Source organism: Juglans microcarpa x Juglans regia, chromosome 4D, assembly GCF_004785595.1.
Source record: "Juglans microcarpa x Juglans regia isolate MS1-56 chromosome 4D, Jm3101_v1.0, whole genome shotgun sequence".
NCBI lineage: Eukaryota > Viridiplantae > Streptophyta > Magnoliopsida > Fagales > Juglandaceae > Juglans > Juglans microcarpa x Juglans regia.
Genome location: NC_054600.1, coordinates 24,578,093 through 24,650,181, shown reverse-complemented (window position 1 = coordinate 24,650,181; position 72,089 = coordinate 24,578,093). Strand labels below are relative to the sequence as shown.

General features: G+C 35.6%; 5 protein-coding genes and 1 pseudogene across 7 annotated transcripts; 3 read left to right on the top strand and 3 right to left on the bottom strand.

Moving 5' to 3' along the window:
• The window catches only part of LOC121260514, a 9,806-nt pseudogene extending 6,023 nt beyond the window's left edge, over positions 1-3,783 (top strand).
• A 955-nt stretch (positions 3,784-4,738) lies between these two features.
• Positions 4,739-6,963, bottom strand: LOC121260513 (nifU-like protein 1, chloroplastic). Its single transcript, XM_041162422.1, is given in 4 exon segments — positions 4,739-5,335; positions 5,425-5,441; positions 5,444-5,560; positions 6,523-6,963. Coding segments are annotated over 4 exon segments (654 nt in total). The 5' UTR covers positions 6,854-6,963; the 3' UTR covers positions 4,739-5,146.
• Positions 6,964-15,151: 8,188 nt separating this feature from the next.
• On the top strand, positions 15,152-23,139 carry LOC121260234. Its single transcript, XM_041162071.1, is given in 12 exon segments — positions 15,152-15,728; positions 16,175-16,235; positions 16,504-16,920; positions 18,766-19,224; positions 19,891-20,005; positions 20,095-20,264; positions 20,720-20,794; positions 20,909-21,005; positions 21,082-21,185; positions 21,936-22,073; positions 22,148-22,267; positions 22,270-23,139. Coding segments are annotated over 12 exon segments (2,784 nt in total). The 5' UTR covers positions 15,152-15,270; the 3' UTR covers positions 22,840-23,139.
• A 9,563-nt stretch (positions 23,140-32,702) lies between these two features.
• Positions 32,703-40,781, top strand: LOC121260512 (long chain acyl-CoA synthetase 1-like). The gene is given in 21 exon segments (XM_041162421.1): positions 32,703-32,758; positions 34,803-34,973; positions 35,202-35,269; positions 35,345-35,433; positions 35,536-35,592; positions 35,717-35,765; positions 36,396-36,472; positions 36,582-36,621; positions 36,692-36,786; positions 37,182-37,349; positions 37,683-37,793; positions 38,285-38,372; positions 38,464-38,530; positions 38,650-38,725; positions 39,009-39,021; positions 39,024-39,125; positions 39,379-39,624; positions 39,714-39,853; positions 39,951-40,133; positions 40,336-40,455; positions 40,544-40,781. Coding segments are annotated over 20 exon segments (1,983 nt in total). The 5' UTR covers positions 32,703-32,758; positions 34,803-34,827; the 3' UTR covers positions 40,592-40,781.
• Positions 40,782-41,266: 485 nt separating this feature from the next.
• On the bottom strand, positions 41,267-53,524 carry LOC121260511 (probable pre-mRNA-splicing factor ATP-dependent RNA helicase DEAH2). Of its 3 annotated transcripts, XM_041162418.1 has the most exons (7): positions 52,962-53,524; positions 52,148-52,350; positions 50,916-52,000; positions 50,357-50,482; positions 48,719-48,957; positions 48,463-48,581; positions 41,267-41,692 (listed from the first exon to the last, which is right to left on the bottom strand). In XM_041162418.1, the coding sequence occupies exons 1-7, from the start codon at positions 53,262-53,264 to the stop codon at positions 41,566-41,568; spliced, it is 2,202 nt and encodes a 733-aa protein (XP_041018352.1). In that variant the 5' UTR covers positions 53,265-53,524; the 3' UTR covers positions 41,267-41,565. The 3 variants fall into 3 exon arrangements, 2 of the variants coding, with proteins under 2 accessions (XP_041018352.1, XP_041018353.1); XR_005939730.1 differs by lacking the exons at positions 41,267-41,692; positions 48,463-48,581 and having other exon boundaries at positions 48,935-48,957; positions 50,357-50,579; XM_041162419.1 differs by lacking the exons at positions 41,267-41,692; positions 48,463-48,581; positions 48,719-48,957 and having other exon boundaries at positions 50,358-50,589.
• Positions 53,525-56,311: 2,787 nt separating this feature from the next.
• On the bottom strand, positions 56,312-58,281 carry LOC121260510 (probable glycerol-3-phosphate acyltransferase 3). Its single transcript, XM_041162417.1, is given in 4 exon segments — positions 56,312-57,150; positions 57,153-57,374; positions 57,522-57,982; positions 57,985-58,281. Coding segments are annotated over 4 exon segments (1,623 nt in total). The 5' UTR covers positions 58,238-58,281; the 3' UTR covers positions 56,312-56,463.
• Positions 58,282-72,089: the final 13,808 nt, after the last annotated feature.

Below are 72,089 nucleotides of genomic sequence, written 5' to 3'. Positions count from 1 at the left end.
GTCACGGATGGTTGCAAGGGTAAAGCATTGAATTAGATGTGCTACTATGTCTATTTTTGGTAGCTGGTAACTTCCACTGCTATGGATGAAAGAGGAGACATGTTTACCCAGATTATATTTTCCAAGTAAAATACTTTTCAAAAAAATTCTTTTCAAGTACAATAGAAATGTTTACCCAGATTACATTTAATTTGCCATTAACCCTGGTTGTTGCACTTGTTTTCTCATAAGTGGTCTATTACATTAAAACCGGAAGCTCCCATATTGGGTTAGAAGTAGAGAGCTTTATGCATCTATGCTGCTAAAGAGTATTTCAATGGGTACATTCATTGCCTCCATTCAGACCGCATGCCTTTTCATTTAAAGCCTGTCCAACCAAAATGCTTCAATTTTTCTTTTTTGTTTTATCAGGAACTATATCACTTATGAAATTAGTTAGTTGATCATTACTAAGATTGAAATATTTTAGCGAATATGTTACTGAATAATTGTAAGTTTACATAGATGAAACTTTTATTTGTGTTCAACTAGATGTCGTAAGCATTCTAGTTTCTACCTTTTAACCAGATTCTACATGTTTTTCTTGTTGTTGGGACCATCACTTGTACTTCTGCTGGTAAAACTGCAGACGATGGAAGAGCTTGAAACTTTTTTTTCAATACTTTATTCCTTTGGGCAGTTTCCATGCCTGTAATGAGCTGAGTTTTTATGATTTTATTCTCTCTTTTTCAATTTCTAACTAGGTGTTCCTCTTGTATTCTTCATGTATACTCGGGTTAAGCTTTTTACATTTATTAATAAAAGTCTTGCTACTCGTAACACCCCGAGTGTACTACCCACATAACATCGTTGAAGTCACTGATATTCTGTCACATCAACCATAAAAAAATGATTGGATTGATTGTCTGCTACGTCATTGGTGTTACATGGCTGCTATACTTCAAAAGTGTTACAAGTAGAATTTTCCTTGATAAGATTTTTTATTACTAGTAAAAATCTGAATGGGATATAGAGTCCGATTGCTTAATCACCTTTGTCGTTTTTATTAATCAAAGTGTTGTGAATAGTTGTTAATGGATCTCTTGTTAGAGGGTTATAGCTATCATGTTTTGTGATATTGTAATAATGTAAAAGAAGGTCTGTGTTCTTGTATTTGCACCTGTCCTTGTGGTGCATGCCCATGTGCTCTACAGGTTAGTTTATTATTTGGTTTTCTGCTTTTCAGGGAGGCAAAGAGTTTGAATTGTCTGTCCCATTAAATGCTGGTCCAGAAAGTGCTGAGAGGGCTGTTATTCCGGGTGATACTGTATCACCTTTATCCAATGTTCAGCTTCCCACTGCAGCAGTTGCACCTTCAACTTCAACGGCAGACAATGCCTCTATTCTGGCTTCTCTTTGTATGGTAAATTAATAGTCTGTTTGTCAGTTATGCGCTCTCTTTATCTGTGTGTTGGTATTTATGCACGTAATCTTGGCAATAAAGGTCGTCTCTAAGTTATTATGGACTTCTGAAATTAAACTTTGTTTCTGATTTTTATATGAGTAATTGGTTGTACTTTGCTTTTCTTTTCCTTTTTAATTTTTATTGAAGTAAGATTTTGAGCTGGATGTCTCCTCACTTTTTAATGCTGTTTACACAAGTTTGTCCACCTCGAGTCTGTTGGCAACTGTATCTGTCATTAAAAAAATTGTCCAACTGACCGAGAATTTTTCAGCTCTGTGTATATCTGAGAACGTATGCACTTGACCAAATGGTGCAAGCTGCAAGCTCATCTGCTGGACTTCGGACTATAAAGCGAGTGGAGCAAACTTTACAAGAACTTGGGGTTTGTTTCTGCTCCCCGAGTCGTTGGTGCTGTATGTATACCTTTTTCTTTGTAGTATTATATATTGGCAGATTGTATAATACCGAGGGGTGGTTAGATTAAGATTTTATCTATGATTGTTTTACCATCCTTCAACCTGAATTCCTTTGTTTCACCCCACTCCCCCTTTATACTCTTTTAGAGAACAATTCTGAAAATGAGAAATAAGATTAATAACATTTTTCTTGATAATTATAAAGACCAAAAAACATACAAAGACAATTTTGTACTCTTGCTTTATAATTTCCTGCAGCTCTTTTTAAGTTAGCTAAAACCTTACCATACTATATCTTTCATTAACCAGAATATTTTCAATAATTAGATGTTTCTTGAGTTGCTAAGTAGTGATTTTGCTCTACGAACAGTTTTTCCTTTTATCTTTCTGTTTTCTATTTAAATCACCAAAAGGTGTATCAAAAGTTGTCCTATCTTTACCAGGTCAATCTAAAACCTAGAGTTCCAACCAAAGCCGTTTGTGCAGAGCATCTTGAATTGAGAAGAGAAATACTGACTCTACTTAATCTTCAGAAGCAGGTATTACTACACGTTGAATTCTTTTCATTTTTAACATTTCCTTTCTTGACCTCGTCTAATTGTCTTCTCATTCTCCCTATTTAGTTTTTATTCCTCTGGTTGACTTTTAGTGCTTAGATTGTTAAAGTTCTATGCCCAATTAAACTTTGAAACCATCTCTCCTCCCCCCAAAAGTAAAGAATAAAAAATAAAAAGTGAGTGTGCGTGCGCGCACGTGTGTGAGAGTGAGAGAGAGAGAGAGAGAGAGGAGATTTTACATGTTTTGGGTTATGGATTTTCTCATTCCACAATAATGTGTAGGAATGAATAATGTTTAGTAATTTACCATCCTAATATAGACGTGGCAGTGTTGTTGCGGAAATAAAAGTATGATAGTATAAAAGTGTTTACTTCTCCCCAATTGTTGGGTTCCTTGGATTTAATCACTTGAATGTTCAATTTTCAGTTGCAATATAAGGAGGCTGAAGGTTCATCTTTTCGTGATGGTTCGCACGCTGATACACCCGGCACACCTAAGGTAGTAATCTGTTTTTTTCTTCCTTTCTCGTATTGGTTGGTTTCTGTATCTTGAGCTTGTGATTCTAGAATTCTAACACCATTCACACCGTGTTGGGGATCAGGATCGGACATTTGTTCCAGACATGAGTTTTGCGGGTAAAATATTAGACATTTCCATACTTTGCATTATGTATAAATGCTCAGCTGCATGGTTTTTCGTTTCCACATTGAGACAAGTGAGTGTTATAGTAATATTTATTATGTATTTAATTGCGATTTCAGGGGAAAGGGTTGGCAAACGGGACCAGAATCGGAAGGTACGCATTTGTCTGCTTCATATCGTCCAATGATTTTTTGTTTTCATCCCCAATTCTTGCTTATTGTATTTTAATCTTTCTTTGTAATTGTGTACCTTCAAGGCCACTGGAAGGCCATCAGAAGCTCCATCATCTCCAGCTCAGTCTAAAAGGCCTAGAAAAATGAAGGCAACAGATCTATAAGTGAAGAAGCAAATGAACTTTCGACGAAGTAGAATGTAGAATACATGTGAAAGGTTTATTGTAGGGTACAGAATTTGGGCTGGAGGAAGCTTTGGTTGCAGAAGCCTTTCTGTAGGTGCTGAAGGAATTTTGTTGAGAAGCAGAAAGTTGAAGCACTAACGCATGACCAACTCATGTCCTTGTAGGAAAATTTTAGTTCGTGCATCATCGTAATTTAGTTGAGTTTATGCCACAATGCTTTTAGCAAGTTGGAGAAACAAGAGATCTTTGTGGATGCCGGATGGTGAGTTTTTGTATATAAAAAGAAGTGTCTATCCCATGATTCCCATGTGATGTAACAGTGTTCTCTTCCCTGTCAATTTAAATAAGAGTAATTCTACATATAATTGTGAAGTGTATAAACGTCGTGTAATCATTTTGAAAAAGAGTGGGATTCACTATTAAAAAACTATTTAAAAACACTCAACTTGGAGTAAATCTGCCAGTGCTTGGATTTTTCAGCCCCTCTTACAAACTATGCATGTTAACGTTAAATGGTCGTCTTCTCGCAAACATTTGGGTAATTGGAGTTCCTGAGCGACTTTTTCAACCTTTTCGCTGTTGTGAATGTTCAGTCTGTCCTCCACCACCCTCTCGAACTTGTTTAAAAGCTTAATCTGATTTCAGATTAGAGAAATTATATTTATAGTCACGAAGTGAGCAAGTATCGTATATTTCTTTTGAAAAAAGTGAATAAATATGATATTTATATAAAAATAATAATTTTTTAATAATAGATCTACTTGTTTTTAAAAATGAGTGCGTGGCACTTCTCTAACCCAAAAATATTTCTGTTATTCAAACGATGCTTAACAATACAACTCAAAAGGCGCGTCGCTATCATATAAAAACTTTTCAGGCGAAGTTTGTTGGATTTTTGGACACTTTGAAAGCAAAAATAATAGGGTCAAATACAAAAATAGTCCCCCTATGGTTTGTTTGAAATTTAAATTGGTAACCGTCTTTTAATCAAGCCTTTTTACACTGATCAAATCGCTAATAGATCATTAAGAAGATCATATCAGCACCAAAGTATGCACAATATTTTTCATCAATTTATCTTGCTGGTTGAAATCAAGTATTACTGCTGATGCAGACAAGAAGTCTGCCCATAGAAACATGTTTTGTAGGGACTTTCCCGTGACTTGCGCCTTTGATGTGATTATTATCTAGCTTATAACAAAATTGAATTGATCTACCATCTACCAAAAAGAATCTACTTTAAAAAAGAGAGAGAGAGAGAGAGATTTAAAGCTTTCTAACAGTCGTATATAAATTAGAGCTTTCCAAGGCGCACAATAAGGAGCAAAAAGATTTACAAACAATATTTCTCTGTAAATTTACAGACATCTAAAAACCCAAAAACACCAATTGGGACAATAAATCCAGTTCTAAGGCTAAAAGGGGAGAGGGAATTCACAACAACATTTATTCATAGTCTTTTATATATGACAAAACCTCGTCTATTAAGAAAGGAAATCTTGTAATGTGCACTGTAAGCCTGTAATTATGGTGACATACAATAAAAGATACAAGACACCAACATTCATGTCATTGCATGCACTGAATGTGATCATATATAATGCAATTCCTGGACCAGTTAGCTTCAGAGATTGAAGCTTAACTATGTCTAACAAAGTGATCATGGACCCAATGGAAAATGCCTATAACTAATAACTAATTAGCTGAGCTTCTAAGGTTGTGAGCAACCTAGCCAGTGAACACAACATTCACAACATCCGGGAACTTCTCTTTAATTGCTGCTTTAATTCCTGTTCCAATGGATTCAGGCCCCACATACTTTACGAGGCAATCCCCTCCTTCAACAGACAATACTTCCACGCTGCCACCATAGTTCTTAATGGCTGGTCTCAATACGTCAAGATGACCATTTACCGCCTGCAGTTTCAGATCTAGAAATGTCATCATCGATGGAATTCAACTCATGTCTTTTATTCCTTATCAGCTAATGTCGGTATATAAGTTACCTCAACAGTTGTCCCCCAACTTCCTCATCATATACTTGCCGAATGTCCTTCACTGCATCGCCAAACTTTTCCTTCAGTACCCGTTCGATCCCCATCTTCATAGTAGTTGTGGAACTAGGACAGCTCCCACATGCTCCTGCACATTAACTCAATGCCACGAAAGTCACATGGGTTTAATACAATTATAGGTCTGTGATACAAAAAATAAAAATAAAATAAAATAAGAATTATATATTTTCTTATCATATATTTTCCAGCAAGAAAACTTCACAATTCAAGTTCTGTAGTGTTATCCTGTCTTTCCAAATGACTCGCATGAATCAATCAGAGTTAGATGGTATCTACTGTGCCAAAAATGCAGTTCGTGTGTGTCCAGGAGGCAGGAACCAACTCCCAAAACTGGTGATGCCATTTGTAAATGCTATCCTAATTATTAAAGAAAGAGATATATTTTTCTAAAAAGGCTAAACACTTATTGATCCTCTAAAGACAAACGTCTGGACGATCTGATCTTTGAGCAAACTAGCAGCTTGGAAATAACATATTTCACGTCAAAATGATTGACGAAAGAAATAAACCACAGACCAAAATTCTTAAATCGTATTGCCTATAGATAATAAACCCAATCATGACGTAATGGGACTTCCATTATATTTTGTTGAGTAGTAGTACCAATGACCCGCTGCATCCATTACAACCACATTGAGCTAACCAAAATCACAAGCCTGTGGTCATGCTTCCTCTCACTAATAACGTGTTCATTTCTATTTGACTCGGCCTTTTATGACACGAAATGAATCAAACAGACAAACGATGAATTCATGAAACATGGAGACAAAACTGCTGCTTGTGATCTTTCATAAGGGTCTTAACCTTGGTCACACTAATTGCTACCGAGCCCATATTTTGGTCACACTAAATTAACTCCATCGAAGTTTCTTAGACAAGCTTCGACAGAACGAACTAAAAACACTCACTACCCAAAAATCAAAAGGAACAAAACTATGTCATTCAAGACGAAGACAATCAATAGAAACAGCCCATCAAATTATAAAGTCAAAATACATGCAAAAGAAAAAACAAGAAGAGGCGAGGCACCTTGGAGTTTGAGAGATACGATGCCATCTTCGACAGACACAACGTCGACGTTTCCACCATCTGCAATGAGATAGGGCCGAACGTCCTCGAGAACAGAGTCCACGTTTCGAGCGGTGAGCTCGAATTTCTGGGCAGAGTACAGTCCCGGCGAAGAGCCAGCGGGAGCACTTGGATTCGAGGCCCTTATGGCAGTTTTGGAAAAGAGCCTCCTTTGAGAGGCTCGTTGGGCTTCTTTCAGAGATATGAATTGTGGGTATTGATGGGTTTTGGATGGGAATTTGGGGGAAGACGTTGGGATTTTAGGCAATCCGGTGGCTGTTAGAGACGCCATTGTTGGAGCAGCAACTGTACCGGAAACGACTAGGATGTACGAGTTTAGGGTAAGTTTTGGTATTTTGAGAAATTGACGGGCAATTAGGAATAAATCGGTATTTTCTGTGTGGTCGCGAAGCAGGATCAATCCAATCTATTTTTTTAGGGAAAATTTTATGTTAAACCTGAAAATCATAATTATTTTTCTAAGTTGCGTCTGAAAGTATCCCTCTGACAAATTAATTTTGTCAGAATTTTACGAATCATGTCTCGAATGATTTAGATCATATAATAATTTAAAATTTAAAATTTATAAATTTAATTATGTCATATAAATAATATGTGATGAATTATTAAAATATAAAAAAATATTTATTGCAGCCTACAGTGTGCTGCAGCCGCAGCACAGGCTGCAGCACACCCTGTGCTGCGTTTAAAACAAAAAAAAAAAAATTTGCATGTGAAGTGTGCGGAGAGTGCGGTTGATATATAGCCACACTCTTAAAATATTGATATGCACAAAGTTTTTTTTTTTTTTTTAAAAGGAAAATAAAATACTCTACTTAAGATAATTCAATCAAGAATTTTACAATTCGTCATATTTAACATGCCAATTAGGCTCGAATCCATCTCATCTTGTATCATTTTTACAATCTTTACAAATTTTTATACAAAATATAATAAACAAGTCAACTTTTTTAAATTTTAAAATAATAATAATATTAAAAAATAATATTTTATCCAACTTTCATCTCAATTTATCTCGTCTCAACTCATTATCCAAACTTAAACTAAATAAAGCGTAAAAGATCAAAAGAATTTCATCTGTAACTGCAAAATGAGCATTTTATTTTTTTATTACTTTTTCTTTTTCTTAGAATATTATTTTTTAATATTATTATTATTTTAAGAATTGAAAAAATTGAATTGTTTATTATATTTTGTGTGAAAATTTGTGAAAGTTGTAATGATAAAATAAGATAAGATGAAATGAAACACTTTTATTATCCAAACGGTGAAACAATAACTTTTACTCAAGAATTAGTAGTAATCTTAGACTTAAATTATGAAAACTAAAAGGAAATAAAAAATTAATGCTCACACATAACAATTCAGGTGTTGACATGAGCTTTATTAACAACCACTTTACGACCTTGTGCTAATTTCGATTTCACGAGTGTATTTGAGAACAAGTCCAATCCTCATAGGAAGTGACTCCACTCCCACACTCACATAGATGAAATCTGTCAAGTAACTTCAACACCCTACTCATAAGAGTTACATATTTTCATTAAGAGATTTTAAAAAATGCATCCTCTCAATCATTGTAGGATGAATGTACTTACACCATAGGAATGAAAAAACCATCAAATAAAATATATAGTATATTTCTTACGACCACCAAATTATTCGTTTTTCCTATTGAACTCAGTTCTTAGGATCTCTGATCTCTAGATTGGGAATCCTCATATGTGATTCATGATTGTATGGACTTTAATCTCATTCCACTCGATGTATTTCATACACTTTCTATTATCAATGTCTTGGTCAGTGGATCTGCTAGATTATCACATAATTTCACATAATCGATGTTAATGACACTACTACTCAAATATGATCTCACATTATTGTGTTTTCTTCTTATTAGTCTGGATTTACCATAGTAATAGCGATTTTGTATTCTATCAATAGTAGCAATGCTATCACTATGAATTAATATGGGTGTAATTGGTTTTTCCACAAAGGAATTTCATGTAATAAATCTCTCAATTAGTTTGCTTCCTCACTTGCTCAAGCCAAAGTTATAAGCTTAACTTCCAAAGTTGAGTTAGCAATAATTATTTGTTTTTTAAACTTCCAATATATAGTATGAAACGTTAATAAAATCGTTCACAAATAGGCTAATAATAACATGAAAATTATCCCAAGATTTATAATAAGTACATTTATCACTCTCGTTTGGCTTATAGGCTTGTAGCCATCCTCAATCATGCAAGTATCAAATCTTTCATGTCACTGTTTAGGGGTCTTTTCTAAACCATATAGAGATTTTGTCAACTTACACACTTTGTTTTATTGGCCAAGCTCTACAAAGCCTTCAGGTTGATCCATATAAATTTTTTCATCGAGGTCCCCATTTAAAAAAATTTGTTTTAACATCCATTTGGTGAATTTTTAATTATAGATTCCTTCAACGAAAATCAATAATCTAATGAATATTATTCTTGTGACTGATGAAAAAGTGTCAAAAAAATAAAGGTCGGGTTTTTGTTTAAAACTTTTTGCAACAAACCTAACATTGATTTTTTCAGCTGTTCCATCCGGTCTAAGTTTCTTTCTAAAGACCCATTTACACCCTATGGTTTTACAATCAAGCAATAATTCAACTAATTCCCAAGTTTGATTAGAAATTAGTGAATTCATCTCATCATTCACACTTCTCAACTCATTTCCAAAATACAGAATCAGACGATGCTAAACCCTCTTCTAAAATATTTAGATTTTTCTCAATATTATAAATATAATAGTTGGGACCAAAATATTTTTCAATTCTAGCTCTTACACTCATTCTTAATTCAAAATTTTCATGATTTTGTTAAGGAGTAAAAGAACTAGTTTCAAGAAAAAAAAATTGTCTAGATTCTTGACCCCCGATATTTTTGGATTTAAAAGCTTTATGAAAAATTGCATTAATTGATTAAAAAATTACTTTATTTTCAAATATAAAAAAATTATATAGACTGTGCTATTTTTTGCATATTCAAGAAGATGCAAGTGGTAGTTCGAACTTTCAATTTGGGTCTTTGAAGATTTGTTAGGCTTACAAATGTCAAATAACTCCAAACTTTATAATATCTCAAATCTGGCTTATACCATTTCCATAATTCAAAATGTGTACTTTTTAAATTTTTGTATGACACCCTATTTAAAACACGACAAACAGTCAAAATTGCTTCACTCAACAATTTGAGGAAATGCGTGAATTAATAAGCATGACATTCGTCAACTCAATCAACGTTCTATTTTTTCTCTCAACCACATCGTTAGATGCAGGTGACTGGGTGAGTATGGTGCAGTAGTTTCATAGATAATTCCCAATGATTGAAGAAAAGTATTAAACTTATTCGAATAATACTCTCGGCCTCTATCACTTCTAAATCTTTTGATCTTTCTACCAAATTGATTTTCAATTTTGTGGAGGAATTCTTGAATTTTTCAAAAGCATCTATTTTATTTTTTAATAAATAAACATACCTGTATTTTGAAAATTCATTAACAAAAGTGATGAAATATCTATTTCCTACACGAGTTAAAATTCCTTCAAATTTACAAATATCAATGTAAATTAAATCTAACAATTTTTTCAACACTTTTATGAAGCCGTTTTGTAGTATTTGCTTGACTATAAACTTCACATTTTTTAAAATCTATTGTCAGTTTGGGAATTAGAACTAAACTACTCGTGATTGCAACATATAATAAACGTGCATGCCAAAAATCTAAAGAAGAAAACATATAAACATAAACATTCGATGTTTTATTATCAACGTTCAATTTAAACATTCTATCATAGCCCTTGCCCACAAAAACTCCATTTTTTATAATTACATATCATTCATATTCCATAGTTAGTTTGAAGTCCACTTTGTTGAGTAAAGAATTCGACATCAAATTCTTCCTCTAGGATGTATAGAGCACATATTTGAGCATCAATATACACCTGAAGGTGAATTTTAACTCGACCTCACTCCCAAGAATCTTGGTTTTAATTGAATCATTAAGCATAATAGTTTTTTTATTTTTCAAATGGAGTATAATTTTTAATCAATCTTTATCATAACAGATATGCCTATTGGCACCGGAATCTGTCTACTACCTTTCAACAAATTGAACCATGTTAATGTATAAAATTATTTCTACAAATGGCTCCTTAGTTAGGCTAACTTAACTACTTGAAGATTATTTTTTTGTTTACGAAACTTACAAATTCGAATAAAGTGCCCACTTTTACTAAAAACGAAACAAGCTTGATTTTGTGAAGGGGATCCTAGATTCTTATTCTTTTGGCTTGTAAAACATTTTTTTGTGAGTTTTTGAAATCTGTTCTTTGCAATTTCAAATGACAATTTCTTGAATTCCGACATTTGGGCAATGTACCATTTTCATAAATTAATTTTACCTTTGTCGTGAGAACGTTGAAGACGTTGAAAAGGCTTAGATAAAATAGCACTTGCACTTTCATTTCTTGAAAATGACTCCATTGAAATGGAAGGGTTTCTTGAGATGTACAATGCTTTCCGTGCATTTTTCGGTTGTAGACTTGATTTTAAGAAAGCTCCATTTGAATTCTCCTTAAAATCGTTGGTGAAATACACAGTAATAAAATAAAATAATAATAAAATTAATTTTTAAATGAAACTAATTTGGATTGAGATACGGAAATCTCACTCTCATTAAGATGATACAAGCCCTCTACGGTATATGAAGTTTCAAATGAACTGGTACAACAGACCTACTCTTAACTTATCTCTTTCAGGATACAACAGTCTAACTGATTATTATATAGTTCAAACTAACTCTGTACAAGTAGTTGAGCCGAAAGCTCTACTAAAAAAACACAACTTCCTTATCTGAAAAAATTCTAAAGAATAATACACACTTTGCCCCTTTTTTTTCACACATTCATTATATTCGTACGTAACAGAAAAACATGTAGACCCCAGGATGCCAACCTCAATGGAATAACAAAACAATTCAAACAAAAGAAGACGTTTGACATTTGGCAACTGGGCAATTGAATAGAAAAGGCAAATTAATGAAAAATGAACGTTATTTACTAGTTGAACGTCAACGAGCAAAAATAAAATTAAAGCTGCCGGCCTGAGACAACGGTAATCTCAAAATCGCTTGGAAAATTTCGTGCACCTATGATTTCAATTTATTTCAAATTAATTATTGATAAAATTATTATTTTTTTAATTTATTATAAAATGTTAAATATATCTCAATTTATTTCATATATTTAAACGCATTTTAACTAGATTTAAGTAGGTTTGGAGGGTGAGATAATAATTTTATATTTTATTTAAAATTTAAAATATTATATTTTAATATTATTATTATTTCAAAATTTAAAAAAGTTGAATTGAGATTTGAAAAAATTGAATTATTTATTATATTTTATATAGAGATTTAAAAAATATATAATAATAAGATGATAATTTTACATTTTATCTTGTGCCCCCAATTATTACTATTCATATATCAATTTAAATTATCTAAAATCACCTCAATACTAAAAAAGGAAGCTAAATGCACGCGAACATTGGAGACTTTTTCGTTATAAGATACCAAAAAGTTAATAACTTCCAGCTTTACTCCAAAATATGCAGACAGAAAACTGAAAAAAAAAAAAAAAAAAAAAAAAGACTGGCTAGCTTGGTGGACATTTTTAAAACAAAAGAAACGGTAATAACAAGTTAACAACAAGAATCAAAGCAACCACACTTAAGAGCTGTAAAAGAAACCCGTGAACCGAAAAATTAATTGAGCCGGACCAAATCAGATACGGGTCTGGTTCCGGTTTTAATATTAAGAGGACCGGTTTGAATCAACCCGATCCGTGGATATATATTTTAATTTTTTATATTTTTTATAATTTCTTTATATTATATATGTTATAATATTTTATTTTGTAATATTGACTCTTGGTACTGTATTTTGGTACTGTAATTGTGTAATCTAAACTCTTGAAATTGTTTAATGTGGACTCTTGGTATCTTTAGTTTTTTTTAATTGTATTAGGTTTTGAATTATATTTTGGTTGCTATTGGGACGCTGGAGTCCTAAAAAGAGAACAGCTTTTAGAGAAAAACCTAAATTATAAAACGAGGGATCCGGTCAATTACTTGCTAAAATTTTGTTAAAGTATGATTTTGTTCATTTGTAAAATGGAAAAATCAGACCGTACCAAAATCGAAAAAATTAAAAGTTTTAGTTTTAGTGATGAATTAATCTAGTATCGTTCTTAAATCTTTAAAAATGATGTATACCAATTCAATTTTAAAAAATATCTAAAACTTAATCGAACCGGACCGATTTCACCCATAACCACACTTCAACAACATTATTAAAAAATGTTGCAAATATACTATTTATTAAAAAATACTAACAAATTATATTAAAAAGTTGTAATAAGAGCCATAACATTACGAGTGGGTATTTAGAATCGTAATATTTCAGCGCGGGAAGGGGAGAACTATTAGACCTTGTTTGGGTTGTGAGATGATATGAGATGAGATAGGATGATCTATGAATAATAGTGAAATAGTTTGTGAATAGTAGTAAAATGATTAGTGAATATGTTTTTTTGAGTTTTTGAAATGAGAGATAAAAAATTGAATAAAAATATTATAAAATTAAAATATTAGTAGAATATAATTTTTTAATATAATTTTTATTTCGGGATTTGAAAAGTTTGAATTGTTTTTTATGTTTTGTTTGTAAGTTTGATAAATTTGTAATGATTAGATAAAAAAAGTTAAAAATTTGAAATTAAAAAATATTTGTGTTTGTAATGTTTAAATATTAAAATAAGATGAGATGAATTGAAAACATTTTGATATCCAAACCAATCCTTAGTCACGAGGAGGTATTAGATTCTAGAATCGATCTCAATCAAACTAGAAAAATTTTTCTTATCAGCTATTATTAACTATCTAACACCCTATACTCTATACAAAACACTACATCTTATGAAAAAAATTATTACTGTAAAATATGAAAATAAATAATAACTGATGTATAGAATTTATCATCAAACTATACATGACAAATACGTCATCTTAATAAGAGCCAAGCCATATTATCTTAAAGTTTCACCTACAATGGTTTTTATTTTTATTTTTCATTTGCGTAACAATTGGTATTTTTATCTTAAACAAAGAATGAAATGATATTTTTTATTTTTATAATTAGTTATGCCAATTGATATGACGCATTTTAAATAATTTCTTATTTTAATAATTAATATAAGAGTTATTCTATTTTTAAATTGATGTGCAGAATACATTATTTATATAATTTAAATAATAAAATTTAATTGATAAAATTTAAAATATAAATTTTATTTTTTAAATCAAATCATATATGATATAAACATTTTACTAAATGAAACTGGAAAGGGCCAAATAAGCAGAAGGCAATAATTGGGAAGAGGGATGCCACTCAATGCGAATACGAAGACATAGCTGTGAGTCATGCTATGGTGGGTCATTCACAAAGTTAAGATGCTTTGGTGGAAAGAAGGATGACTCTCGCGCCGGTTCGGACAGTGGAATTATTTCATTTATTTTTATCTTATTATTATAATTTTTTAAAATTTTTAAATAAAATATAATAAATAATTTAACTTTTTAAAATCTTAAAATAATAATAATATTAAAAAATAATATTATAATAATATTTTATTCAACTTTCAATTTTTATTTAAAATTATCTTATTTCATCTTATTATCCAAACCGCACCTCAGATATCAGCCAACGTGCAGAGAGGGGTGGAAGTTGACATTGTGTTATCTCGTTTGATTATACAGTTCAGATGAGATGAGATGAGATATTTTGTTAAAATTTGAATAAAATATTATTAAAATATTATTTTTTAATATAATTTTTATTTTGAGATTTAAAAAAATTAAATTATTTATTATATTTTGTATAAAAATTAAAAAAAATTATAATAATAAAATGAGATGATATATTTTGTATATACAAACCGGAGATGTTTTGTTTTTGTGTTTATCAACTGATGTCTGATGGTGTTGGTGTCCCAGAGTCACTAATAAATTTAAAATATAAAATTTCATAAAATGCTAAAAAATATTATTATTTAATATTTATTACGCTATTAATTGTTATTTTTAATATTTTATTAAATCTAAGTGATTAAAAAACCATTTATTATTCATTAATCATTACTGCTTGTAATAAATTATGAAATGTACTGAATAATATATTTTCTCATTAAAATCGCAGATTTTATTGATTCAGGCAATTTAAAAGGAAAAAGTTACTGTTATGCTACTGTTCATTTTATTTTATTCATGCGGTGTTACATGGTTTATTAAAAAAAATAAAAAATTCATATTTAAAATAAAACAACATCAATATAAAAAATATAAATACACAAATTTAAAATTTATTTTATCTTTTTATTTACTAAATCACATAAGTCCCGTAACAAAAAAAAAAAACAAAAATGATATAACTCAAACGGCACAGATACATTTCTCAAAAGAAAAAGGTTCCCGCTAACATGATTTCACCTCCCATTTCCCGAAGCCATACAGTCTCTCACCCTTGACCGAAAAAGGCATCTTCTGACTTCTGTTCGTTCTCTCTCAATCCTCATCATACACGGACACAGGGCACCACAAAATGGGGTGCTTCGAAAGCAGCTGCGAGTCCGAGTCGAACCATCTCTTCAGCTTGGGTACCGAGGTCGAAGTAACCAACGACGAACCGGGGTTCAAGGGCTCGTGGTATGTGGCCACTATAATCGAGCTCCCTACACCCAAGAAGCTCAAGAAGGCAAGGGTCGAATACCGGACCTTGCTCACTGAAGATTTGTCCGAGCAGCTCAAGGAGTACGTCAATCAGGCCCAAATAAGGCCTTTGCCTCCTCAAGAGGTCGCGGCCCAGGATTTGGAGCACGGGGAGGTTGTTGGTGCGTATTGTAGGGATGGGTGGTGGACTGGCGTGGTAGTCAAAGTTCTGGGAGATTCGAAGTACAGGGTTTTCTTCGAGAATCCACCCGACGTGATTGAGTTTGACCGAAAAGATTTGAGGGTGCACCTAGACTGGCTCAATGGGAGTGGGTTCGGCCTGAAAAGCAGGTATGTCGTGCGGGTTTACCTGGATTTTAGTTTTAATTCGAAGATTTGTTATTCTAATTCTGGTGCAAAATTTCGAATTTTTGTTAATGGGTGCTATTTTGGATTTATTAATTGCTGGTGTAAGTGTAAGGTGGTTTTAATGCTCCGAGGATTATTTATTGATTTCTCTGCTAAAGTTTGATGGGGTTCAATATTGTGAGTTTGTGAATTTCGTGAACTGTATAGATTACAATTCAAATCATAGAAGTGACGGTTAAAATAATGTGTTATCTTTCTATGCCTAATATAATTCTTATTTGCCGATGAAAAAATATATATGTGTTATCTTTCCTAATGGGTTGTAGTGATTTATTAACTGGAGTTGGGCGTTGAATAACTTGCTGGGTATGGTATCGTCTAAATACTTTATGTAGAAGTATGTAATGTGAATAAATGGGGATGTTCAGATGTTCTCTAGAGTTCAAGGTTACTTTTCAGTTCACACGAAACTTATTCCATATGTTGCAGGTGATTGTTCAAGATCTCTAATGCACAAATATAGATATTCACTGATGTATATAAGCAAGTCCATATTTTTGTAATGTACCGGATGTACTAATTTTAGCCTGTTGCTCAACTTTTGCGGCTTTGCAAATTTTTTGGGGTGAATAATTTTATTTGTTTGTTATAAAGCCTCAGGGAGTCCTATTCTTTGCTCACTATTCGTTTGATATAGCTGAAGATATTTGATTAAATTTTCTGCCATATGCCTGATTTGATAATTTGATTTCTAAAGAAAGAGACAGGTTCAATTTTTAGCTCAGGAATGGATGTAGAAGTGAATGTCAAAAAAGAAAATTTATGTGATGCTTGGTTCCCTGCAATTCTCATTAAAGATAACAGGGATGACACATTTTTGGTGAAGTATAAGAGCTCAAGAAATGGTGTTGAGGCTGATTTTGGTAGCATTACTCTAGATTTGCTCCATATTCGGCTTTCTCCTCCACCTCCTCACGCAGACAAAAAATATGATGTTTTGGAAAAAGTGGATGCATTTTGTGACTTTGCTTGGCGAGCTGGTGTGATTGCCAGACGTATTACTGATAAGTATCTTGTCTATTTCAAGCATGCGAATGAGGATAGGATAATCGATCAATCAAATATAAGGCCTCGTGTGGTGTGGAAAGATGGGAAATGGGTTAGTAGATATCAGGTAATGTCTCATCTCTCTCTCGCTCTCTCTCTCTCTCTCTCTCTCACACACACACACTCAGGTTGACTTGGGGGGAGGGCTGGCAGTGTAATGAGTTTGGGGTTGAACAACGTAACCGTAGCAAAACATGTGGCTGGACTGAATGCTTTGTGACAGAAATTCCCTCCATTCCCACCTCAACTGAGGGCAAGCCCTCTCTGTAACAAGATGAAAAGAAGAAAACTCCGCAACACAGGTGAAGCAAGCCACACTAGTAGTGAACATACATATTTAGCTTGCTTCAAATGAAAGCTTTGACTGATGGGAGTGCTACTTATAGTGGTTGGGGTTTTTATTTATTTTTTAAATCTTTAGGACCAGTTTGGATACACAGATAAAACACAAACCATCTCATCTGAGTTGTACGGTTTGTTTTATTTGTGTATCCAAACGCCCAAATGTAAAGTTTTTAACTCATTTGTATATCTCTACACTGTACATTGATTTCAGTCAAACTTTTGACCCTTCTGACAGTTCACTTCTTCACGCCTCCCTTCCCCTGCCAACTACAAATTTTTGGAAAAGTCAAAGTAATCCTATGGTCAACTTTATCAAATCCCCAATTTTATCCTATGCCTCCCCTTCCCATGCCATTGTTCTACTTGTTTTTAATATATTTTAAAAATATATTCATAGTAGTGGGACCCACCATTTTATCAAATCTCCAAAAATCTAAAATCATCTCATCTCACCTTTCTATCCAAACATACACTTTTTTACAAACCATCTCACCTTTTCTTAACTCAAAAATCTCACTACTATTCAAAATATCTCATCTCATCTCATTTGAACTCCGTAACCAAATGAGGCCTTACTCTCTTTTCATCTCTTCTTCCCAAATACATGTTCTATGATGTAAATTCTACGTTTTCCTTCCCTATTAAATTGAGCTTAATGTTGTTTCTATAGTCTCTGTGGATAAACTATTTCCAATGAAGAGGTTCAGAAAAGTTCTGTCCTTCTATATAATGCAATGCATCCAGTCAACTTGAGGATATCTTTGGAGGGTGAACATAATTGATTGGTTCAACCCTCATCAGTTGTGTTGTTTTTGACATTATCTAGTCTGTCAAATGTAGTTTTGGTTAATTCCTCGATTACTCATTATACATCTTTATTATTATCATTACTAATTTAAATGGAATCATTTGACTAATGCTAATAAGTTTTCCGAGAATCATAATGTTGGACAAAATCCAACATCCTTCGTTTTCATGCATACATCTTGATTTATTGGGCTTATGTATAAGTTATTTGTATTTGTAAAGCATTAAGGGGTTTGATCCATCAGTTTGTTTAAATTCTCATGTATAGACAGTACAATATATGCCTTGGTATTATCATGTTGGGCTCCCTCAATGTTCTAACGTGTGCCAAAGTCACTGTGTGCTAAAGAGTGGTTGCCCACCCTTTGTTGGAAAAAAATGGAAGATCGATCAGATACATAAGCTGCATTCATTGAGGGAATTCGTATTTGGTGGTCTGTTTCTTGTTCAAACCATGTTCGTTTCGAAGAAGTATATTTCCTTATAGGTTATAGTACTCATGGTTTCTTCGTTGTTAATAATTTTTTTTTCCAAAAAGTTGCTTCCAGTTGCGTTGTTACTGACTATTCTGTTCTGCGAATGGTACAAATATGGGCATGAATTGCCGAGAGATGTATGCAATGACCATGGGTATGGGGCGATGAATTATGCCGTCACTTGGGCAATCTTGGTGTTTAGATAACAGTGATATATTAGAAATTTTTGTGGCATGAATGGTAGCTTAATCAATGGTTGCTTAAATAACGGAATTTTGTTTCAGGAAGTATTGCTTGCTCCAGATATTCAAGAACATTTGAGGCATGCTAAGACTACAAGTAACCCTGAGGGAACCGTTCAAGTTGAAAGTTCAGGTGTCACAAAGGATGATATGGGCAACAACACACCTCTTTCTGCAAATTCTATAAAGAACTTGATAGAACTCTCAAGTCCTGGTGATGAAAAAGAAGCACAGTATACCTCAACACAAAGCATGAAGAAAATGAAACTACCCACCACCCCCCATGGTAATTCTACAGACTCGCACCCTTCAAAAAGGTTGATAACAAGGAAAACGGCTGGGGAAATGTTATTCGCTGCAGAATGTCAGTTAAGGAAGCAGCGAAAGAAAATATCAACTGAAGCAGTTTCTAGATTGGATACCGCAAACAGTGGAGGTAAAAAAACAAGACACTCTGAGGTCGATGACAATAAACCTTCTGCTGTGGATGCAACGGAAGTTGTGAGTGAATCCTTTCTCGTTGTCCTTAGTTTACTTGTTCAAGTACTGCATGCCTTTTTTTTATCTTTTTTTTTTTTTTCATAAGCAATAAGGATTTCAACAAAGAGTTCAAATGGCACAATCCAGGTACACAATGATCAAGGGAAGCATGAATATCTTGATATAAGAACTTTTGGGAAGGAAACTCATGAGTTGAATTTCTTCTATTAGTCCTTCAGTTATCTGTATATCCTATATGAGGATTTTGATCAAGACAAACATGAACATATTCTTTTTTATCGGTAATTTTTTTTTTTTATCGATCATGAGAATAGGCAAGAGCCCAAGTATAGGGGAAGACAAACATGAACATATTGAAATAGGGGATCAATTCATAATCCACCTTGACATGATTTACCATTCCTGACTAGGTCACATCTTGAAATTTCACCAATTGGCTGTTTTTTCTATCCAGAACTTCTTTTTCTTAAAGTTTCTGTTACAAATCAAGAGTTCAAGTTCAAAGGCAAGGAAGTTGAAAAAGTATGCAAAATGCACTTTTGAAGAACTTACAAAAAAATGCACTCTTGGAGATTTGGAAAGCCAACACAGGGTTCTGTAATTGATCTGAAAGAGTTCTGAAATATTATAATGCATTTTGAAGGGTTAATGTATTTACTTGTGCAGTGGCCCAAGCAACAGAAGCATAGTCAATTAGACAGTGAAAAAACAAATTCCGGTAAAAGGAAGAAAAGAATATCGATGAAATCAAAAGTAAAAAGCCCACTGTCTTCAGCATCAGGTAAACATGGTCATATATATATATATATATATATATTTCATTGATTGGATTTTCTATAGCAAAGAATCTTTATGTCATATCACATGCAGGTGGTGGCACTGCAAAAGAAATTGTTTGCGAGGGTGCAAGTAAAGAAGCTGGAATGCCTATCATCATAGGTTTAGAAGCTAAGGGGATGGGGGGTTCAGACTCTGGAAATTGTGGTCAGCTTTTAGATCAGAAGAAGAGTACAGATTCTCCGACAGAAGATAGGCCAATGGTAAGTTTTGTACTGAGATTCATCTTATGTATGCCTGAACTCTGAAGTATATGATCAAATATGTGTATGATTAATTTTATTGTGCGACCTAGGCAAAATTGTGTTGTTGTCAGGGGAAAAGAAAGGAAAAGAAAAAAGAAATCTGCTCAAGGAGTACCCACTATGTCACTCTTTGTTGGTGGCAAAGTAGATAGCCATTCTAGTGTGGTGCACACGCAGCATGTAAATGTGTGTGGGGGGTTCCCTCAAACCAAGTTGATTTGATGAAATTAATTACGTGTAACCAAAAGAAAAACTTCTGAATGGACAAATGAAGATTTCTATGGTGTTATCAAATTGTTAAGTTAGAGCCTACTGTGTGAATGTAGAAAGTGGATGAACAGAAAATATTTTAGGATTCCAGCTTTGGACAATGATTTCGATTGACATAATCTAAATTAGCTATTAATACTCAGGTCGTGTCATCTCAACTTGCTAGTGATTCAAGTTTGGCTTATCTTCTACATAGCTTGGGTCTGTGTCTAGACATGGTACGATGGTAATACATTTAGTGGAAGGTCCACCGTAATGATTTGTCATTTTTCTATTTATGTTTTTTACTTAGCCCAGCGTTATTGGTTAGAATGTTTGTTCTTATTGTGCAGGAGATAGATCAGCAGAAATCTGGAGGAAACAGCATCAAAAGAAAGAGAGGAAGACCCCGTAAAGTAGTGGTCACAAGCTCAAAGGCTTCAGAGGAAGGTATATGACGACTTCAAGCTATAATTGCTGGATTTTTCTTCTTTTTACTAAAACCACTGGGCTTCATGATTTGTAGGAAAGGAACAGAATGGAGCTGGAGGTGCTGCTGATGGAACTGTTAAAGAAGATTGTCCAACCCAAGAAGATGCTTCAGATATGCTGACTGGGGGAAATCTGCAGGTATGAGGAGTGTTCAATCTTAGTTCCTTTTTTGCAGCCCCTAGTAAGGAGTCTCTGAAGCTTATCAGATACCAGAAGCTTATAAAGGGTCTACAAGATAGTGATTGAGTGATATTATTAGACTAGCACCTAAATATTGAAACAAATGACAGGTTTTTGCAAACATCAGGGAAGAAAACCAAAATGTATTTGTCAAAGGAGAACAAAATAAAGAAAGCCCTTAAAACAATAAGCTCAATTTAAGGTAGCACAGGGGCCTAGTTGTGCTGGGGCTTTCATATTTTTCCTATGGATATGAGTATGTTTCCTTTATCGTTCATTTTATAGCTGATGAGCCCTAGTAGAGTGAATGGAGTCTCAGAATTTTGTAACAGGCACTCCAAGGCTCTTCTCCCATGATTCCTCAACAGTTTAATAGAGTATTAGATTCCTTTGTTTGTGTGAGGTATTTTTCTAGGAGAGGTTGCTAAACTTAAATATGCACTGTACAACATCATTGTCTTGCATTATACTTTTCCGTATTCACATCTGTCAAAAAGACCTTTACTCCAACATATCTGTGAGATTCATGTATGAAGAAAAAGGATGAACCAACTGGGAATAATTGCTGGAAAGACAAGGCAGATCGATAACTCAACTTTCCGCCTCCATACTGGAAAACAACATCATAAGGACTGAATTAGGTGAAAAAATAGCTTTCATGTTATACTGCTGACATCTGGAACTGAACCCATAGCTTACATTGTGTAGACCCTCATGATGTCTCAACAACGAATGATGTTGGCAGTACAAGTGTTGCAACATCCGGCAATATGGATGATGATGATCAGCCTCTGTCAAAATGGTTCGTTGGAACGCTGCACTGTCCAACGAGTGTCAAAGAATCAAGTAAAAGCTAGTTTGACATGCTAATTCATACATGTTATGGTAGTAGGTGCTGATTATATTTATCTTCTGCACAGAACTGTCACCTGGAAGGACTATTGATGAATGCGAGGGAGCAAGAGAACAAGTTGATATTGTGCGGCAAGTTCCTGCAGCTGATGCCACAGCGTGTATGTTGGATGAGAATAGAAAGTTGCCTTTTGTGAAGAGTTCGCCAGTCTGGAAGGCAATTGAATCGATGGAAATATTCATTACAATGCCACAAAATCCACATTTTCTTCCTTTGGGTAAATGTAAAGAGGAGTATCGTGAGGGATTGGCTATTGGTAATATGGTAACTTTTGCAAGTTTGGTTGAGAAAATATCCAAGTTGCGACTAGATGACCCTAGAAGTACTTTTGATGGCTATTTGGAGAGTCTTCTTGACTTGGAAAAGCATGGATTTGATGTTACAGTTGTACAAGGACGAATAAATGAATTGCTTTCAATTAAAGATGGGCAAGGGCGGATTCTGAGTGAATCAAAAGATGTGGAGTGTAAAATGCTGCATTGTAATCGTGAGAAAACTGAAATGGCTGAAGAGATGGCCAATATTATTGAGCAGATGGCCGAGCTACAGAAGAAACATGCATTGATCAAGTCAGAATTGAGAAATAAAAAACACGAAATTTCCAGGTTGCAGATACGTGTGGATGCAATCAATCGAGACATTCAGAGTGGTCGCCTTGATTTTGAGAAGGCAGCTGCCGCCCCTTGGAAATTGGGATGATATCCTCTCCACAACAACCCCTATTGTCTTCCTTATCTCCTGCTCCAACCCCCTCTGCTGTTTAATTGTCTTGGAGGCACTGCACAACTGAGTACGGAAGTTATTAACACAGCACATCAGATTGGTGCCGAAAGAAGTAGGTTTGTATTTGACCTTGTACATGGATTCTGTACGGCTCCCCTTTCTTTTATATCTAATCTTAACACGCCACTCTCTGTGTTTGATGGCATTTTGCCTCTTGACTTGTGAACGTTTTATTTTGTGATTAGCGATTGATGCTATGTTGGTCTTTTGCTGCCAGTCTTTTGAAAACTAGAGATACATAACCTCTGTACTCTCACTCATTTAAGAGATGATTTCCCTTTGGCATATGCATCTGATCGTGTGTTACATGTGTATTCTCTTGTCCAGAATTGTTATTCTATAGCCACACATTATTCACATTATATAATTTAATTTATAAGATTTGAATTATGTTACGTAGATAGTGTGTGGTGTAAACCTTAAATTAGAGTTTATATTGCCTAATAGTCTTGACAAATATGCACTAGTAATCATATGTTACTTATGTACAGGTTGCTAGAAAACACTTTCCAGATTGAAGAATCTAATCGAATCATTTTTCCCGTTGCGAAGGTTTAATAATGTTAAAATAAAATATAAATAATTAAATTTATATTTTCTCATCAATTTAAATAATAAAAAATTTTAAATGTATTTATTTATATCTTATCTAACAAACTACTCTTCATTTTTACGCGTACTTCAAATATTTGGAGCGCATTGATAAGGTCTAATCTAAAAAGCAACCGGGAATTTGGAGTAGCAAGGGATATTAGATTTCTGTTAAAAGAGTTAGGCTTCGTTTGGAATCTTAACCTATCTCAATTCATTTCATCTTATCATTACAATTTTTTTAAATTCCAATACAAAATATAATAAATAATTAAACTTTTTCAAATTTTAAAATAATAATAATATTAAAAATAATATTTTAACAATATTTTATCATCTCAACTCAACTGAATTTAATTCAATTCAACATCCAAACATATTCTTAAAAAAATAGAGAGCAGTCAAGATATATCAATCACATGATAGATACGCGCATTTAATAGCACAATACTTGAAAAAATTCCTCTAATATAAATTCTACCATGTTTATTAGATTTTTATAATGGAAAGGATCCCATTAAGTACTAGAAGCATGATCTGATGAAGAGAAAAGCTATTTTGCTGCTCCAATGATACTGCTCAAGTGTATCATTAAAAAAATAATTTTAAATGTATTGATATATTTTTTATTTTTTAAAAATATTTACATATATATTAAAAAAATACAAATAGCAAAAAAATCAAATAGAACATGCGGCTAAGTAGAGTGGATTATTTTGAGCGGCAAAGTAACCTGATTCTATGATGAAATGATTTATAATATGATCTACTACTACTCTTGTACTAATGCTATTTCACTAATAAAGTCACTTAAACAAAAAAATCTGAAATCTTACGTTCTTTTATACACTTATATTTTAAATTATAAATATTTTTATAAAATAATTTATAAAAGTAATTACTTTATATAAATATTTGTATTTTAAAATCTAAGAAATTATACTTTTGTCATTACTCGAGGCAATAAGGCCTCCCATCATTACATCACATGGATGCAGTATCCATGCAGGCTCTAAATGGATGGATGGAATTCCATCGCTAGACAGAGTCCATTCGCGATAGATATCTGCACAGTAGACGAGGGAGAGAGCATCTAATAAGTAGGGTTCTGCATTTTCTGCGACATGGACAGAGACGTATACTGTGTCAGTAATGACTACTTTTCTCCATCCAAAACCTGGCTACTACAAAGATATTTTTAAAAAAATAATAAAAATTACTATTAAATAACAATTTATATACAACCATGTAACAATTTGTATCGCTACCCTTTAGTTTGTTGTGGATTTTGATCAAATAGATTGTGTACCAGGTTGATTAAGGTCCCGTTTATAATTTGAACAGCTGAGTTAAATTGATTTTAATTTAGTCTAATTTTAAACCGATTCTAATATCTAAATATTAAACTTTCAAATCATTAAATTTATTTCAATTTAAAACTTTTTTACATGTAGGATCCATAACATTTTTCAACTCAACACATCTTTACATGTGGAACCCATAACATTTTTTAATTTTCTTTAAATATATCTAAATTTATCTTAACATTTAAATATACGTAAATATATATTAGGTAGATCCTACTAAACTCATTCCACAATCTCAACTCATTATTATTTATAAAGAATTCAATTCATTCCAACTTAATTCAACATCCAAACGGGTCTAAAAATAGAAAAATGATAGTTACAATCATGAATATACAAGTATCGTGCAATTATTTAGAAAAAAAAATTATGGACCCACATGAAAGGAAATTAAATTTTTAATATTAAACTCTACTCTTTTTCAAAAGAATTATATAGTATTTATGTACTTTACGATTATATATAATATTACTTTTAATAATATATGTAAACATATACTTTTTATTTTTTATTCCATTTTACTAACAATTAGAATTTTCGGTTTGATTACAAGTAATTTGACTTGTATTCAATATCAAGCGTCAACCCCCGAAAATTACTGGTGTGCAAGTAATTTTCGGTTTGATTACAAGTAATGAACACAAAAAGATGGTTAGTGATAGGCTAACTACTTATTTACAATTTTTAGATAATTTTAAATATAATAATATTTTTTATTATATTTAAGAGTTAACCTGCACACCAGTCGGGCTCATTTTAGGAAGATAACAACCCGCCAATAAATTTGTGACACATAGGCGTTCTACCACAATAATTGTGTGGATGCACTGCATCAGATTTGAAACCACTTTCCCACTTCGCCCCCCCCGAAATCCCTTCCCATTTCGCACCCCCCTCTGTTTTTCCTCTCGCAGCCTTGACCCCTCCTTTCACAGCCTCGACCCCCTCCTTTAGTTTTCCTCTCGCAGCCTCGACCCCCCTCTGGTTTTCCTCTCACAGCCTTGACCCCCCTCTCGCCTCCTTCGCACGCCCTCTCGAAGCTTCGCACCGACTCTCACACACCCCTCTTGCGACACAGTCACCCACTCCGTCTATCTCCAAGCCATTCACGAAAACAGTTGACCCGCTCTGGTATGCCCTACCCTAAACTCATTTATTGAATGTGGTGATTGTGAACTCGAGAAATTGATATGTATGGAAACCCTAAGTCTCATGGATTATGATTTTGGTGTGTTTTTTACAATGGAGGAGTTAGATCTTTGTTATTTAATGTGTTTTTGTAAAGTCACTGCACAGAGTGTAAAGAAGGTTGTGTATTTTAAGAGCATATTGAATATTGAATTGTTTTGAATCCTATTTATGCTAGTGAGGAGTTTGTCTTGCTGGGTGATGCGTGACTCAATTTAAGATGAGTTATTATATATAGGGTGAGGAGGACAACATGACCATTAACGTTAGTTCATTTTAGTTGTGGTAGGAGTATTATCCAAGTTTCTATCAATATTTTATTGCTTGCGTGTTGAATTCTAATATTTAAACCGTTAGTTGAATCCTGTTTTAATGGTTAGTGAGCTGCTCTACATGTGGTGAAAGTAAAAAATAAGACCTTGTCCCTAGGTATTGAATCTGTTTGATAGCATACAATAAAAAAGGGCTAGCTGAAAAACATGGCATGCTTACAAAAGTTGAAATGGGTTCATCCTTTTGCATCAAATGTATAGATTATGAATGATTAATTCATGGGATAAAACAGTGAATTACTACTTGCACTTGGAATTGACTGTTTTTTCAGACACGTTGTATTTCTATTGGAACTATCTTTTATTTCATTGGTAGTCACATTGTGGTGAAGATGCACTGGGAATTGACTGTTTTTGCATCAAGTAGTGAATTACATTGTGACTATATCAATGATTAGGATATAGCCATAAGTTGCCAATGTGCACCATTTACTGTTATAGATATCTGTTTTTTTATGGCTGCAGAATCTTTTTTTTTTTTTTTTTTTTGGGCACCATCTTCTGTTAGCATTGTTAAAATGGATGACTTTTCAATATGATGATAGCAAATGAGAAGTTTGGGTTCTCATTCTGGTTCAAGTTCTTGAACTGGAAGAGGGGAAGACAAATCTAGTTTGGAGAGACCACTTTGCTATTGTGGTTGCCCAGCGAAGTTACGGATTTCTAGAAAATCTAATAGTTTTAGTAGAATAATTTACAATTGTCCAAACTATAAGATGAATAAAAATGTGAATTTTTTGAGTGGATTGATCTTCAAAGTGAGCAAAACAACTGTTGTAAGATGACGTTGAAGTTAGCTAAATGGAGGAACGACATGGTACTTCATGAGCGGCTACGCATCGGAGAATCCAAATTTAAAGTATTGGAGAAGAGTACAAGGGAGTCTTGAAAGTGTTAATCTTGTCATGGTTATTTTTTTTAATAGTTTGTGATGTAATTTTTAAGTATCCAAAAAATTACAATATATCTTGGTCAGTGCTATGATTTATGTAATCCGTTGTACTTTTTTTAACCATTTAATGTAATGACTACTTTTATTTATTTATTTATTTATTTATTTTTTATGACAGTTTGTGGTGTAATTTTTGAGTGTTTTGAATGTTTTATTTAGGCAGATTTATTTATGCAGATTTATGGATTACACCTTCAGGTAGATTCATAGAGGCAATCGGTAGAACCATATTTAGGCCATTTTACTTCATATGCCAATTTCCTTGCGTGTCATCAATCATCTACCTCGATCTTTGCACATCACAATAAGTTTACTTATCTCGGTGTGGAGTTGCTTTGGTATCAATATGTCTTAACAGTTGAATATTGCACATCACCATAATTTACTTGTCATCAAATATTCAATTCCCAGTGCATTTTCACCACAATGTGACTGCCAATGAAATACAAGATGGTTCCAATAGAAATACAATATATCTGAAAAAAATTAGCCATATGGTTCAAAGACTAAAGCAGTTTAATTTGCACAACATGATAACAATATGGTTCCAATCATTGAGAGTAATAACAATTACTCTCCTAAAAGTGAGTTGCTCTACAATTAAATAATATGGTTACAATTAACAATATGGTTCCAATAGCGTTCTTCTTCTGCCTCAAATACTTTCCTCGACTTCTCCTCGTCTTACTCGAAACCCTTAGCTTCTTCTCGCCATTCTAAAAAACCTTCCTGGCTTGTTTCAGCTCCTCATTTAAAGCAATGCAACTCCATGTAACGGTTAAGTTTTGGCATGTCCTGCCGCATCAAAGAGTAAGATTGACATTTCTATGCCATCAAATAATACAACAGACTTCAAGTAAAAAATATTAGAGAATTTATTTCCCACCAATTTAATTTAGCTAAAGAGGAGGAAATAAATAACATACAAGATATAAGAAAATTTACACTGTGAATCCAAATATTCTGATATATTGTCAGTTGTTAGCCCAAAATCCCTACATAACAACAAACTTTATTAGCTTCTTTAATTAAAAACCTATAAAATACAAACAACTACAAAACTACTATATCTCACTGAAGGATAATTATTTTTAGCATGTCCTTCATTTTTGTAAATACTATAACATATTTTCTTTGTTGTTTGTGTTTCCTTTGGGTTCTTCACTCTAAAAAATTTTAGGTGTGGAGGATCTTGCACCGTTTGTGAAAAATTCGATACAACTTGACTTCTTAATACTTGATCATCATTGGTAGGCACTGTTTATGAACATTCTACATGCTCTTCCATTGTAAGCAACTCTTTGTGAAACTTCTCCAATGCAAGTATGAAGTGATTGTATTTTTCTACTAACTGTGATACAAGTTCGATAATGTCATAAAGTTGTATCATTGACTTATTTTTTCTCATCGTAGACTCATCTTGTCCTTGCCTCACTTGGTTATCAAAATATAGTATGTCCAGAATGGGTCAACTCTTAGTATTAATAGTCCATCTGTCTAGAACATTATGTTGTGACAATCTATTTAACTTCTTTTTTTTCCAAAAAACACACAAGATATGCCTACAAAGAGTCTCCATAAACTCTCACATATGACAGATACATGTACCATGTCCTTCATCACCCTCCAATGTCACATGGTAAAGAGGTTTTTCTTTACTATGAGTTGTCACTCCATATGTCTTGGCTTCACCAATCACATACAATTTTCTTACTTAGTACCGTAGACTATTAAAGAGCTCATCTTGAAAGATCATGAAAGACTTTATTGTTTAAACTATTGCCGCCACCTCTTCAATTTTAAAAGGTGTCTTCATTATCTTCTACACAGATTTTGTTCGCACATCATTCTCTTTCTCTTTAAAGTAACGTGCATCTATAGCTTTTTCAAATTGATGCACAAAGTCACTAGCCATAGTGTTCAGAACGAACATAATCTTTGAAAAATTTATTCATGCTTTCATTCTTTTGAGCTGTTGACATACTGGCACAGAATGTCGAACGCAAGTAGGCCAGTACCTACTTATCTTGTCGACTGTAAATATTTTGCAGTCAAGTATTTTCTCTTAACAAATATTTCACCACAATTAAAGCTTATTCTTGTTTGAACTCATTAGTAGTAATTGTCTCATAGATGCAATGACGAAAATCCTTTTGAAAGTCAGAAATTTTTTGTATACATAAACCAAGTGTTCAGAAAACTTTTGTAAAATATGCCACAAGCACAACCTATGAGTTGTATTTGAGAGTACATCTACAATTGCCTTAGTCATCGCCTTGTCATCATCAGTAATTATAGTTGAAGGGGTATGCCCAAGTATTGCCTCTTGCCATATTCTCAATAACTATGTATATAATTCGGCCGTTTCATTAACTAACAAAGCACAAATGACGTTTCATTAACCAAACATTATGGTCTGATGATGATGATTAACTCTAGAAAATAGCACAAATGGCGTCTTATAAATATTGGTCAGATAAGTGGCATCAAATGTAACATCTCAAAAATATTGGTATGCAGTTCTTGATTGCGCATCAGTCCAAAAAAAATTTCCTATACACCCATCATTATCAACTTACATGGAGAACACAAACTCATGTTCCTTGAGTTGTTGATCAATAAAGTAGAAATATAACCTTTGTGCATCTCCATCTTCAAATACTTTTCTCTTTTTACTTTCCAAGTAATTTTCTATATCATTGCCATTACAACCGACATGAAAGTCACTACCTGAATCTTTACTTAACACTGACATTATCTTCATTGTCGGTATACCGGATTCATTAAAAGTCATAATAAGTTTTTTTTAGATTTTAGTAACTTCCCTATGTCCACAAAGAAAACTAGTACTTCTCGGTATAAATAAAATATGGTATCTCCAACCACAAACTTGTTGACTATCAACTTTTCACAATATTTCTTTATTTCCATTATTACTTTACATCAAATCTTTGTCTCAGCATGTTCAAGGATTATTCGATCTATGTCTTTCTGACTTGCCTGCTGAAATCATTCCCTTGTGCAAACATAGTCTACTGTACAAAGAGTTTTTATCATCTTTCAACAATCGAGTATGATTCGTCTAGATTGCGAATCATTTTCTCCTTGCATATGCTTTGTAAAATGTTTGGACGTCTTCGACTTCCTCAAATACCATATCAATGAATGGCTCTAACGGACCACTACTCAAAAAGAGAATCACATTCACTCTATCTTCGACATTGATCCCATTTTTGACATTCACATCATATTGAATATCTACACTTTCAGCCTCAAGTTAATTACTATCAAGATTATAAATTGGTTCATTCCATATAAAATCACCCGATTATAAATTTATTAATTATGCAAAATCACTAGAATACATATGCAATATGCTTATTAAAACAAGGGCTCCTGTATAGAGCACAACAAACAGGGCACTAAATCATGGACAACATAAAACCTGAACAATCACAAGTGCAAGATGCTTTTTAGGCAGAATCAATTTGACATTTGAGAATGGTCATAAAGCATGCATGCTACAGATACGAGCAATCCAACCCACTCAAAGCACGTTCATGATAAATTCTGTTTACCATGGAAATTTATATTTTCATAAATAAAACTCTCGTCTGGCCTCGTTTATTTTTTCTAACAAATTGACTCTTTCAAATATTTTGTCAAATACTAGTAATGTCTTGGCATATAATGTAAAAAAGGAGAAATACCTGAGCAACAACAAAGCTGTTGGAGTCAGCCATAAACAACCGTTAGTTGGTGACGAACTATGGTGGGCGACGAACTAGTGGCAATAGAACTACGCTTGCATAGTGGGCGACAAACTCGTGTAGCGAAATTAGGAGAAATCAGCCAAGGAGGACAATGAATACTTGGCGAACGGGTGGCGGTGGACTTGTGGTGGTGGAGGTTTGCTTAGCGTTCGTTCTGGAAACACATGTTCTGGAATCACGGTCGGGCTAAGCGAAGTGTTCGGCAATTCTCCTCAGTTGAAGTCTTTTGCCATTGCTATCCCATGCGCATGAGTCTAGCATGAGTTTATTGTGATTTTTGAAGTGATAACTTCTAAGTGGAGGGTTATTATTACTGAAAAATTAGACTGATTGTTTAGAAAAGAGACATCAAATCAAAAGTAAAGTCAAAATTAAATTTAAAATAATATTATTTTATTATATAATTGTATACAAATTATTATTTAATAATAATTTTATCATTTTCCTAAAAGTGTCATGTTATATTACTGCCAGCAATGGTTGTTGGGTGTGTTGCTTAGCATAAATTTATATTTTTTATTTTTTTAATATATTTAAATATTTTTAAAAAATAAAAAATATATCAATACATTAAAAATTATTTTTTTAATTATTAAATAAAAAAAATTAAATACGTAATTGATGAAAGTGACTGGATAAAGTGGAGGATAAAGGAGCATTTTCCACTAAACGCCCACAGGACGATAGGAACAATCCGTGCGTAATTATAGTACTTTCAGTCGTGGCCGCCTCAAAATGCAATGTCATCTGTGGGCGGACAGGATTTAGACAGATAACAGGAAGGATCGCGATTGACCAATAATAAATACATCCTTGTCAGCACCGCCCTCTTGTGTATATAAGGAAAGAAGTACGTATATACTGTTTTGTTTGGAAATTAAAATAACCTCTTTACAATTAAGGAAGTAACCTCTGACCATCTTTTTATCATTGTATTCTCATATTCTATAATATAAAATAAATAATTATTATTTATTATATTTTACTTATAAATTTATTATTTAATATTATATTAAAAAATATTGAGAAAATGATGATAAAATAATAATAAATAGATTTTTTTCAATACAATTATAAGACAGTAAATTTTACATTTATTTCTTTTACATAAATTTTTTTATGAAAAAAATAATTTTTTTTACATATATCTCAGAATTATTCAATTATTTATTTATTTTACATATATGTGTATAATGTCATACCTGAATAAGGATAAATGGTGATTGAAATTTCAAAAATTTTTACTCTTTATAAAATTATAATTATATCATTAATTAATTCTTTTAAAGTTACATATAAAGTATAAACAAGTAATTATCACCAGCTTCCGTCAAATTCTTGTGCATGATGCGCTTGATCATGATCTGTTTATTTGGTTCTCCAAATTGAAAAATGAAAAACAGCATGAAGCATTGAAAACTGAAGCCACCTGCCTCAACTAACTCATTAACGCCCTTGGCAGTTCTCTTTTATTTCTATTTCTTGACTTTCCTGCTCCGCATTTATTCAGTTTTCCTTTCCTTCTAAGGTTCCACCACCAATGCTCCAATGCTTAAGTTCTGTTCCACATTCTCACTGTAAGCTCTGGTCAGCGCTCTCTCTCTCTCAGTATGTGAACACGGCAAACGTATGATTTAAGATCGCTTATTTGTCTGTGTTAATGAGTTGTAGTTTCATTTTGGCAAATGGGTTTCAACTTTCTTGTATTAATTCCCGTTTCAGGGTGTAGTACTACTTAATCCAAGGACCAAGGTTTAGTTCGTGTCAAACCCTTTCATTCTAGTGTAATGGCCGTGGCATCACGTGTTTTCTTAAGTTGGGCATGCACGAGTTGTTAGTATTCTTTTTTGTTAGCTCTCTCTGTTTTCCTTTCCTTTTCGTTTGCTGCTTGTTTGTTTTACTGTGGGCTTTTGCATGTAGTTTTAATTCTGCCTTTGTAAGTTTTCAAGTATATATTTATAGCTCATGTTTCATGTTGATTTCTTAATTTGGGTTTGTGATTTCGCGTCCATATTGATCAGCCAGTCAGGTGAAAATGTTCAGCAACCTTCTTTTATTTTTATTTTCTTCCTAATTTATTGTTTCTTGCATTCGGGCTAGATTGCTCGGCAATTCTATCAACTTTATCGTTCATGCTGGTTTTTCCCCCTCAACCTTATTTACGGTGCGTAATAATGAGCTTTAGGCTCCTAGCTGAGCTGAGATGGGTTGAATTTTTTATAAATAGTAATGAGTTGAGATGATAGAATAAGTTTTGTGGGGTCTATTTAAGATGAATTTAAATGTGTTTAGATGTTAATATGAGTTTAAATATATTTATGAGAAGTTAAAAAAAGTTAAGGATCCTATGTGTAAAGAGATGTTGAGTTGAAAAAGGTTGTGGATTCTACGTGTAAAGAAGTTTTGAGTTGAGATGAGTTTAGTGATTTGAGAGTTGAGTATTTGAATGTTAGATTCAGCTTAAAATTAAATTGATCTCAAATTCTAAACGGGACCTTAATTGCCATAATTTTACTTTTTATCGTTTAGGTCAACTTTGGACATTAATTTAACTATAATATAATGTCTATAAGTTTTCGACTTCTTAAACGACATTCTTTTTTCTACTTTCTTATGGCCATATTTGTCTTCCGCTTGTTTTGTTTTTTTAACCGTCTTTCTTGTCAGATTAGATCATAAACTATTTAAGTATTTTCCTATTGTTTTCCTTTAATATCAAATGGGTTTGGGACTCAGAAGAACATCTCAATTTCCTTAATTCCATCCTTGAAACAGAATTCTGAAGGGTCTATATGTGTAACGTCCTGAATTGGTCAGGTCCCAGTTTGCGAATCTGATTCTTTGTTAGGTGAAACTAGACTTTATTGTAGTTTGAGAAGCGCTAATAATATCCTGATTCTTTTTTTTTTTGAACAAGTTAAACGTAGCATAGATAAACTAAACGGTTACAAAGATACAAGATTCAGTGAGGTGGGAGTCCTCGACAATCTTCTCAAAACAAATAAAAAGCAGCACCAAAATAAAAATAAAATAAAAAGAAAAACAGGGTAAGTCAAAGGCTTGACTCCATCCCAGTCCCACAAGGGAATGCCGCTCAAAAGCGGTTTTAATATAGTCGAATAAATAGACTATAAACCTACGACTAAGTGCCGTAGTGGAGAGGGGTGCGCTGCATTTTGTTGATCTGGTCCAATTGTAGGAGACTATCACGACCACATCATCTTGATCGATGGTTAGGGAAAACAAGAACATAGGAGAATAGCAACTAGAAGACTCGATACATTGGTAAAAGACCGCCACCGACGGCAATGGCGTGTGTATGGCATGCGCCACACTGAGCGAGAAAGAATACAACGCTTTTCTTGTATCTCGGTGTATCCTAGATAAACTATTTTTTGGATAATTATATATATATATTTTGCTTTTGATTTACTGTTCACTTTCACTTGAATGGTAGTATTATTATAATACTTTACTATTATTTATTATTTTATTATTATTTTTTATCTACTTTTTATTATTATTCATTACTATTTAATATTCTATCATTACTTTTTTACTATTATTTACAGAATATATGAGATCACCTTACTGTCCAAACGTAATACTAGAGTTGTTGCCTCATGAATTTTACCTGCACCTTCTTTGATTTTTGTCAACATACGGATTGTCCTGTTTTCCAGGTTTCATACTCGAGAAGAATGAAGATTTTTTCAGCTCAGATTGAGGAGGGAAGGGAAGGCCAAGATGGGAAGCCATCAGTTGGTCCAGCCTATCGTAATTTACTCTCCAGGAGCAATTTTCCTCCACTTGATCCCAATATAACTACAGCTTGGGACGTTTTCAGGTAATTCAGTTCACATATGGTTTGTTTTCAAATCAAAATAAAAGGGAACGGTAAGGTCATATATATATATATCATATCTTTGACAATTGGTGCATGCCAATGCTTAGCAACTTTATAGATTACATTACATCAAAATATCAGCATTGTTCCTCCGGCTTGGAATATTTCAAATACAAGCAGTTTTTCTATAGCTCATTTCTTTGACAATCTAAGTGTTTTGACCTACAGTACGTCTGTAGAAAAGTATCCTGGAAATAGGATGCTTGGATGGCGCAAGTTTGTTGATGGGAAGGTAGGCATCCTTTGGGAAGTAGTGTTTGCATAGGTTAAGTAGTTTTGGTAATTGGTTAATGACTTGTTTTGGTGTTTAGCTGGGCCTTACGTCTGGAAAACGTACAAGGAAGTTTTTGATGAAGCTCGGGATATTGGTTCAGCATTACGAGCATCTGGTGCTGAACCTGTAAGTCCACGTGTTAACTTTCTATGGGCTAGTGATCTGAACACTTGCTATTCTCTTTCAGTGGACTCATTTCTTTGTGGCTTTATTTACATTCTTTGACAGGGCTCCAGGGTCGGGATTTATGGATCAAACTGCCCTCAGTGGGTTACTGCTATGGAGGTGATCTGTTTTGACTTCTTCTCCAGTCTTGTTTTTCCCACCAATGTCTGAATGATTTTGCTTTTATTGTTTGATATTTCTTTTTTATATTTTTCAAAGAAAAAATCGTTCAAATTTTGTGTAGGCTTGCAATGCCCACAGGTTGGTTTGTGTGCCTCTCTACGATACCCTTGGTAATAAACCTTCTTCTTGACAAGTTTTCTAGTTTCTGTCTTAAATTTTAGCTGCTTCGTCTCTCTATTTCTCTCAAAAAGACATCAGAATTGAGTCTTTTACCTTACAGCTTAAACTAATTCTCTTTATTTTTTTCCTCGTAAGAGATGGATCCACCATTCACCATGCTTAGTGGCATACGTTGTTTTGGTTTAAGTAGGAGCTTTGCCAGGGAATAACCCTCTGATTAATTTCCATTTATTCTCTCTACCTTTGACAGCCAGGTTTAATATTGAATTCTGTATCATTTTCCTTTTCGTTTGTCTTTCTGGTCCAAATTACAGCACTGTATTACACTACTACCCAGACCATTCTTCTTTTTGGTTGAACTCTCCTATCTTGACTCTTTTAGATCATTTGCTCCCATGCTTGATTGTACATTGCTTGCTAATACACTGGTCTGGGATTTTCTAAAGGCATTGTGCTTTTTGGCACTTATTTTTCTGCTTCCTGATTCATTTGTGTGTTCATCTGCAGCTATTTGACATTCCATTTCTGAAGTGTTTTATTTTTTTAAGGCTTTTTTTATTTTTTTGAATAAGTAATCTCAGAAAATTTAATCAAAGTCCTTAAGGTTGTGCTGGATGCAGGGCCAGGGGCTGTCAATTTTATTTTAGATCATGCGGAGGTTGATTTTGTTTTTGTCCAGGATAAGAAAGTGAAAGAAGTGAGAACTCAAAAACACTTGACCTACTGTGATATATATGTAACCGCATTATCTCAAGCTTTAAAAGCAATTGATAGTTCTGATCAGACAATTGTACTTGCATTTGCAGCTACTAAATCCTGATTGTAGATCTGCTCAACGACTGAAAAGTAAGAATGATTGAATAGATTGCATTCTGCTGCTCTGAAGACATTCTATCGAGTTTGGTTTTTGTTGCAGTCATGGTGTGCTTCACTTCCTTAGCAGTGGAGGAGAAGAATAAAGTAGCTGGCATTGGGATAAAACCATTCTCGTGGAATGAGTTCCTCCATATGGTCAGTTTCTGAATGTCTTGTTTGAATGTATTTTTCAATGAAAGAATCTGCATATGATGTAAATAAACATAATACTAGTATGTAAATATATGCATATGGATCTCTCTCTCTCTCTCTCTCTCTCTCTCTCTCTCTGGAGGCATTGTGTGAAGAAAAATTTTATACAAATTTAGTGGAATTCATGCTATCTGTTTTTTTATTTCTCATATACCTATTTTCCATGGGAATTGCATTCATTTTTTCACTCTAAAAGCTGTAAGATTTGATATTAAATCACCAAATCTTGGGTTAACTTACTCGAACAAAATGTTTCATCCACACTCACTAGCATAACACTTCAATGCTTGACATGCTTTCTTCTGTTGTGGTTGATCCTAAGAATTTGTTGTTCACAGGGGAAAGAAAACCCCTCGGAGATTATTCCACCCCAGGCTTCCCACATCAGCACAATAATGTACACAAGTGGCACAAGCGGAGATCCTAAAGGTGTTGTGTTAACTCATGACAACATTGCAACTTTTATTAGAGGGGCTGACCTGTTTTTGGGGCAACTTGAAGACAAGGTAAATAATGCTTCTTAAACTTCTGATAGGATATTTTTATGCAGTATGTCTTTTTTTTTTTTCGTTAAATTTTCTGATCAAGCTATACAAAATAATAATGAACAAGTCCTGATCCTTAGCACAAGCCCCAAATACCCCCAGTAATTTTATGTGCACAATCTGTGTATCAGTTTGTATTTTTCTCCTAGCTGTCAACCAAAAAACATGTGATATGCTGTGTAGTCATCATTAATTTTCATATGTTAATTTCTTGGATATTCTTTTATGTGATTTATAATTTTTACTCCCCTTCTTTGTTGTTTTCCTAACACATGCAATTTTGAACCTCTATAGATGACTGAAGATGATGTGTATCTCTCTTTCCTGCCCCTGGCTCATATCCTTGACCGTGTGATTGAAGAGTATTTTTTTCACAAGGGTGCTTCTGTTGGCTATTATCATGGGGTATGCAGCTGAAACTATTTCTTGTCTTTGAAGTATAGGCCTCCTTTCTTCTTTAATCCGAATTGCATACATGGGCAGGAAAAAAAAAGTGAATGAGATGAGATAAAAAAATATAAAGGAAAATAAAATTAATTGTTCTAATATAGTTTATGGGCCAAGGAATAAAAATATGGAGATCAATGATGGTCGTGGGGACAGGATACTGTGAAAATGCTGGGGTTTGCAGTGTTGTGTTGATGATGGTCGTATAAATATTTGGTACGTAGTGCTAGTGTACCAGATTTGGAGGGTAGGGCGGGGGAGGTAGAGGATAGTTTGCTACCATGCTATCTATTGAGGCAGTAATGCTGTTTATAATTTCTCATTGCTTTAGAGATATCCACATGTTGGCACCCAGAACTCTCTATTTCAGTCCTAAATGGTCCATTATTTTTCATGACTGTTTGGCTTTTCCAATGAGAATGTATAAAATTATGGTTCCTTATTTGAAGGATCTTAAAGCATTGAGAGATGATTTGATGGAGCTGAAGCCAACAGTTTTTGCCGGGGTACCTCGAGTTTTTGAAAGAGTGCATGAAGGTACAGAATCTAGTCATCTTTCAGCAAAAACGAAGTAAATTCATTTATTTTGGTTAAACTACATATTCTCTGATGCTCATCCATATTTCAGGTATACTACAGGCATTACAGCAACTCAATCCAGTAAGGAGAAGTATTTTTGGCATGCTCTACAGATAGTAAGTTGGTCTTCTATCTATTCCAATATGTTCACTTTATAGTGATGGAAAAGCATATTTGTTTTGTGATAAGTTTTCGGACACTTTTATGATATTAATGAGCCATTCTTATGATTCAGCAAACGTTTTTGGATGACTAGAGGGTTTAAACAGAAAAATGCTGCGCCGTTAGCAGATCTATTGGCATTCAGGAAGGTTATATCTTTTCTCCTAAAAAACATCTGTTTTAGATCCTTATCTAGCCCCAGACGGATGCTCATAAGCTCTTGTACCATGTGACATCTCAATGTATGCCATTAGATCATCTTGACAACAACTCAATTTTGTTTGAATCCATGTGAAACGGTCCTAGGATTCATTACAACAAATCAAGTGTTACGTTTCCTTTTGTATCCTAATAATACTGCATCTTTATAATAGCATAGGAAAAGCTTCCATCAACTTCCTATTATCCTTCATTTATTTCAATTTTGTTTAGGTCAAAGCCAAGTTAGGGGTCGGATTCGACTGATAATCTCTGGAGGCGCACCCTTGAGCTCTGAGGTGGAAGAATTCTTACGGGTTACTTGCTGTGCTTTTTTAATCACAGGCTACGGTAAAGACTTCTTTTTTTATTCCATTTTAATAGTAATTATGCTACTTTTTAAAGTTGTCATTGAATGTCTTGTATGTATTTTCCACTTATTCAAGGTTGTTTTCACATCCCTTTCTGTTTCTGTTTCGGACATATTACGTTTTTAGTTGGGACGGGTTGGATTATCATGTAGGCGTAGCGGTGATTCCATCATTAATTTCTAGCACGCACACGAATTATACACATTTGAACCATCTGAAGCATTGCGGTTCAGGTTTGACAGAAACTTGTGGACCGACTACTTTTTGCTTTCCTGACGAGATGTGCATGGTTGGTACTGCTGGTGCGGTTGCTGTGTACAATGAGCTTCGGCTGGAAGAGGTACCAGAGATGGGCTACAATCCACTTGGGGAGCGACCATGTGGTGAGATATGTGTGAGAGGGAAGACTGTTTTTTCTGGATACCACAGAAATCCTGAATTAACAACAGAATCCATTAAAGATGGCTGGTTTCATACAGGTTGGGGGCAGATTCCTTTCTAGTCTTTTAAGTTAGTTTTACTTAAGAATAGTTTGTATCTTGATGTTGTCATTCTTTGGCATTCTCAGGGGACATAGGGGAACTACTTCCAAATGGAGTTATTAAGATTATTGATCGAAAAAAGAACCTTATAAAACTTTCTCATGGAGAGTATATTGCGCTAGAGTATTTGGAAAATGTTTATGGTATCAGTCCAATTATTGAAGATGTGAGCTAATTTTCAAGTTCTTTATTTTTTATTTTTAATTATTATTATTATATGGGTAACAAGCCATTTATTCGATAATATTCCCATTGCTTTGAAGATCTGGGTCTATGGGAACAGCTTTAAGTCAATGTTGGTTGCAGTAGTTGTACCACATGAAGAAAACACCAAAAAGTGGGCATATTCAAATGGTCACATGAGTTCATTCACTGAACTGTGTTCCCTTGATCAGTTCAAGAATTATGTGATATCTGAACTGAAGTCTACTGCCGATAGAAACAAGGTAATATCTGCTTCAAATTTAAATAATACATGGATAATCTGCAATCTGTGTGTTTGAGTTGAGAGACATTAATGACTACCATCTCAATGTCTGTATAACTTGGTAATATTTTGAACATGGGATGACTACTTTTTTTTTTTTTTTTAATTTGTTCTAATGTTTCTTGTTTCATCAAATTATCTCCCACCTTGTATTGAACTAGCTGAGAGGTTTTGAAAATATCAAAGGAGTCATTCTAGAACCCCACCCCTTTGATATTGATAAAGATTTGATAACTGCAACATTGAAGAAGAAAAGAAACAAGCTTCTTGAGTTCTATAAGGTATATTGAAGTTCTCTCTTCTCCTTCTATATATTAAACAATAATCACAAGGATCAGAGTGCTGGAAGGTAATTACATGTTTGTGCAGGTGCAAATTGATGAACTCTACCGGAATTTGACCAGAGAAAAATCATGAAGGTTTCAAGGCCAATAAGCAAAGTTGATATGGGAGTTGAGTGGACCATGCAATGTATTACTTGTCACTCTCCCTAAATTACCTGCAAAATAGCTGTCCTACTTTTAATTTCTATGGAGAGAATATGAAACTATGTTATCTTTGAGCTGTTATCTGTTGGATTTTGTTTATAAGAACATGTCATTTCCAACATGGACAAAGGAAAATATTCGTACTTATATCTTCTTATGAACACAAAGGAAAATATTTGTGGGTTATTAATAGGATAGGGTTCAATTCAAAATTGGTCTCTATAGTTTGCGTTAGAGTCAAATTGCTGAAATTATTTTATTATTGAAATTTTTATTCCCTGTAACTTAAAAATAAATAAATAAATAAAGAACAATCCTTCGGTCAAATTAGCAAAACCAGGCATCTTTCCTTGCAATGTTGCACTGCAAGACGATGAGTACTATGTAGGCTGCAGCTCTGTCGGGTGAGCTGCCTGTTTCAACCGTCAAACACCTAAATATGTTGGAAACTCCACACATTGCCTGAGCCTGATACACGTTACCGTCCATTGATGCACACGATCTTCTAACGAACTTCACAGGCCAGTAAGCAGTGTTTAGAAGGAATAAAATATGTTTGGTTAGCAGGTCACAGCTCATGTAAGGGACAGATAAGCTTGAGTACTTGTCTCAATAGACCCTGGAAATCTTGGTTATGACAAAATAAAAGGGTATCTGAGGTTTTTCCTTAATCCACAAAAAAAATTGATATAGATTCACATTACAAAATTATAGCTCCCTAGAACTAACACTATGGTAATGCATTATACAGGAACTTTGCCAAGTATCCACTGCTTTCACCGACAAACTGGCTCCGGTGAGAGTAAACCAAAGGTCGACATAATGGAAGAATCAAGACCTTTCAAGATATGGCCTCTCCATGTCTCCGCAGAAGGGAGTCAAAATATATGGATAGTGATTACTTCATTTTCTGTTCTTACTCCCCTCCTTGTCCTTCTCCCGCTTATTGTAAAGCCTTTCTAGAACACGTTTGGCCTCACACTGAGGGAAGTTCGTCAGATCATAATAGTGTGGTGCTATATCAATTAGCCTGTACCCCAACCAATTGTTGATTAGTGTTGGATAATTTATCTTACAACATTTTTCATGCCAATGAGGACATTAATTAACTAAAGACTATTTGCAACTACAACATAATTACAATACTCAGATAAATTACCCAGTATCAAATCCTCCAAAAAGTTGGACTTAAGAGTGTCCAGCATTGCTTGGGTGCCAGTTAAACAGTTAAATCTAGCCTATCTAGGGGACATGGTTTCCTAGTTGAGCCTATTCAAGCTGCTCTTCATGCTCAAGCTAAGTTAAATTAATATAAAGGCAACCAATATTAGACAGTTTAAGCTAAGGGGCATGGCTCCCTAGATGAGCATATTCAACCTACTCTTGATTATTCTCAAGCGAAGCTAGTTTAACAAACAAGCCTAAAATGAAGGCTTAGGACTGATTCATTAACAGCACTAACTAACAAAGACCAATACTGGAGTTCACTCATGGTGAGGAATATGGCTAACTATGAATCCTGCCGATTGAGCCGGCAACAGTAACAGTCTTCCCCACCCCCCCCCCCCCCCCCCAAAAAAAAAAAAAAAAAAAAAACACAGCACCAATTCTCTTAGACCTTTAGGCCCCGTTTGGAGGTTGAGATGGTCTCAACCCATCTCATCTCAACATCCAAACACCACTCATACACAAACACTTTTCAATTTCAAATTTTCAACTTTTTTATCTAATTTTTTTTTTATAAGAAATAATATTATTGATATAAATGAAATAGGCATAGGCTATGTACACAGGAAGTATACAGAAGAACACCTAAAAACATTCTAAGTACGATAAATTAAAGACAAGAAATCATGGACATTGTCCCCGTTTAATACAATAGCTGAAAACCAAAGCATTAAGGTGTCGAGAAAGAAATTCTTCAGCTCAATTATTGAGCGTTCCTTATTTTCAAAACAACATGTATTCCTTTCCATCCAAATACACCACATGATGCACAACGGAATCATCTTCCACACTACTACCACTTGCTGATAGCCTTGCATCTTCCTCCAACAACCCAACAAATCCACCACCCTCAAAAGCATAACCCATGCAACATCAACCCTTTAGAATATCTCATCCCACAACACCCTTGTTAGTTGTTACTTCACAATGTAGTAAGAGATGGTCCACAGATTCTCCATTCTTTCTACACATGCAACACCAATCCATCACTACACATCCTCTCTTCCGCAGATTGTCCGTAGTCAAGATCTTCCCAAGAGCGGAGTTCCATACAAAAAAGGCTACTTTAGAGGGTACACGAGACCTCCAAATATTCTTCCAGGGGAACGGATTATGGTCCTGTGTAACCAAAATGTTATAATACACCTTAACTGTACATTTTTTGTGGTTATTAGACCTCCACTTCAAACTATCACACTGTGCCAGAGGAGTCCCATGGAATATAATAGACTGAAAAAATTTGAGACAATAGATAGTTCCCAATCATAAAAATCCCTAATAAAGAAAATATTCTACTGATGAGAACCATGAACAAATAACCGCATATCCGCCACTGAAGCCTCCCTATTTGCTGCAATATGATAGAGGGCCAGAAAAGCCCTTTCCAATGCATGATCACCACACCACACGTCTCGCCAAAAATTGATACGATTGCCCTCACTGGCTACAAAACGAATCTGTTTTTCAAAACAAGGCCAACCCTTCCTTATAAACTTCCATAAACCCACACCATACCCCCCTCTCATTTCATTGGAACACCAGCCACCCCAAGCAGCACCATAACTAGCGTCTATAATCTCCTTCCACAATGATCCTCCCTCTGAGTTATATCTCCATAGCCATTTCCCTAATAAAGCTTTGTTAAAAGTTTTCAAATTACACACTCCCAACCCCCCATATACAACTGGGGCACATACTGTTTTCCAACTAACCAAATAAAACTTCTTCTCCTCCCCCAAACCCCCCTATAAGAATGCCCTAAAGAGTTTCTCGATCCTATTCACCACTCCTACAGGCATAGGAAACAGAGATAAGAAATGTGTGGGGAGGTTAGTAAGGGTACTCTTGATAAGAGTGAGACGACCCCCTTTCGATAAATACACCCGCTTCCAGCCAGCCAATCTTTTCTCTATCTTTTCCATCACCATCTCATGTAGCTCTAACCTTGAAAGTTGCACCTAACGGAAGACCCAAATATTTCATTGGTAAAGAGGACACCTTACAATCCAATAAGCTTGCTAAACTAAGGAAATTTGAGACCGCACCCACCGGAACCATCTCGAACTTACCAAGATTCACTTTAAGCCATGGCACTGCTTCAAAGCAAAGTAGCAATGCTCATAAGGTTTGGATTTGGCTATTATCCGCTTCACAAAAGATTAAGGCGTCATCTGTAAAAAGAAGGTGTGAAATGGTGATAGGGCCATCAAACCCACTGCCCACCTGAAAACCAGATAAGAAACCTCCACCAACAGCTGCCTGCACCATCCGACTTAAGGCCTCCATAACTATGACAAACAAAAGAGGAGAAAGAGGATCTCCCTGCCTTAAACCCCAAGAACTATAAAAAAAACCAGCCGGTGTACCATTAACTAGAATTGAGAACCTGACGGTTGAAATACAGTGACGCATCCAGGAAATCCACCTAACCCCAAAGCCACACCTCTCAAGCAAGTATAAGAGAAATTTCCAGTTCACATGGTCATACGCTTTTTCCATGTCAAGCTTGTAAAGAATACCTGAACCTCCCTCCCGCAATCTATGGTCCAAGCATTCATTTGCAATAAGCACTGAATCAAAAATTTGTCTCCCACGTATAAAAGCGTTCTGAGGCTTGGAGATAATATGTTCCAGCATAGGGCTTAATCTGTTGGCTAGAACCTTTGAAATAATCTTATAAACACCACTAACCAGGCTTATAGGGCGGAAATATTCAATAATCGAAACCCCATGTTTCTTAGGAATGAGCAATGGACGTCGCATTAAGGGATTTTTCAAACTTTTGAAAAGAGTGAAATTCACTAAAGACCTGCAAAACATCACCTTTCACTATGTCCCAACAAGTTTGAAAGAAACCCATAGAAAACCCATCCGGACCTGGTGCTTTATCCTTAACCATCCTAAAGATAACCTTGAAGATCTCTTCTTCATCAAAAGGTCTCTCCAAAATACTCACACTCTGAGAGTCAATTGCTTCAAAAGGCAAGGCATCAAGCTTTGGCCTCCAAGAAATCGTTTCTAAGAGAAAGGTCTCATAATAATGCACAATATGGTTTTCTAGCTCAGGGGGAGAAGAAAGCACCTGAGAGCCAGAAAGTAGTGACTCAATAGCGTTGTTGCGCCGATGTGAATTAGCCACTTTATGAAAAAATTTCGTACACTTATCACCTTCTTTCAACCAAAGGGCCTTGGATTTTTGGCGCAATGAAATCTCTTCCGACAACAAAACTCTCTCTAAATTTGCCACAACCGTGCCCTTTCTCAATAACACCTCCTCCAAATTATCTCCCAATATTTCTTTGCCCTCTAACTCCTGCAATTCCTCCAACAGCGTTGGCTTCTGATCATCGATGTGGTAAAAAACTTCCAAGTTCCACTTCTTTAGGTCTTGTTTCAATGCCTTCAACTTGCCTGCAAAAATAAAACTAGGAGTACCAAAAAAATGATATGATGACCACCAAGAACACACCTTCTCTACAAATCCATCCGATATTAGCCACATGTTTTCGAACTTGAAGTACCGGCGACCCTGTGAATGCCCCCACAATCTAGTAATATAGGAAAATGATCTGAGTTGATTCGGGCTAACCGTTTCTGACTGATTTCTGGATAGTGGGCTTCCCACGAAGGAGAGACGAGGAATTTTTACAATTTTGACCACACTCGACCATTTGACCAAGTGTATTCCCCCCTACCAGGGGAGATCCATGAGATCCAGATAAAAAATGAACTCAGACAACTCCTTCATAGCCATAGTGTTCTGATAATGCCTTGATCGCTCGCTTGGAAAGCGAGTAATATTAAAATCACCCCCCATACACCACGGCACATCCTATAGTGAGTATAAGCCCGCCAACTCCTCCCACAACTTTTTCCTCTCCCTACCCACATTAGGACCATAAGAGCCTACAAATGTCCATTCCCATCCGTCAGTAACATTTTTAAATAAAGTCGCAACCGAGAAATCTCTAATACACTCCTCAATCGCCTCAACCACTCTTTTATCCCACATTAATAAACATTAATAATACTCTGTCTGAGGCTCCCCAAGAGGCTAAACAAGACCAACCCACATACGAGCACCCCCCATAAACTCCGCACAATTCTTCTATCAATAAAACACAACTTTGTTTCTTGAAAGCACACCACATCACCCTTCCACATTCGCAATAAAGATTTGATACGAAGGCGTTTATTGCGACCATTGAGCCCCCGTACATTCCAAGATAAAATCTTAGACTTCATTTGGACATAGATTGCCCCTCCCTTTCGATCTATCCCTTCCGCCACTCCCTTCCTTTACATCATAATTGATGAAACAAGTTAACCTTTTAAGTTCCCTATCCCGCTTTGAGGCTGACTTCGAGTAGCTATCTTCAAGTGCCACCAGAAGGGCCTTGAATTGTTCTTCGTAACCTCCAAAAGAGATCCCAATAACAGCTTGTAACTCCTCTACCTTCGTAAACACCCAATTTGACGGACTACTCCCGTGTTTAGAACTAGGAGGAAGTGTACACAGAGGGGTTAAAACAGCCCCTCTCCACCAGCACTATTATTGTCAAACAAAGCCAATTGCAAGTTTGACTCTGAACTTGAGACACTAGTTGCAACAAATTCACTAGTTACCACAAAGTTTTCAGAAAGTCTCATCCCAGCTTCAAAATCACCTCCCACACAATCCCCCAACTTGTTCCCATAAAAAAAACCCATCTTCAGAGGAGAAAGCCTTATCAGAGAGCCCAAATCCTTCAAAGGATTCGAAAGCCCCCATTCCGGCGTGACAGTTGGCACCAAAAAGTCAATGGGGCCTTTGACCACCACACTCGACTGTTTCTGTGCAGATTTCGGCAACAGCGGGTCCTCGGCACTACACAACCATTTCTCAGAACACTAACGGCTCGAAACTAAAGCTCTTGAAGCTGCTGATTCACTCTCCAAACCCCCAGACCTCGCCGGAGAGGCTACTACCATCAGCGACAACCCCTGCTCAGACGCCGGCTTCTATGCACCTTCCGACGAGGAGATGGGTCTCACAGGATTAGTAAAGACAGAATCCCTGAACTCTGCCAGCACGATCACCAGCGTCCCAGACCTCGCCAGCGAGTCCGCTACCAACGGCGTCGACCTCTGGGCCACCACCGGTGGTGGAGGTTGCGGCCCAATGGACGATGATGGAGTGACCTCATTGGACTCCCCGCGTCTCCAAACGGGATTCAGCAGCTGGGCCTGGGTCAGAGGCTAGGCCTGGGCCAGAGGTTGAAATTGAGCTAGAGGCTGAGCTTAGGCTAGTGAATTCAAATGGGCCTATTGCCCCATAAAGCCACACGAATGGGCCTGTGAACCAACCCGCTGGGCCACATGAAATGGCCTTGGTTGAGGCCTATCTTAACTCCAAATCCTTCCTCAACTCCATACCCCACTTCAGCCCCCTCCACGCACCGTGTCACATGAGCCAAATTAAGTTGCAAAGTACCCACTTGTTTCTCCATATCAGACACTGTATGTAGCAGATTTTCCAAATCCAGCCCCGATATGCACCTACTAGTGCCATTCCCATTACCTTGCTACGCCTTCACCACTACTGTCCTTTCTGCACAATTTGGCTCTTGTGACAATGCCTCCCTGTACGAAGAGAAAACAAGATGCCCCTGTCCTTGCCCCTGCGACGGAGAAGAAAACGGCCATGGACAATTTCCTCTGTTATTCCCCCCCAAAACAGAGGATGTATCAGCAAGTTCCTTCAACATACCACCAAAATTCCTCCAACCTACCCCCATTCTCCCTTCCGGTATCACTACTAAACCACGCCTCTTCTCTTGACTAAACTCCGATAAGGAGAAAAAATTCCCCTACACGTTGCGCTGTCTTTGCACCACCAAGACCTGAGACCCAACTCTTCTCATTCTAAGAAAAACAGAGGAGCCCCCAAAGGCTATACCTTCCTTCACCATGGCAGCCAGCCATCCCAATGCTTCTTGATCAATGATAATGTATTTCACAATGCGACAACTACTCTCCCTGATTTTCCACCATCTATCATTAACCTTCTTGAACTCAAAGCATTTTTTATCAATGATAACATTCCTAGTCAACCCCATCACGGCACAACAATTCAAAAAACGCAAAAAAAAAAAAAGAACTAAACACCACGGAGTAATTCCACCATACGCAGAAAATTACCAATGGCAAAAAGAAAAAACATTTTTTCTCAAGTGTACAGAGAGAGTTTAGAGAGAGAAGTTAATAATAAAAATTTCTTTTTTACCTAATCATTACAACTTTTTCAAACTTCCAAACAAAACACAAAAAATAATTCAACTTTTTCAAATCCCAAAACAAAAATTATATTCTAACAATATTTTAATTTTATAATTTTTTTATTCAACTTTTCCTCACTCATTTCTCAAAATCTAATAAAACATTTTAACTCAAACTATTTCACTACTATTCATAAACTATCTCACTGTTATTCACAGATTTCTCATCTCAACATCCAAACGAAACATTTCCATAATAGGATTTAAGGATCATAAATGCAAAGAAAAACAAACGAACAAAAAGCTTGCAACTAACCATTCACCGCGAATGTCTGTCACCGTGCGGATAAAGTTCCTGCTGGTCAGGACATATTCATTGTAAATTACCCATTCCGGCTTGTGATCCAAGCAATTCGATGGATGCAAGTGCACCATCTGCAAGACAGATTATGCAGGCATCTCAAATCTCATTCTTATTTACAAGAACAATGAACACAAACCTAGATACAGCATATTTTAGACTCAATAAAGATCGCCCAACAAAAAAATATCAAAGAAATCATTTTACATACTTGGTTGTCTTTCACTGTCAAGTAGTGCCCAGGACGTTCCAAGTGAGCTACCTGCATAAAGTATCCTGCTAGCATAGCCTTCCTTATGTTGATGTAATAGTCACGGCTGTTGAAATCAGTGCTGCACAATTTGAGGTTAAACCTGGCCATGATACGCACTAGCTGTTGTCTAACGTTATCAGCAGCCTTCAACGTCCTATGATTGACGAAGTTCTCATAACACCAAGAAGGATCCTCATCTAATACCCAAAAACAAACAAAGAATAATATTAAATCAAATTGCATTAAAAATAAGTTACATTCCTTGAGGAGATATTAAAGTATTTATAGATAGATTCTTTTTTATGAGATATGCTACACATACAACTCATTTTACAACTTTTTTTTTTTTTTAAATACAAGATATTTATGTAAAATTTAAAATCCAAAAAAAAAAAAAAAAAAAAAAAGATTTTTTTATGAAGCGGATATTATAATATTTAAACAGATTTTTTTATGAGTAATGCCAAAAAAAATTGAGATTTTTAATGAAGTGGTACTATCACATTGGTTGCTTGTAAAATAGTTGTATGAATATGATTTTTTTTTTTATCGGTAAATAAAATTTTATTGACCATAAGAGTGGGCAAAAGCCCAGGAATACAGGACATATACAAGGGCATCGCCTGAGCGTGCTAGTTCAATTGTTATACAAAAGCCTAGGTATATGTGTAGTAAAAATAGTAATAATCCACAAGTTTATAGCTTAGCAAGAAGGAAGGAAGTATCAATAGCAGATTTACTCATCTTTTCCAATGGTCTTTCTCAATGGAACCTCACTTTCCATAGAGAAGCCCAAGATTGGGAGATGGATGACTTTTCAGCCTTTTTTGACCTTGTGTACTCCATTCAAGTGTCGGGGGAAGGTGAAGATAAGATATATTGGCGACCCTCCAAGAAGGGAGTTTTTACAGCCCGCTCTTATTATCATTCCTTGAACATGCACAACTCAGCCCTGTTCCCTTGGAAGAGCATTTGGAAGACAAAGGCACCCCTAAAGGCAGCTTTTTTTGTATGGACAGCCACTTTGGGAAAGATTCTTACTATAGATAACCTAAGGAAACGTGGCATTATAGCTATGAATTGGTGTTATATGTGTAAGAAGAGTGGTGAGTCCGCTAACCATCTTTTACTACATTGTGAGATTGCTATGTCCTTGTGGACCGATGTTTTAGCACGCGTGGGATTAGCGTGGGTGATGCCGGAAAAGGTATGCGATTTTCTAGCCGCGTGGAGAGGTATTAAGGGCAACTCTCAAATTGCATCCATATGGAAGATGCTACCTATTTGTCTATGGCGGTGCATTTGGAGGAAGAGGAATGCAAGATGCTTTGAAGATCAAGAGAGATCATTGGAAGAGCTTAGGATATTGTTTTTCAATACTTTACTCCATTGGTCGATTGTAATTGATTTTCATGGCAGGACTTTTCATAATTTTCTTGTATCTCTAAACTAGACATAAACTTGCTCTTGTATATGTCCCGTATACTTGGGCATCTGTTTTGTCTCTCTTTTGATCAATAAAATCTTATTTACCGATCCAAAAAAAAATAGTAATAATAAGCAAATTAAAATGAACGGTTAAAATAGACTACTTACTGTTTTGCTTGTAGGCATGATATACATTCAAGAGCGTGAGGTGATCTCCATCGATGTGCCCAAACCTAGCTTTTGCTTCATCAGCAGCCTTTTGAGCCTCCCTAGGCCGGACAAAGCAATTGGGTACTAAAGAAAGAAATTGGTTATCACAGAGGAGGCCCACGGAGGTCAGCAGATGCATAGAGGCGCGATACCATTTGCTTCATGAGAGAATACTGAGAAACTGCAACTATCTGCATCAGCACTTGCTTAGAAATCCTATGGTGCATGCCAACCGGGGGCATGGAACCCAAAGAAGACAGTTGCTGATGACAACCTAATTTGACACAGTATTCTAACCCCAGGCACATGTAGTTGCATGTGACAGCAGTTAGAAGATATTATATGCACAGAAATATGACAGTGCACAAGCCAGACCAATGGCAGTGCATCCAACAATCTTTTTCTGATCAGTAAAGGGCAGTGCATCCAATAATGATGCGGCCTAACACAATTGTTCTATATTCGTGAGACAAGACTCAACGCAGACCAAAGAAGAAAGAGAGATACAAAACGGTACCTGAAAGCATGGCAGAAATCGACAGAATTTCATTTGAGCAATTGAATTCAGGGCTAACAACGAGCATCTTTGACATCTGAGGATCTAGTGGAAATTCACTCATGATTTCCCCCAGCTTTGTTAAATTCCCATCATCATCTAATGCACCCAAGTAATTCAGAACCTCTAGTGCCCGCATCAATGTCTCCGGAGCAGGGGGGTCCATAAAATCAAAATGCACAAGATCATCTATCCCCAGTTTTTTCAAGGTAAGAACCGTATTTGTTAGATTTGATCTTAATATTTCCGGATAGGTCTGTGGCTGAAGATCATTATTGAAACTTTTCTCAGTATAGAGTCTAAAGCATTTCCCAGGCTGTGTTCTTCCAGCACGCCCCGATCTCTGGTGCGCACTAGCCTTAGATATTGGAGATACCAACAAGGACTCAACACGCACTCGTGGGTTATAAACTTTTTGTTTTGCAAACCCAGGATCAATAACATATATGATACCATCAATGGTTAAAGAAGTTTCTGCGATGTTCGTGGAAACCACAATCTTCCTTCCGGGAGGACCACCCTCCTTCACTGGAGGTGGTGCCGGTTCAAATATCTTCTGCTGCATAGCTGGTGGAAGGGTGGAATATAAAGGCACTGGTTTCACAGGTCCCACCTGGTCACCCAGATTTGCAATCTCTTTCGATATTTTTCGGCATGCATCTTCTATCTCCTCCTCACCTGTGAGGAACACAAGTATATCTCCAGGAGGTTCACACGTGTGAATTTGCACAACTGTCCGAATTGCCGCCTCCAGGTAGTCCCTTTCTGGTTCCTGGGTGTAGAATATCTCTACTGGATGAAGCCTTCCAGGAACTTTCATAAGTGGTGCACCATAGAAATAGCCCTGAAATTTTTCAGCCTCAAGAGTTGCACTCATCACAACTAGCTTCAAGTCAGGTCTATTTTTAAGAACTTCTTTCAAAAGCCCAAATAGAACATCAGTTGCCAATGTCCTTTCATGAGCCTCGTCAAGGATTATGACCTTGTAGCGTTCCAAAAGTGGATCTGTCATTGCTTCTCTTAAAAGCATACCATCTGTCAGATACCTAGCACATACCATAAAAATACAAGCTATGAGTAAACTTTGCAATTTAGGTCCGAGCAGCCCCTAAACACCCACAACCACACCCCAGCCCCACAGAGAGAGAGAGAGAGAGAAGCAGAGAGGTATCAAAACTGAAGAATAAGCTTACTTCAAAATTGTTCTGGCACTACTGCAGTCCTCAAAACGGATACTGTAACCAACCTCTTCTCCAATAGTTACATCCATCTCTTCAGCAACACGTCGAGAAACTGACATTGCAGCCACCCTACGAGGTTGGGTGCATCCAATCATCATTTTCCTACGTTTATCTGGAGTTTCAATGTCAACGGCTTCCAAAACGAATTGGGGAATCTGCAGAACAGGGAGATATTACTTGTTAATTCTGCACCTCAAATGTGAAATAAAATCCAGTCCGGGCACCAGATCCATCTATTTCAACAGGAACATATGTAAAGCTTTAGCACAAAATCAAATTCTCTCTCAAAGCATGAAATGCACAATGTAATACCATCACGTAGGAAAAAATACGAAACCACATCCACTAGGCTGCCCAAATCACCACTCCATACGATTCATAGTCATAAACACGAAAGCCATAGGAGCGATAACAGACAATGGGATCAATAACAATGAAAAAGCAAAACAACGGATAGTGTACGCTCCTAGAAAGCTAGGCTCGGCCGCAAAAGAAATGAACTGAAATTTAAAACACTTGTATTTCAGTATCCGATACAGGACACGCCCTAAATCTCACTTTAGTTGCCTACAAAATGTATGGAAAGAAAAACTACCAAAAGATATTGCCTGTTTGATTCCAGAATCTCATTTGGGACATATGAATTGAATTATACTCGCAATAATCAAAAGTTATCAAAGTCACTATTTTTAGTCAATTCTCAGCAACCACGTAACCTAAATTTCGTTTTTCATCCAAGCAGCTCTTTTCATATTCCCAAACTAACCTGAGTGGTTTTGCCACTACCAGTCTCACCGACGAGGATCAGAGTCTGGTTGGCCTTGAGAACCTGCAAGAACTCCTCCTTCTGGTGCCAAACGGGCAAGCTCGTCCTCTTCTCCAATATCTCTTGGTACCTCTGCGAGTACGGCCTCCCCGTCCACCTATTGATCCCACCATTATTGCCGCTGATGTTCATCACCGCCGCAGCCGCAGCTCCTCCGCCATTAGATTTTGAGATCTTCGCCGGCACCGCAGTCTCGTCCACCACGTCAAATAAGCTCACCTTCCTCTTCCTCTCCGTACCCATCAGAAACCCTAACAACAATCCTAACCACACGCGAATCCCACAGAAACCCAAACAAGTTGGGACTCCGAATTCTAGTTTAAAAATCAGAAAGGATCCGATTCCAAATCGAAAGGGGTAAAAAACTAGGATGATGGACGAGGATTAAGGATTGAATAGAGATTGAGAACAAAACCAGGGCAATCTTCGGAATGCTATTAATGGGAAAAGGAGAGGAAACTTTCCAGAATTGCAGTGGAATCCTTGTCGTTACTTTGTTTTCATTAAAAGGGTTTTTTGTGAATTGGGATATTGAAATAAGTTTCATTGTTAAATATTATAAGTTTAAATATATTTATGATAAATTTAAAAAAATTTTGTATCTTACATATAAATAAGTGTTAAATATATTTAGATATTAAATTTAATTTATTAAGTATTTAGGTATTAAATTTAATTTAAAAATTTAGATATTAAATTTAATTTAAAATTACATTAAATTGAATTGATCTTAATTGAATTTACCAATTAAACGGGATCTAAAACTCATTTTTTTTATTTTATATAATTTTTACAATAAATCATGCCTTATTTACTTTTCTTTATATTATTTAAATATTATTTTATAATGAATTTATAATATTTTTATATTTTTTGATATTTACAATATCTTTTCATGTATAATATTATATAATTGTGTCATAGTTGATATTAATCCAAATTTAAATTCCAAACCACTGTTACAAGGTTTTGGTGTTATTCTCTTCTTCACCACGTTCAAATAGTCAATTAACGTGGTTGAAATGAAATACTTAAAAGAATGAAAAATTGAACCGAACCGAATCGAATAAGTGGATTTGGTTCGATTTTGGTTTTATTTTTTTAAAATCGGTCAAAATCAATTTTATCTCCGTTTTTTATTTTTCTAACATCGAACCGAACCAGTCCGGTCCATATATATATATTTTTTAATTTTTTATATTATATAAAATATTTTTTATATAATTTTTTGTATTATATATAATTATATATATAATAATTTTGTATTAAATGATAAATTACTAATTAATATAATATTAAATTTTAAAATCCTATATTAATAAATATATTATCACTATAGTCTATTGTATTAGTAGTTATACTAATAATATATTACTATATATTATATTATATCACTATATTATTATATATTATAATATATATACTATATAATATACCAAAAAAATCAGACTGAATAGGATCGAAATTGGTAAAATCGGAAGTACAGGTTTATTTGTGTAACTGGTACGGTATCGGTTCTTCAAATCTCAAAACCAGTATATATCAACTTGGTTCTAAATATATCCAAAACCGAACTGAATCAGTTATACTCCTATAAATGTTTTACAGTTGTGAACAGTATTCTCTACATTTAAAGGGTTACTATAGCAAAGTGTAAAATAAAGATCAAAATACAAAATCTATTATAAGAGACTTTTGATCAACTTTCTTTATATTTTACATAAAATTGTATTTTACATAAGCCATTGTAAATGCTCTTATAATCTGACGGGTTGCACGGCTGCTGAGAGCCTGAGACCCAATATTGTGAGCCCATTTATTATAAAATAAGTTATTTTATTCTTAAATCGTAGAACACATTATTTACATCACTTGATATATAAAATTTAAATTTTAAAATTTTTCATTCAAATTAAATTGTACTACTTTTAGATTTTGTTAAAATTAATTCTACTTATAAATTGGCGTGAAGCCACACCATGCATAATTTTATTATTTAATTCGCAAGATTCAGTTATTTAAATTACTCTATAACTTAAATCAAAACATATCGGGAATAGAAATATTCAAATTGGACCAGAGGCAAAATTAACCATTCTTTAAAGACAAATATTTTAGCCACAAAAAAAATTACATAAAAGTAAACCTACAAAATAATGTGATTTGATGCAGTACGTCGGATTGTAAACTTATTTTGTTTATATAAAAAAATTACTTTTATTATAAAAGTAAATTATCTAATCAATCCTACAAATCACACTTATTGTGGATAATTATATTTTTCTGAATAATTATAATGTATTGTGGGAGATTCATTGTACAATTTGAGAAAGTTTTTTTATTTTTTTATTTCTATGAAAGCGAGAAAAACAAAAATAGGCTAATTGATGCTCTTAAAATTTGAGATTGGCCGCATCTAATTTGCTGCAAATGGACAAGACCTCGCCATTGTGGCGACACACAACCTTTTCACGGTGTGCAACTTTTGCAAAAATTTATCCCTTGTTGCCACGAATCCATTGTGGCGACACAATACCTCACCATCCTAATTACGATAAATTGTTTGACAGATTTAACATGGGCGAAATTGATATTTTCCACCAATAAAGTTTGACAATCAACGGTGAATACAAATCGTCACAAATTTTCCAATGAATCTAAAAGCGTTGAAAATGAAGTTATTCACGACGAAACAAACCATCGTAATACTAGGTTCTTTATGACGATTCAACCCCACTACTGGTATTGAGTTGTTTTCGACAATTCAATCCTGCAAGCAGTCTATTGTCGTTTGCGACGATTACAACAACAAGATGGATTCCATTTGAGACAGTGTTTAAGGGCCTTTCTTAGGGTCTCAATCGCCATGAAAACTCATTTCATTTTGCGGCGTAACCGTTGCGGTGTAACCGTTGTGGCGGTAAGTAGAGCAATTGTGACGCTTTTATATCGACGATTTGTCGACGGTTATAGGACGCTGTAAACGAATTTTTGTCACAGTTTTTGAGCTTCACATGATGACTAGATTTCACAGTAGAAGGGCACTTCTCTTGTAGTGAATTTTCCATGCCAAAAAATCGTATTCTGTTATTATTACTCAACGAAAGAAATGAAAAAAAAAAAAACAAAAAACAAAAAAAACGAAGAACACTTGCACTTCTGCATGCAGCAGCAGCAGTAGTAGTACACTCGAAATTAAGTAATTAACATGATCGATCGATCACTTAGCTTAATTATAGATGTTCATCATATAGTATGGGCAGGGGACGAGGCCGCATACATATATATATGTATGTATGTGCATGCATGCATGCTAGCTGTAATCGTAAACATATATACAATTAATGATCAGTACGCAACAGAAGTGATTACAGATGCATGGACCTCATTGCATCAATTATTACTCGGCAATTTCTTCACCCAAAACGTGTTCGGCTATCCACTATTTATGACAGACAATCCCCTCGTTACCGGCCAATATCATGTACTTGTCTTTTCGTGTAAGCTTCGTGCATTCAAATCCTAGAGCCTTTCCGATCTCACCTTGCACGTGGTTTGCGACATCGAACTTCGATTTCTCCCCATTTAGATAAGTGCAGGAACCAGACACCTTCTCCAGGAATTGAACGGTGTACGATGGTGATGGGTTCATGAGGAAGAAAAACGGGTCCAGACACTTGAGCCCACCGGCTGTCGTGCCATAAAGCATGGTAACATAGGAGTCAATTGCAACGGGGACTATTTCCTCTGCCACTTCTGCAAACAAGGGACTGAATCTCAAGAGATACGCTTCTCTACAGGTCGTCCCTTCTGGGCAAATAACCATGTCTCCTTTGTTCAACAAACTCTCAATTGTCCTGGCATCTTGATCACGGTTCCTTGTTAATCGGACGGTTTTGATGGGTGATAACATCTCTGAAACCCTGCTTATGCTGTACGAGACACCCCTAAGAGAACGGTTTTTTAAGATCACAGAAAGGAAAATGGGGTCCACGAGAGTTTTGTGATTGCAAGCGTAGAGGACACCTTTGGATTTATGTAATTCCTTGCTGGTGTTTGGATAAAGAGAATGTGGAATTTTTGGCATTGACGTTGGAGCTGTGAGGTGCATTCCTAAAAAGGCATTGAGAATTTGAGAGGATTGGATACGTCGGTGGGCAGTGATAAGCTAATAAAAAGCCTGGAAATGGAAAGGACAAACCCAAATGGCACCCAAACGTATAGAGCTAGAGCATTCAGAGGGGTTGGTAGCAGAGCCAATCTACCATCGTGAAAGATGAGTGGTTTGGGGTATTTTTCTCTTGGTAGGTTTTGCCAGCTTCTCTTCTCAGCTTTGTCAACCAAATACATCTCCTGTTGCCACAATTTTACGAAGCAGATTTAATACTGATCGAAAGAGAAAGCGATAGAGAGTTGCTATATATAATTCATGGAGATTTGAAAGCCGATCTTTTTTTATCTTCCTTTTGGTAAAAGAGGTGAGAAGAGATCGATACGTACCTTGCAATGTTGGGAGAATAGTTGGTGATGATCATGAACTTTGTAGAGTCCATCAATGCCGATTATGTTTGTACCTACAGCTTTATTCTCTTTAAGGATTTCCTCTAAACCAATTATATTCTTCTTCTCCTCCATGAGTCCCACAAAATAGCCATGGAATACCTTTAGCTCGCTCCCAACAACAACATCAATCTCCAGATAATCCCTTAGGAAACTCTCAATCATGACTAGTGGAAGCTCGCTCACAGATACTTTTCTCACACCTTTTCTCAGCACTTGATCAAAGATCTCCAACCCAACATCTTCCAAGAAAAACTTTGGCAAAACGGAACTTCCAACTCTGAAGCTCTCTTTCTTTATCCCAAAGAAACAAACCATGACCATAATCCTCAAGCCCGTCTCTTCACTAACCAAACAAATGAAAGGGTATAAAAGCAAGAGAACAAAAGCCCGTAAAAGCTCCCAGCTTCAAAGGCCACCAGCATGAAATATGGGAAAAGGGACGATGATTTTAGCAGAGCTCCCTCCACACTGAACATCAAAGTTTTGCTCGAGAGGTCTGATCTGAGGGCAAGAGAAGCAGTCCTATATTTTTGACATTGAAACTGGTTTAAATGGTTGTTGCTGAGAAGTCCTGCTGGGAAATATTTAGGTTTTCTAAAGAGAACGCAATAGAAAAACAAGAAAAGGGTTTTGAAGAAATAGGGTTTAGACATTATTGGTACGGATGCTGGCTGTGTAACTCGATATATCGTAGAATCATATATGGCTAGTTAAGTTGTATTGGATCAAGCAGAAGCCGGACTATATATACAGAGCCAGATATAAAAAAGTCCTTAGCCTACCCATGTTATTACAACAATGGCATCACGTCTACTCGATATACAAGAGCCAGGTCCGAAACGTTTGACCTTTCGTCCCATGCAACTTCCTTAAGTTGCCAATATTTGACTAATTAATGATAAATATCCGAAGAATTGAAAATATCTCATGACAATACGGAAGAGGTACGCGGGTTTTTGTGGGTTCCATTTTATACACGTTTACATGATGAATAGTAAAAAGTAAAAGATATTCTATTCTTAATTATTTCGATGGATATATTATTCATATATAAGTTTTGATTTATAAGATAAGTTCCGTTTGGATGTTAATCTGAGTTTAGTTGAGTTAAATTAAGATGATAAATATTGTTAGAATATTATTTTTTAATATTATTATTATTTTAAAATTTAAAAAAGTTAAATTATTTATTATATTTTGTATTAGAATTTGAAAAAATTATAATAATGAGTTGAGATGAGTTTGAGATTCAAACTCACTAATTTAAAAATTTATTTATCAAATTAAATTACGTTATAGAAATACTTTATTAAATATATGTAGTTTGACCGATTTGAGAATAGAAATTTTCAAAACAAAATGTAGAAAAAAATGTTATTGTATTCGAACTACCGGCCTTTTTAAAAGGATTTATAACATATATATAATTAAAATTAATAGTCCAAATTACTAGACTTTAATAATTTACGCCCTCGATTGAGATGTTAGAGTACTTAATAAAGGCAACTTGTAAAAGCTAATTAAGATATATAGAATTGTGGTACAACTTTAACGATAGAATTTTAAACAGGATGCATTAATTACCAAGAACATGTAGTTGAAGATGCAATTAATTTTCTGATTTTGGTAATATTTCATGATACATACATATACAAAATCAACAATGGTATACGTAGTTCTGATGCAAAATAGAATTTCCCAACATGCAGAATGCAAGTTGGTGTAAAAGATCAAATGATATATACAAGTCCTAAATGCACATATCGTGCAAACTTATTATTAAAATTAAGTGAATTTTATTATGAAAAAATGTGAAAAACTCACTTTTTATTGATGTGATTCACATTTTTACAAAAAATTTATAAAATATTTGAGGCTTATACCTAGCATTATTTTGAAAAAAATTCCCATGCGATCTTCACTGGCAATAAGTTAAAATGCAATTCTTGTTTAATTTAATTGCTCTTTCATCGTGGTTTAGAACATGACGGGAGAATGAATTTAATTCTTTTTTCTTACATTAATTTCATTGGTAAATATTATTCATGCGTAAAAGATAAATATGCATTATGGAATTCCAAGTAAAGACAGAAAACATTACTGATCAATTTGTTAGATCATATTGAAGAAACAATAAAAAATTGCTGGCCAGGGATATATTAGCTGTCCATGCATATATTATAGACGAATATATACAACATCAACAATAATAACAATAATATATAGTGTCGTAATCGATACTGGTGGAAGCGGAAGGCTCAAAGTCGTTGCACGGGTGATGCACGCATGTCGATCAGATATTGCCATTCTCGTAACCATACAAATCATGTTAGATGTGATCTTTATGTGTGTGAACATATATATATTAAATTATAAAATAGCCCATCCTGCATAACTGTTGGTTTTAATTACTATCTCAAATATGATAATTTATCATTATATTATATAATATTGTTGTAATATCAAAACCAGAAATGCTCAATTTTGAACTCTCGAATACTCAGGAAAACTCAATTTACATTGGGCTGTTATAGTACTTTAATTATTGATATACGATCATCGATCAGATCATCCATTAGTCATCATGCCTCACACTACAAGAAAATAGGCATTTTTTAGCGATTTTAAAATCGTCACAAAAAAAATCGTCGCAAAAGGTTATTATTTACGGCGATTTCTAAGTCGCCGCTCAATTCCATCGCAAAAAGTGGGAAACGCTGAGGGAGATTTATTATTTATTTTTTACGGCGACTTTTTAAACCTATTGCGGCGATTTTTTTCATCACAACAAAGTATTGTAATTGTAGCGGCATTTTATTTCCGTCAAATTTTAAAATCGCCGCAATAGATTCTTTTTGCAGCGAATATTATCGTCGTAAAGGTCTTTTGTGCCAATACTATTAGCGGCGAATCAAAATCGCCAAAAAATCTAATAAAAATTAAAACCCCCGCGTTTTCCCTTTGTTCCTTTAAATCCCTCCAGCGTCTCCTCCTCCCCTCCCATCTCACCCCAATCCCTCTTCTCTCCCGATCCCCACTCTTCATGCCTCCACGCAGCAGCCACTGCACGCCGCCGTCGACCCACTATCACCGTCCACCTCCACCGTCGCCGGCTAACCCAGCCAAATCCCTCCCTTGCGGCTTCTCTCTCTCCCACAGATCTCCCTCTCTTCTCCCTCGAATTCCTTTCTCCCTCGGATTCCCAGTGCCGCCGCGTCCGTAGCCGCCGCACCACCTCCAGCTACCGGTGTAGCTACCCCCCCAACGGTCCCCAGCCCCTCCACCGAAGCTCTCAGTCTCTCTCACCGTCGATCTATTTTATTTAAGGGATGTCAGATTCAATAATTTTGAAACAAGTATTCTCAGAATGATCCAATCCTCTCTAACGGATGGACCAGTCCATTTTAATTGTTATCCAGACTTGACACTTGCTCTTGATGATGAACATATTTCAAAATATTTGACTTTAAATATTTTAACTTCTGGATATGATATGCTTAAGGGTAGCAAACCCCTTACTTTAATTTACAGGATTTATTATCACCTTTTAAAAACGAGTTTAAATCCAAAAGCTATTGCAAAACCCATCCAGGAAAAAACTCTTCTGATCTAGAGTTCAACCCCAGATGCGGATGTTTCAACTCCAAAAATGATTTTTTAGAAAGACATAACTCTTCCCAAAGAATGAATTTTGGAAGAAGAAATCACTTCCATCCCTCGAAACCTTGTTGAAAGTTATCCAAGTAACATTCAACAGTACCTGGACGGAGGAACTGTTAAAATTAGTTTTGATCAGACTAGATCTCCAGGGCTAAGAAGAAATTCTTTTGCCGGATCTAATTCTTCTTTTGCAGGGTCAGAAATTCCAGTAAGAAGAGATCAAAATCTCAAACAATTTCTGGAAGATTCTGTTAAAACAGCCCAACCTGTTAATCCTGTTTTAAAACTGAAAGGACTTTCTACGTCCTCTCAGGTTACTTATGCTTTTTATTCTGCACAGGATGCTAGATCCTTTAAAGACCAGCCTATTCATAATGAAGCCGATAAAGAAGATGACTCATCTTTATCACCTACAGCTTCAGATATGGTAGCTCTTGTTGCACAACAAGTTCATCACAGTTTAACTGTGTTGAATAAACCATTTGCTTTTGATCTTGTTTATCTTTTTGAAGAATACAAACTTCCAAAAAACAGTGCTAGGCGAAAAGCTTATCACACAAAGTATTCTGAAAAAGAAAAACAACGTGTTAAACGGAAATGGAAAGAAGAAATGAATAAGCAATAAAAACATATTCTTTTCTTCGATTTTGTTGAAAATATTTATGTTTCTAACAATACTTTGAATGTTGTTAAAACTGATTTTGTCAAGGAAGAAGGTAAAATGGTAGTTCAGTCTAGCCATCCACCTTTGGAGACTGTTCTCATCACCCATAAAGGGGTTGAGATATCTGTTTCACCTTTCAAAATCTCAGAAACTGTTTCCAGAGATTCTGAAAAGGACAAGATTCTCAAATAAACAAAAAAGGTTATTTCTCAAAATAATTTTGTAAATCTTGCTCTTCATACGATCGGACAACAGTTAGATCGGATTGAAGAAAAGGTAGAAAAACCTGATCCTATTCCTTTGGTTTTGACTACAGATCAACCAAAGAAAATAATTGAAAAATTTTTGATTATCTTACCTGAAAGTCGAGCCAAAATTGACTTTAAAAATCCACAGGCAAAGACTTTAGATAAGATTGATCAAATGCTTAATGATCTGAAAAAGGAATAACCTTCTACTAGTGTTTTGTCTAACAAAGAAATAGAAAAAGAAGTTCTTGTTGAAACTACAGATGAGTCTTCTAACGACCACTCTTCTGAAGGAAAGGATCTTGATCTACTTGAAAAGAATTTTCAAGATATTGTTTTAAAACTTGAAATAGCTAGATTTTCTTCAAAATGACCCAAACCAATGAGTCTAATGAAGAACTGGTATTCCATGCCTACTCCTCCTGATTTACAGTTTGAAGAAAAAATTTTTCAAAACCAATCTTCTTACTCTGCCGACAAGGTCTACGAGTGGAATATTGATGGTTTCTCTGAACAAGAAATCATGAATACCATGAGTAAAATGTCTCTTGTGGCAAATGCTTATGTAAATAACAATATTAGGTAATATGATATTGTTAAAATTTTAACACAAGGTTTTTCTGGTGTTTTGAGAAACTGGTGGGATAAACACCTAACCAAAGATGCTAAGGAAACCATTCAAAACGCTGTCAAGTGTAATGATGAAGGGTTACCTATTTTTTATGAATCCATTGGATCTGCCCAATCTGATGGAGTTAATACTTTGATTTATACAATTTTAAAGCATTTTATTGGCACACCATCTGATATAATTAGCCGCATCAGCGACCAGTTAAATAATCTTAGATGTCATCAGATGTCTGATTATAGATGGTACCAAGATGTTTTTATATCCAAAGTAATGCTTCGGGATGATAGTCAGAAGCCTTACTGGAAAGAAAATTTCATTGATGGATTACCTCGCTTGTTCGCTTACAAAGTGAAGGATGAACTTACTATTGCTGGGTCTCTAAATTATGATGCATACACTTATGGTGATATCTGTGTTGTAATTAAGAAACTTGGTATTAGTATGTGTAATGATCAAAGAATGTTTCGTGAGCAGATGAGAAATAGCAAGAAAGCCAAATATGAAATGAGAACATTTTGTGAACAATTTGGACTTCGCTATAGCTCCCTCTAAAAGGAAGCACAAGTTTTCTAAACCTCATGGTGGTATCAGGAGAAAACCTCGTGATGAATTTTATAAGAAAACTTAAAAAAAGCCATTTTCTAAGAAAAAGAAATCTAAGGATTTTTCTCAAGGAAAATGTTTTATTTGTGGCAATCCAGGACATTTTGCTGACAAATGTCCCCAGAAAGCCAAAAAAGATAAAAAAAAAAAAACTAAAAAAGAAGCTTAATCAGTTGAATATTGATAACAATGATAAAGAAGAACTATTTCAACTCCTAGAAATAGCTTCATCTTCATCATCTGATATCTTTGAGTTCAATTCTAGTGATTCAGAATATCACTCAGAAACTGAATCTCCAGATTCTACTGGTCCTAAGCTAGGTTGCAATTGTAATGATACTTGTTGTCAGACAAAGGGTAAGACAATTCATGTCTTGTCTAAATCTGAAGAACAAGAAAACCTATTGCTAACATTGATTTCTCAAATAACAAATCTTGAGCATAAGGAAGAATATATTCTTAAGTTAAGAAAGACTATGGCTCGCCAAGAACCAGAGTCTTCTAAGCAAATGATTAGTTTTCAAGAAACCTTGGAGAGATTTCAAAAGAACAAACTCAAAGAAATTTCTACAAATGATTTACAACACGAAATAAATCTTGTTAAAAAAGAAATCGTTGAACTCAAATATGAGGTTAACAACCTTAAGCCTGAAAATGAGATTTTAAAATAAGAATTTTTAGTGTTTAAAATTGATAAACAACTTGATCAGGATATTCCTTCTGACAATAAGCAAACAAATGATTCTGGTTCAAGCCAACATGAGTTAGCTGCTGATAATCAGATTTGTTTGATCCATCATACCATTCCTCCAAAATGGTTTTCTAGGGTCACCATTGTGGTCGCCCATGATTTTCAATTTTCTGTTGTTGTTATGATTGATTCCGGATCAGACCTGAATTGTATTCAGGAAGGACTCATTCCTAGCAAATATTTTGAGAAATCCTCTGAGAAATTATTTTCTGCAAATAGATCTCAGATGAAAATCACATATGAGCTTAACAACGCTCATATTTGTCAAAACAATGTTTGCTTTAAAATCCCCTCTGTTTTAGTCAAAAACATGTCTGACAAAGTGATTTTAGGCATTCCATTCATTTCTGCTTTATATCCTTTTTTGACTAAAAAAGACGGTATTACTACCGACCCCTTTTGGTCAAAAGGTCAAATTCAAATTTACATCTCGTCAAGAGATTGATCAAGATAAAGGTTTGAAATCTTTGCTCTTTGCAAAAGAAAAAAATCTGAATTTCCTTCAACAAGAAATCAGATACAAAAATATTTTTGAACAATTATTTTCGCCAATTTTAATTTCAAAAATTAATGATTTTAACAAGCGTCTTGTATTTGATGTTTGTTCTGATTTACCAAATACTTTTTAGCATAGGAAGAAACACATCGTTTCTCTACCCTATATCAAAAATTTTGATGAAAACACTATTTTTATTAAAGCCAGACCCATTTAGATGAATAATCAGACTTTAGAATTCTACAAAAAGGAAATTGTAAATCTTAAGAAGAAATGCATAATTAGAGATAGCAAGTCCCCTTGGTCTTGCCCAGCTTTTTATGTCAGGAAAAATGCTGAACTAGAAAGAGGTACCCCTCATCCAGTTATTAATTACAAACCCTTGAACAAAGTCTTGCAGTGGATTAGATACCCTATTCCCAACAAAAATGACTTAATTCATAGGTTGAGTGATGTTGTGGTCTTTTCCAAATTTGACCTCAAATCTGGATTTTGGCAAATCCAGATAACTGAGTCAGACCGGTATAAGACAGCCTTTGTTACCCCCTTTGGTCATTTCGAATGGAATGTAATACCATTCGGCCTAAAAAATGCCCCTAGTGAGTTCCAACATATCACGAATGATGTTTTTAACTCGTTCACTGCTTTTACCATCGTCTATATAGATGATGTCCTTATTTTTTCCAAATCTATTGATGAACACTAGAAACATTTGAACTCGTTTCTAGACATAATTAGAATCAATGGTCTTGTCGTTTTAGCGAAGAAGATCAAACTGTTTCAAACCAAGATCAGATTCCTTGGTTATGATATTTCTGAAGGGAAAATCAGACTCATCTAAAGAGCCATTGATTTTGCCAACAAATTCCCTGATATTATTCTTAACAAAAATCAATTGCAGAGATTTTTAGGATCTTTCAATTATGTTGCTGATTTCTACAAGGATATGAGGAAACAATGTCGTCATTTGTTCAAACGACTTCGTTCCCATACTCCTCCTTAGGCAGAAATTCATACAAACATAGTAAGGAAAATCAAAGCACACGTTAAGACTCTTCCGTACCTTGGTATCCCCACTTCTGATTCTTTTAAAATTGTTGAAACAGATGCTTCAAACATTGGTTATGGTGGCATTCTGAAACAATCTGTTTCACCTGGTTCTCCTGAACAAATTGTTCGCTTCCATTCTGGAACCTAGAATCCTGCACAAGAAAAATATAGTACTATTAAAAAAGAAATTTTATCCATAGTACTATGTATTTCTAAATTTCAATCTGATTTGTTAAACAAAAAGTTTTTACTTCGAATTGATTGCATGCGTGCTAAATTTGTTTTAGAACAAGATGTTGAAAACATTACATCAAAACATATTTTTGCACGATGGCAAAGTATTTTAAGTGTTTTTTATTTCGATATAGAATACATCAAAGGCACTAATAATTCTATCCCTGATTTTCTTACTAAAGAATTCTTGCAGACACCCAACCATGAGCGTGAGCAAGAAGAAAGGAAAAGAAAAACAGAGAGCGAACCCCCCACCTTCAATACCCAGTATAAAACTCATCAAGAATGAGTCTGGATCCACCACTATGCCCAGTGCCTCATCATCAGCACTGGATATTGCCAATAGGTTCACACCTCTTGGTAAAATTGTGCAACTAGCGACCTTCGCTTCTACGGTTTCTACAGCTTTTGATCCATATGCGAAAGCAGTGGCATCAAAAATTCCTGCTTTAATTACTCCTCAGTTTTTCCTCCCAAAACAAAAATCTGAATATCTGAAGAAGCAGTTTATAACCCATCTGTTTCACATAGAACGTAACAGTTCTAACCTAACAGATCCGTTTAAAATAGCCTCTTCTTATTTTCCCTCAATTTCCACTGGATACCTGAAGATTCATCCAAAAATCTCCAGTATTATTCCAGTATTTTGATTCTCACCAACTCTCTTGTCATAAAACTCATTTATGATAAGAATGATTCCACCAAACTAATTCACCACAGTGCTTACATTCTTCGAGTCATTACGGAAGCCGAATGGGGAACAAACCCATGGACTCCCAAAAGACTCTCAAACTCTGCACTGAGTTATAATTACTTTGATTATATAACTGCCTGGAGACGTTTCATGTTCTTTCAAGTACCTGATATGAGCCATTCATGGTTCATCAATTTTGATACGAGATTCAAAGGACTGTGCTGCTCGCCAGAGCTTTTACATTCTACCAACAAGTTGCTGGTACAAAATTAAACCGGCATTCAATGAAGTTTCCTTATGAGCTCCATTTTTGCAAGAACTACAAACTACCGTGGATCTTTAAATGGACTTATGAGAAAAATGTCAATATAATTGACCGAGCCTACTTCACAAAGTGTTGGGATAGGTTTAGATATACTGAAAAAGTAATCAACCAGATGATTAAAGATTTCCCTCAAATCGCCCCTGATTTGCAAGACAAGAAGGAATTTCCAGCAATCAAATCTGGTACACCTGTTCCTGAATACCCTTTAATGATTCAGGCCCCTAGTTCACCAACTGCTTCAGCAAGAGGAAAAGCCAGCAGCTCATTCTCAAAGAAATCTTCTAAGTCCGCCAAAGATAATATCCTAAACAGACTTGGCAAAAAAGATTTAATAAAATTGCTTGAGCAACAACTGTCTAAGTCTACGAGCGATAATTCTGAAGACGATGAGAATTCATAAGCATCCTCAGAGGCCTCATATAGTAACATATTTGGTCATGATTCAGAAGGCATTCCAAAGCTAGAAGATGATTGACTACTACTTGAGTTCAAAGAAGACTAACCAAAGTCTACTTTGAGATAATCGTAGCCTAATATCCAAAGCAGCAGCCTCAAAAGACAGCTGGAAGATAACCAGACAACCGAATGTTATTTTGTCATCTTATGTCAAAAGCAGCCGCCCATATGAGCCCCGTGCTCAAAGAGTTCCTACTGTTCACTCACAGATTGATTTACTGTTTTACTTAATAATTGTAAACAGGAACTCCTTATGTTATAAAAGGAGAACCTTACTCTTGAGTTGAGGCAGAACTCACATTTGAGAGAAACACTATTATCCTCTCTCCCTAATCTTGAGTCTCCTTAGATACCCTGATTTCTGTAAGTGCAAATCTGCACTACCTTGTATCTGTAAATACTTTAAGCTTATTAATTTTAATAAAACTTATATGTTTATTACAACTAATTTTGCATACTCATACATCATATGGCTGGTTTACCCGCATATTTATTTTGTGCTTGCATAATTTAATTTTTGTGCAATTTATTCCGATTCTTCCATTCCATTCCTTCTCTTCTTCTTCAGTCAGTTTCGCCTTTTCCTTCTTTCCGCTGTTTTAATTTCTTTTTGTGCAGGTATATATATGCGTCTGTCTAAAAGTATGGTTTCTTATGATTTGAAGGATCTTAAAGCAATCAGGGATGATTTGATGGAGCTGAAGCCAACATATTTTGCTGGAGTGCCTCGAGTTTTTGAAAGAGTGCATGAAGGCACTGAATCTAGTCATCTTCCAGCAATCAAATCGGGATGGTTTTCCTGTCATGCAGTGGGCTTACTTGGCCAAATTTAGGATTTAAACATAAGAATGATGCACCGTTAGTAGATCTATTCGCATTAAGGAAGGTTGTATATTTCTTCTTTTCTCCTGCTTGGTGACACTTGTTATTAGTTTCTAGATAATTTGTAAGTTTGGTTTTGTACTTCTCACTTGTGCAATTGCTTTTTTGTGGAAGAACATACAATTTGGATGTGTATAATATCTTTTGCAGATTCTCGAGCATTCTTTTTTTATTTTCTGAGAAACCTTTTCCGGCGAGTAAAAATCGCCGCAAATAATTTCTTCGTCAACTAAACTTATTTGCAGCGAATTTAAATCGCCGAAAATAATCTTTTCCGGTGAGCTTAACTGCTAAAAATGTATAATGGCGACAATAACTTAAAATCACTGGAAAAATTTAGAGTCATTTACGGCGATTTCTGAACCTTTTGCGACGATATGTATCACCGCAATTGAGTTTTCTCAACGATGAAATGATAATCGGAAAGGCCATTTTCGTCAATTTTTGAGACAGTTGCAACGGAAAAAAATCGTCGCAAATAGTAGTTTTTGTGACGATTTTTATCTGTCGCTGAAATTGATCTGAAAAGGCACTTTAATTTCGTCGAACATGCAGCGAATTAGAAATCGCTGAAAATGATCAATTGCAGCGATTATTAGGGGTATTTGCGACGATTTTGAGCGCTGAAAAATGTCTAATTTCTTGTAGTGTCATTGCATGTAGCTAGTTAAAAATTCCTCGGCTTCAAATTAAACTGTAGCTAGGTATATGTATGTGTTAAGACAAAAAATCGTTCAATAGATCGGAACAGGAGAAAAAGTCATCACCGGCCCACAAAGGAGACTCAGGCCACGACAATGCGATCGGAAGCCCACAAAAACAATTCGGGGCGTCGATATGGTTCTCATACTTACATCCATAGCAGTAAATAGTAAAAGAATACAAAAAATGTAAATAGAGAATGAGACATATGGATTTACATGGTTCAGCAGAGAATCTACGTCCACAAGTCATTTGGATGGCAAATCCACTATGATATGAGTATTTTATAGTCTCTCATGGTCTCTCATATCTCTTGGTATAATGGACGTCGGTGACCCCTTTAGCTTGGAGAAGATAATATCTTAGGAGTTTCTCGTGGTGAGGTTGAAGAAGATCCCCCAGTTCTCCTGCAAGAGTCGCCCAGAAGTCTCCATTATTGAGGTCTTGGGAGTAGTTGCTAGAAATGTTAGCTTTATGTCACTTCATCATCTCTCTTTTGCATGTCTGACTTGTCTTTCCCCCCTAAACTTTTACTTTGTCTTTTCCCTTTCTTCTTTTTGCTTCTAATGACTGCTTTACAGTGGACTGGGCCTGGTGCATCTTGGGCCTGATATATTTACCCCCAACAGTATGCCCACGATTCTTAAGATCGATTTGCTCAACAAGAAAGTCTTGAGAATCTTCAAATCAAGCCATGCCAGAGATAGTCCTTAGAGACCTGTAGAAAAATAAATTTTGAGAACTGGTCCCTAGTTTTTTGTTGTCTGTGCAAAGCAATGAAGATCTCCGAGCGAAGAGCTCAAGAAGACTGTGAAACTCATAGTAAGAGCCTTGAGGTGATTTATTTGTTTGCAAAATTTGAGCTTGAGACACTTGTTTGTATGAACAGAAGGAGAAATCACCTAGTGTGTCAATAATTGCATTCAATTGTTTTTAGCAAAGTGATTATTTTCATTGATAGTAATGTTTTTGTTTTTTATGGAGTTAGCAGATTTTTTGCCCCTTGAGGTAATTTTCTGTGGACGTTCTCAATTTGGTATTGATGTTAGAGTTTGTTTGTTGTAATCTGCCATGCGGGATGGCATGAGGGAAATGCTTGAGGAAGCTATTTCCTCCTTTGGTCGCTGGTACGAGTGCAGAACTTGGCTTGCTAGGCGAGAGATGGCTCAACAGCGATAAGTGCGAGCGCGGAGATTAGTTTGGAGAGCTAGCCGGGAATGGCTTGATCACGCTAGGTGAGAATGCGGAGCACAACTTGGAGAGATAGGCGGGAGATGACTTGACTGCGCTAAAGGGGAGCGCGGAGCTCGGCTTGGAAAGCTAGGCGGGAGATGGTTCAACTACAAAGCTCAGCTTAGAGATCTAGGTGGGAAATGGCTCGACCACGCTAGATGTGAGCGTGGAACTTGTCTTGGAGAGCTAGGTGGGAGAGATGGCTCAACCGTACTAAGTGCGAGCGTGCAGCTTGGCTTGGAGAGCTAGGTGGGAGATGGCTCGACCCTACTAGATGTGAGCTTAGAGCTCGACTTGGAGAGCTAGACTGGAGATTGCTCGACCGCACTAGGTGCAAGCGTGGAACTCAACTTGAAAAGCTAGGCGGTATGGCTCGACCGCGTTAAGAGTAAGCACGAAGCTCGACTGTTGAATGAGATGCTTGACCACGTTGAGGGGCAACTCGTGTGCTCGCGTGGAGTAGACCTAGCAGAAGATGTGCTCGATTGCACTACTTTGGTGGGAGACTGAGCTTGACTACTCTGCTATGACGAATCTCGACTGTACTACTGTGGCGGGAGATGAGTCTCAACCGCATAGCTTTGGTGGGAAAAGTATCTCAACCACACGACTATGGTGGGAGATGGATCTCGACCGCACTGTTTTAGCAGGAGATGGATCTCGACCACACGTTTGTGGCAGGAGATGGATCTTGATTGTATTGTTGTGCCAAGAGAAAGGTCTCAACCACACAACTATGGTGGGAGAAAGATCTCGAACTCACGGTTGTGGCGGGAGGCGGATCTCAACTGCACTGTTTTGGTAGGAGACGGATCTCAACTGCACAGTTGTGGTGGGAGACAAATGTCAACCACACTGATGTGGCAGGAGACGAATCTCAATCGTACTATTGGGGTAAGAGACGGGTCTCGACCGCAAGGTTATGGTGGGAGACGGATCTCGACCGCACTACTGTGGCAAGAGATGAATCTCGACCATATTGCTAGGAGGGAGACAGGTCTCGACTGCATATGTATGGCAGGAGGCAGATGTTGAATGTATTGTTGGGGTGGGAGATTGGTCTCGACTGTAGGGTTGTGGCGGGAGACAGATCTTAACTGCAAGGCCATGGCGGGAGGCGAATATTGACCGCACTGCCGGGGCAAGAAAAGGTTCTTGTCTGCAAGGTTGTGGCAAGAAACGGATCTCAACACGACTGTGGCAAGAGACAAATCTCAACCACAAGGCTGTGGAGGGAGATGGAGCTCAACTGCACTGTTGTGGCAGGAGACAGAGCTCGATCACACCAAAAAATCAAACAGGTTTAGTGTAAGCGATTCAAATCACAAGTTTGAGATTTTCAAACCTGAGTCATTTCGCTGGAGTGTGGTGTAGGCTTGAGGCGCCCGGGCAAGGCCCATGAGCATCCATGCTTTGGAAATGATACAGATCCAGGGTGCCCGTGATATTCAACGGTCTATTATGATGAAAATAGATTAAGATGCATGATGATGCCCGAGTGGGGCTTTGTAGCCAGTGTCTCCCGCTAGCTTCTAGGTTGCTCGGCTAGGAAGAAACGGCAGGCAAAGCTACCGTGGTCGGGGAGCTCCTTGCCAGCGATAGAAAATGCCAACTGTTTAGGTGGCGAACGGTGGTTGCTTCCTACTCATGAACAAAAAGTGTGTGGATCTCTAGTCGCGTGCATTTCCTTTCCACGTAGTGTGCACTACCTTCATGGTCAAGGACCATTTTAGTGGCCACAGAAAGCATCGGCGGTCCATGTGGTGGCCGTCAACTCCCTCACTGGATTCAATGCTAGTGGGCAAGGTAGTCTCTGTTGGCCTCAGGACGATGTGCAGTGTGATCCAAGTAAGACGACCTCCGCTGGCTCTATCCA

What these genes read in the sequence shown, in the direction of transcription:
- LOC121260511 (XM_041162418.1), bottom strand. Translation starts at nt 53,264, where the DNA reads ATGGGTACGGAGAGGAAGAGGAAGGTGAGCTTATTTGACGTGGTGGAC. An exon ending in GATTTCTGCCATGCTTTCAG is followed by an intron (nt 50,483 to 50,915) that starts GTACCGTTTTGT and finishes TTCTTTCTTTAG; the next exon opens with TACCCAATTGCTTTGTCCGG. An exon ending in TGACAGTGAAAGACAACCAA is followed by an intron (nt 48,582 to 48,718) that starts GTATGTAAAATG and finishes TCTGTCTTGCAG; the next exon opens with ATGGTGCACTTGCATCCATC.